Below are 63,009 nucleotides of genomic sequence, written 5' to 3' on the forward strand. Positions count from 1 at the left end.
CAATATATCAGTGGAATTACACGTCTGCTTTCGGAGACTCATCCTTCAAATTCACATCCATGTTAAACTAACACTGAGGGCCTCATGCTATAAGCAGCGATAAGCCTCTTATCGCCAGCTTATCACCAAAAAAAGCCTGCTGCTATTCAGTAAGCCCCGATAAGCTGGCGATAGAGCAAAAATCGCCGAGTTTTTTAACCACAAAAAAACGCCAAACATGTGGCTATAAGGCGCTTATTGCCAGCTTCTCAAACTCGCTCAATTCTAGTAACCCCGATCAGCTTATCAAGGCTGATCGCCGCTCTAGAGTTGAGATTTCCTCTCCAAATCATCCCGCCACAAAAAGTTGACAAGAAGGTGGAGAGAAGCTGCCGAAAAGCGGTGAGACCGGAGACCCCCGGCATGAATCAGATGCATGAAAAATGCATTTACAGACAACTTTATTACCGTAGCGGCTAACCGTTAAGGCAATGAAGGGGTTAACCACCAGTGCCATGCTTATTGTGGGTAGTGGAGGTGGGTGAAGGTGGTATTTGGCCCTTGGTGGGTGTTTAGGTCTTGCGGGGGGATTGCAGGTGGGCTTAACTCCTTTATTACCTAAGCGGTAAACAGCGCCAAGGTGATGAAGGAGTTAACCCCTCCCACTAAACACCCGGTAGGCCTAAACACCCATCCTTGGGGCTAATACCCCCTTCACCCACCACCGCTATCCACATTAAAAAAAATGCACACAACAGCACTACTAGCCACCTCCTAGGCCACCAAAAACCATTACAATATTTAATAAACAACAATACACAACCCTCCCACTGTGCCCGCACATAAAAACATTATTTGTCCCCGCTAGGCTCCTTGGGCCTCAAGGTGGTCCACGTAGGTGTCCGTGGGCCCCAATGGGGTCAATGGGTAGGCTTCACGGGTGTCTGGGGGTCCCCTGGAACATCCCCACGGGTGTATGGGGGCCCTCGGGCGGTTCCCACGGGTGTCTGTGGGCCCTTGGGTGGTCCCTGCGTGTGTCCGGGGGCCCCACAGGGGTCCCCAGGTTGTCCCTGCAGGTGTATGGGGGTCCTCAGGTGGTCTCTGTGGGCGTCTAAGGGTCCTCAGGTGGTCCCCGTGGGTGTCCAAAGGTCCTCGGGTGGTCCCCGTGGGCGTCTGAGGGTCCTCGGGTGGTCCCTGTGGGTCCCCGCTGGCCTGTGGTACCATTCCTGTATTTAAAAAAAAACTACATTTCAATAAATACACCTCCACCCCTTCCCCCCCAAACACATACAGTACAGTAATGTGCAAAATTACTATTATCCAGATATGGATAATAGATTATTTGCCCATTATTAAACACAACATTAGCCAGCCAGCATAAATAAAGTAAATAAAAACCGTTCTACTTACCCCTGCCATCCTGAAGGGCGTCCTCATCAGCATACTACAGGGCCATGTCCTCCGATGCCAGCAAGAAAACATACAAAAACACAATCTAATGGCCCCTAACCCCTTAATCACCGTAGCTTTCCAAATCACTAAACTAATTCATGGGTTAACCTACCCTGCCCCACTACCCACCCGGGAGGCCTAACCACCCACTCCGGACCCACTATACCCACCCTGTACCCATTGAGTGGCATAGTAGTACATCATACCCATATAATATTGGCATGATAAGCTACTATAGCAGTCAATGATCACACTAATACAAAAGCATGAATGTCAAAAATACACAAGAATAAAACAGATACAACAAGCACTTAAACACACAGAAACAAAAATTAAAACCACTAGCCAACCAAGCAATTAACTAAATAAAACCACTAGCCAATCAATTAAAGAAATAAAACCACTAGGTATTCAATAAAATAATTAAAACCACTATGCAAGCAATTACATAAATCATACCACTAGCCCAAAAATACATTTAATACCTAAAAGCAGTAACCAACACAACAATTCATTCATACAACCTCTAGGCAACACATTAATTAAAGCCAGTAGCCACCAAAATACATCATAAAATAAAATTGCTAACCAATCTGTTAAAAGATAAAAACAAGCCATGATAATTCAAATCAATTTAATCGAAACAATAAAAAGACATAGAAAATCAAACAGCCAATAGAAGAAAGGGCAAAGGCCATGACGTCACGCACTGCAACACATACCATTGCTGCCTGCTGATCGAGTCAGGCTTGTTCTTCCTTCCGTGGGAGCAACGTAGAGAGCAGAACAGCATACACACAGCCATTTTTCATCACAGACATCGCTGATCATGCTCCCAGAGGGACAGTGCAGATAAGTGCTGAGGGTCCTCTTTCCCTCTGTTCTTTCCTCTCCCCCACCCCTCTCCCCCCCCCTGTGAAGTAGGGGTATGTCTTTGAGGGACAGGAGTTAGGAGCTGATTACACGTGTAGCCCATGTACCCCCACCCCTAAGTGAGATTGGGGGATATGCTCCCTCCAGCTACTTCTAGGTGTTGGGCTGCGTACCTGTAGACAACAGGAGGGCTGAGCGCTCCGCGGTGGTGTGGGGAGAAACAGGACAAGAAGGACAGGTACCTTGATCTCACTTGGTGCAATGCCTCCAGCCAGCAAGGATCCCCTGTAGATATTTAGGGGATGGACCCCTACTGACACTCCTTCATTCACAGAGACAGGAACACACAGCATTGTCTTTTTCTCAGGTTTATTGGCAATCAGCTCCAGGACAGAGAATAGCAGGTTTCACATATTCCTCAGCCTCATCTGCTTCTTTCTCTCCCTATCTATCTAAATCAGAGCCCTGCCTTAAGCAGCATAATTCCCTTCCCTTCCAACCCCTCATGGGTGGGAGGGAGAGACTGTTCTCTCTCTATTCTAACAGACTTCTTCTTCTTCTCTCTTCTAGAACTCAACTAACTAATTTGGGAGAATGTCACACTTTTTATCATCTTTGGGGAGTGTATCTAACTCTGACACATAGCAAGCCAGAGCCGGATACAGATTGGCCCACACACCAGGGGGCGTTCCAACCAATAGCCACCCCTCAGATTGACATCCTCAGAAGTTGCTAGGCCCACCCTTGAATACTGATACATTATTCAAGGCTGTAATACACATACAGGCCTAAGGAAGGAATTAACCTTTCCACTGGGTGCACTAACAGGACTGACAGAGGAAAGGCCCAGGGAAATTAAATAACTGCCGGAAGGCTATGTTATACACTCTTGGCAGATTTTAGCACACTGCTACTTTTCCCTGCAGGGCAAGTATATCTTGGTGTGAAGGAACTTCATTTTCTCTCTCTCTTCCCTGTGTGCAGTTAGAACAGCCAGGGTCAGCATCATGCAGGGTTCTCTGTCATTTTTTGCTTACAGCTTATGTCTGCCTGCTAGCATTTATAGTTATGTTTGTACCTAGTACAGTAACACTTTGCAGTGATTTATCATGAGGCACCAATTGTGACCTATCCTGATATGGCTAATGCGTGTATATTGCTGTGGTTGTTTTTGCAGATCCTATAGGCATATATAGCCCTGTGTTTAACTTTTTACCCACACCCACTATACTAGGTCTTCTCTGATTTATTTTAGACAGCCAGTGGGTTTTGTGTACTCACCCAATTACTCATCCACTGTTTGTGTTCCTTTATATATAGGATAACGCGGCAAATATATATGGGGCTATTAGTGGTTACATACCACCTATTAGATTTTTGAGTACTGTGGTATACAGTTTTTCAATATAGGCTCTGGGCAAGAATTACGCAACAATCAATATTGACATATTCACATGGTTTATTGTTCGGCATTGTGTGTGATGTTCATTAGAAGCATTTGTCAGCAAATTGTTGCTTGATTTGTCTGTACCTACTTACCTGTGCTTCTACAGGTAACCTTGCCAGTTGTGCTTACTACACAGGCTCTTATTATTAGAGTTACACTTTCATAGCACAATCCCCCTTTTTTAGGCATTTTTAACACTCATTTTGTAGTGTAACAATCTGCTCCGATACATTTTATTTCATTATATACCTAATAAATTTGGTTTTAATTTACTCATACCCATATTTTACCGCATATAGGACCAAATTTTGTCCTTGACTGTATATCTCTTATTAGATAGGGCACTCTCCCCTCACAGATCCTGAGTGCAATATCAAGGGGCTTATCCGGGAGATAGTGCCTTGGCTCCACCTTGGTGTTTCTTTCTTTCTCAGTGTTCATTACCTACCCTTGTGCACCGATCTGTATCTTTGACCATTGGTCAATCTAGGTTGAGTGGGTTATATTTCTTTTTGTTAAGATAAAAACAAGCTATGATAATTCAAATCAATTTATTCGAAACAATAAAAAGACATAGAAAATCAAACAGCCAATAGAAGAAATGCATTTGCCAAAAAATGCATTGGCTCCCACTGTATTCATCTGTACCATAAATAGGCACAGATTAATACATTAGCAGTCAATGGACAATGAAAAACATTAAAAAAAAAAAATCCAATCAAAAAACCTGTAAAAATAAGAGTACATACATTCAATATTTATTTTACCTTTATAAGTGTTGGCCCTCTGAATCCTGGGCAATCTACAAGCTCTCGTACCGTGATGTCACAAACACAATCCAACGCCATCCACCGTGAAAATCAAGGACAGGTAAAAAAAATTCTTCTTTCTGTAATCTTCCATCATCTTCTTCTTTCTTCATCTGTGGTTATTTTTTGTTTTTCATTATCTTCTGTCTTTATCTTCATCTGTTAATCCAATAACCCCTTGTTAAATCCACGATGTTGACCCGACGGCTTCTTGAGCTCAAATGAGACATCATGGCCTTAAATATGGCCTGTGACATCACATTTGGGAGGCAAATGGTTCCCATCTGATTGGCTGTGAAAACTAATTGCCCATTTTTTATTTTTAAATGTGACGTCATGAAAGGGACTGAAGCCAGTCAATCAGAATGGCTGTGCTTCATTTCTCTTTAAGATGACGTCACCTAATCAAACATGGCTGCCATCACATGGTTTACTACACCCAATCAGATTGGGGATATAGTTCTCACAATCTGATTGGCTGAACTACCATGTGACTGTGGCCACGTGGGTTTGGTGACATCATATTAAAGGGAAATGAAGCACAGCCATTCTGATTGGCTGGCTTCAGTCCCTTTCATGATGTCACAGAAAAAAAAGGGGCGGGCATGGTTTTCCCAGCCAATCAGATGTGTGGGAACCATTTGCCGTCCAAATGTGATGTCACAGGCCATATTTAAGGCCGTGGCGTCTCATTTGAGCTCAAGAAGCCATCAGGTCAACATCGTAGATTTAACAAGGGGTTATTGGATTAACAGATGAAGATAAAGACAGAAGATAATGAAAAACAAAAATAATCACAGATGAAGAAAGAAGATGATGGAAGATTACAGAAAGAAGAATTTTGTTACCTGTCCTTGGTCTTCACGGTGGATGGCGTTGGATTGTTTGTGACATTACGGTATATATATATATATTAGAGGCGCCACTTCGCTTTTTTGTTTTGTTTTGATATATATATATATATATATACACACACACATAAGAAGATAACATTGGTTCATCCTTTTGAAAGCAGCCCCCCATCCCAGCTTGGATTCATATCTCATTAAGTGGATTCTAAAAAGGACTGGTTTTTATTCAATTATTTTATTTTAATTTTATATTTACATATACTGTATTTCTGTTTTTTTATTGATTTTATGTTTAATTATTCTTTGATGTGTAGGTCTTGATGTTTCTTATATGAAGCATCTCTTTGTATATATATTTTTTAATAGATATATTATAATATATATATACATATTGATTTTAATTTAAATCACGAGGCGCTGCTTGTTTTTTCCTTATATATATACGCATACACATAAAAATACACACACTGTATATAATTGTATATGTGCTATTATGCTTTTAACAGTTAGGTTGTTAGGTTCTACATTTGCCAGTTAACAAATATATTTGTTAATGTCATTGTCACGGGAGACCAGGCCCAATACACATTTATATTTAAGGGATCAGTCACAAGGCAAAACAGGCAGTAAAATAAATTGCGGTTTATTCGGACAAGACCTCGGAAACACACAGAAATACAAGAAACAGAGAATATACACACTTACGGGGGTCTGGGGAAGAGATCTACCCTTTCCTAGTTGCAAGGCGCCTGTTCAGGAAAGGCTTACCTTGATAGGACCTTGGGCTCCTGGACCGAAATCCAGCCTGCTGGCTAGGCCTCCCCCATGCTTCCAGGTGTGAATAGCTCTTTCACAGAAGCATCAGAAGGGAGAGGCCTGCCAGAGGCTGCTTGTCTTCAGACCTCCACCAGGAACAAGAGAGCGAGATGCTTTTACAGCACGCTCTTATATAGGCTGAAATCCTATCTAAATCATTGAGGAGAGTAATAGCCAATTAAAGCAGGGATTGAAATTACGCATTCCCTGATAGGAGGGATAAATTCAAAACTTGCCAATAGAAACCTTGCTTATCAGTTCTGACATCCAGAGCCGTTTTATACCTGGCTCCGCTGTGTCTACTTAGAACAAAGACATCTTAATCAACATCCTGCTCACCAAATGTTTTCCCCCCTCTGCCATTCCTCTCCTCTTTGAACTATGGAATCTATGCAAACTAGCCAGCATATTACCCATATGCCTGTGCTTTCTGTATAGAACCTTATAGTAAACATTAAAACACAATATAAAGTACACTTCCTTACAGAATATACTTTGGGGAACCTTATACTTATAAGGGAAATAAATTGGGGAGATTTGGGCTTTGAATCCCTATCTGAACTGGGGCATGGAAATGCTAATTCACATGTAATTCACATGCTAATTCACACTGCCTTTTGTCACCAACCTGGGTTTAAATCACAGGACAAACACAATGCATTGCAGTTTTAAAACACAGAGAACCAACATTTGGACACAAGAGCTGACACTCTCAGCCCATACCATATGGTTTCAGGGGCAGCCAGCCGGGCTCCCCCTTTATTAAGGAAGGCCGACACAGCCTATCGTCACACCTCCCCCCTCAATTATGACGGCGCCAGAACAGTCACCATCATCAGGTGGCTTGCTGAGCCTGAAAAAATTGAGGTTGCCAGGAAGAAACGGAGTCCATTTGGCTGGTTAAGTCCTCCAGCATGATTGGACCCTTTGCCTCCATAGTCCAAGTTCAACAGGGCAAGGATCCGCTGCAGACATTGAAATGCTGGTCCACATTCTGGGAACCAGGCTGCCAGCACCACTGCCCTCTGGTCAATCACCTTAGTCCGGGGGTCAGTTAGAACACTGTAGTGGGTCACTAAATCCCTATAGTACCCTTGTATGTCCCTGACCTCCCTCTCTATCCGTTCCCTCTCCATCAAGACACTGTACTCAGTCTGATGGTGGGGCTGCTGACCCCCGGGGTCTACCGGGCGATCAGTACACTGGGTCCTGCTTGGCTCACCCTTAGCAGGGACCCTCGGTCTCCCTAACGCCTCTCGTTTCCACTCCCAGAGGGGAGCTGCGAGCTGGGGAGCTGTCTCCCCTTGCTCCACGGAGCCTGCCCTAAACCTCCAAGGAACCACTATCTGGCCTCTTGCTGTCTCTGAACTAGCAGGAGACCCAGGGGCTGGTACCCAGGCAAAACGCCTACTATGGTCCGCAGGCAAATCAGCATCTGCCTGCACCATCTCCTGGTCCCACTCACTGAGCTCTGGTAGTTCCCTGTCTGTCACACAGTCAGAAAAAAGGTCACAGTGGGGAACATTATACATATGGGGACACTGGTCGGGCATGGTCTGACTTACCTGCCTGGTCCCTTTGAGGTCCTCCATGCATGTGGGCTCCAAATGTTGGGGAGCATAAACAAATTTGGTGGGCATCGGTGACGACTGCACCTCTGCCTGGGCAACTGCCCAACTGTGGCTCTCTGTGACTGCGGTCACAAGAGCATCCTCTTTATGTACCATCACCGGTCCCCCTGTCTCTGGGAACTGGTGCCTGGGCCAGACCCTATCAGGCTGCCCAGGAAGTACCTTGTTGCAGGGGACCCCCAGGCCGATCGCCTGCCGATTGCCTCGGAACCCCTGGATGCAAAAACGAATCTTTGTGGACCGGTTGGTCCTCCTGCCTGATGGCGGTAGACTGCTGCTCATCTGGAAGCTCCATAGCTGTGTCGCTGGCAGGGGCTGCAGGGATCGCTGACTGTGTCTTTTCCTGTAGCTGCTGCACGGCTGCTGGCTGCTTGAGTTCAGGGGACAGCATCTCACCGGTCGTCTTCTCTGTAGCTGGGGAACGTTGCCCCAGACTGGGGTTACTGGATCGGGGGGCACCAGGAATTGCAGCGGGGGTCACTATCCGCTTCTCTGCCTGTGGCCATGCTGGCAAACAGTTGGTCGCCATTTTGGTGGCCATGAGGCATGGCACCCGCGTGGCACCATCCTCCGCCATCATGGTGGCTTGCAGGAAGGCACGATCCCCAGCATCAGCTTGGCTGATCTCTCCCTCAGCCACATCGGTGTTCACTTGACACTCTGGGAATAGAGTGTCAGCTCTGGGGAGTGCCTGAGTCACTGGCACACCGGCGGGGGCTGGGACCCGCTTCTCTGCCTGTGGCCATGCTGGCACACAGCTGGTCGCCATTTTGGCGGCCAAGAGGCAGGGCACCCGCGTGGCACCATCCTCCTCCATCATGGTGGCTTGCAGGGAGGCACGATCCCCAGCATCAGCATGGCTGATCTCTCCCTCAGCCACATTGGCATTCAACTGACACTCTGGGACTAGAGTGTCAGCTCCTGGGACTACCCGGCTCACAGGCGCACCCGTGGGGGTTAAGACCCACTTCTCGGACTGTGCCCATGCCGGCACACAGCCCTCCACCACTGGGGTGGACATGAGGCAGGGCCCCAGGGTGGGGCCCTCCTCAGCCAGCACGGTGGCTTTCATGGGGATACACTCTCCGGCGTCAGCGTGGCTGATTTCTCCCTCGGCTCCTTTTGTTCTCAGCTGACTCTCTGATACTAGAGTGTCAGCTCTTGGGAGTGCCCGATTCACCGGCCCTCCTGCGGGGGTTAAGACCCGCTTCTCTGACTGTGCCCATGCCGGCACACAGTCCTCCACCACTGGGGTGGACCCAAGGCAGGGCACCAGAGTGGTACCCTCAGCCTGCACAGAGGCTTTCCTTCGGGCAACATCACTGGACTCAGTGCAGCTGCCCTCTCCAGCAACTCCCTTGGCGCTAAGCTGCTCCCTCCCCTGCTCTGAGACTAGAGGGGGTGCAACCACCGATGGCACTAGCTCCACCGGCACACCTGCGGAGTTCTGGACCTGCTGCTTGGGCTGTGTCTTGTGGGACACACAGCCCCCCACCATCTGGGTGGATGCAGCACCGGTCGCCCTTCCGGGGACCACGAGGCATGGTGCCGGGGTGGCACCATCCTCAGCCAGTACGGTGGCTTTCAGGGAGACAAGATCCCCAGCATCAGCATGGCTGATCACTCCCTCTGCCACCTTGGCCTTCAGCTGACTCTCCCGGAGGAGAGTGTCAGCTCTGGGGAGTGCCTGATTCACTGGCACTCCTGCGGGGGTTACGACCCGCTTCTGGGACTGTGCCCCCATGGACACACCATCTGCCGCCTGGGCGCTCAGTACCACGGCCCAGGTTGCTCCAGCCCTCTCCCCCGGTGGGAGGAGGGCAATGCGTCCCGCAACACGCTCTACTACTGGGCAGAACTGCATCCTCTGCTTTACCGTCGCGTTCGGACGCAACCGGTCATAGAGTGTTAGCAGTTCGCATACCGTGGTAAGAACGGCTTCAGGGGGAGCCACAGGAGGGTTGAGGTCCCCCTCCAAGACACTCTTGAGGGGCTCGCTCTCCGGGCTCACTGTCCCGCCGGTAGTGGCTAGGACCACTACCCCAGGAGTGCAGTCAGCCCCACGGGCTTCATGCCACTCCAAGTCCTGGCATAGGACTGCCATGGGTCTGCCGTGGGTAGGCAACCCATACTTCTCACACCGGCCAATCACAGATGCATGATCCCAGGACACATACCTTCCTGTTGGGGACCACATCTTCTCCTTTCAGGCACTAATAACCTAAGTGACACAGAACAGTGTGATTCCCTGCTTTGTATAGCGTGTTTTCCGAAACTACTTGTTTTGAGAGCTTGCAATCCACAAGCTCACTTTGTCCTATAATTCCCCGCAGGAAGTTATAGTGCAAAGCCCTATGATCCCACCGCTGCCACCAGAAAATAAGCCTGTCACGGGAGACCAGGCCCAATACACATTTATATTTAAGGGATCAGTCACAAGGCAAAACAGGCAGTAAAATAAATTGCGGTTTATTCGGACAAGACCTCGGAAACACACAGAAATACAAGAAACAGAGAATATACACACTTACGGGGGTCTGGGGAAGAGATCTACCCTTTCCTAGTTGCAAGGCGCCTGTTCAGGAAAGGCTTACCTTGATAGGACCTTGGGCTCCTGGACCGAAATCCAGCCTGCTGGCTAGGCCTCCCCCATGCTTCCAGGTGTGAATAGCTCTTTCACAGAAGCATCAGAAGGGAGAGGCCTGCCAGAGGCTGCTTGTCTTCAGACCTCCACCAGGAACAAGAGAGCGAGATGCTTTTACAGCACGCTCTTATATAGGCTGAAATCCTATCTAAATCATTGAGGAGAGTAATAGCCAATTAAAGCAGGGATTGAAATTACGCATTCCCTGATAGGAGGGATAAATTCAAAACTTGCCAATAGAAACCTTGCTTATCAGTTCTGACATCCAGAGCCATTTTATACCTGGCTCCGCTGTGTCTACTTAGAACAAAGACATCTTAATCAACATCCTGCTCACCAAATGGTTTCCCCCCTCTGCCATTCCTCTCCTCTTTGAACTATGGAATCTATGCAAACTAGCCAGCATATTACCCATATGCCTGTGCTTTCTGTATAGAACCTTATAGTAAACATTAAAACACAATATAAAGTACACTTCCTTACAGAATATACTTTGGGGAACCTTATACTTATAAGGGAAATAAATTGGGGAGATTTGGGCTTTGAATCCCTATCTGAACTGGGGCATGGAAATGCTAATTCACATGTAATTCACATGCTAATTCACACTGCCTTTTGTCACCAACCTGGGTTTAAATCACAGGACAAACACAATGCATTGCAGTTTTAAAACACAGAGAACCAACATTTGGACACAAGAGCTGACACTCTCAGCCCATACCATATGGTTTCAGGGGCAGCCAGCCGGGCTCCCCCTTTATTAAGGAAGGCCGACACAGCCTATCGTCACAGTCATGTTAGAGATGGTTTGGCCCGGGATTAAAGGGGTTACACCCCATTTGGACACCCTCTACTCTCACCTGGGAAGAAAGGGGTTAACTGGACTGAGGTCCAGTAATGTGTTTTTGCCTTGCTTCAGTATCCAAATGTTTATTCCCCTGTATAACTGAATTGTGTTATCCTGGTCTTTGCACTCACACCTACAGTAGGGTTGATGCGGGAGGGAAGGGGTTAATGTTACTTTAGTGATTATAGCCCTTTGTTCCCTTATCCAGCCTTTTTAGGCTCCATTTTGCAGCCGTCCATAGGTCGCCATTGAGCCTCCATGCTTTCTAAAGGCAGAAGTAGTGGTTTTGGACCTGCTTTCCAGCGACGACCAGCAGGTGGCGTCCGAGAGGAGGAGCGGCGGTTTCCCATTGTAAGTCAATGGGCTCATTAACTTCAATGGAGATTCCTCAATGCCGGCCTCGAGGAACAGGTTGGCAGCCATCCAAACCGCAGACCGCAAAAACGGATACAATGTCTTTGAAAAGAGTTTAATCACTTTGGTCAAGTTCAAAGACAATTGGCGTGGGAATCTTAAGTTCTAGGGCCCCTGGGAATAAAATTCTTTTTGCCCCTAGCCCCTAGGGACACCCACACACGACCCCCACCGGGTCTGGGAATGAGGGACTCCCGTAAAGGGTCAAGCGGAGACGGAGGGTCGCACCATTGAATCTAATGGCGTCGTGCGCCATGCATTGTCTATGGCGGCGCCGGCCATTGATTCCAATGGGGAAAAGCCGCGTGGCATAAAAACGACTAAGTGTAAAATGCTGAAAAATGTAAGTCCATATCTCCGGTTCGGGAATGACCAGAGGGATGGGATTTGGGTGGCATGTAGCCAAGGTTCCAGCTTTAATGCGTGCCCCTTCCCAGCCCTCTCAGACCAACCAGACGGAGTGTGGACGAATGTAAAGATTTGTGGATTTTCTCATAGACTTCAATGGCGGCGGTTCCTCCATTGAAAGTCTATGGCGGGAAACTCCATTGACTACAACAGCGGAGGGCTTCATTGAAACCCATGGCGGCAGAGCCCATTGTTTTCAATGGGGATTTAGTGAAAAGCTGAGATTTCTTTTTAGCAGAGATTTTTATAATAAAATATGAAATGGTTTATGTGGTATTTGTATAACTCTGGTTTTGAAGGTCGCAGCGGGCTGAAACTTGGACCCTATAGTGTATCACTTCCGGCATTAAGGTCTGGAAAGTTTGGACCCGCTGGACCTACCAGAACCGGGTATTTTAATATGTGTAGTTATTAAAGTGTAGCTGGGATTTTGGATCTGCTCTGACAAATGCAGACTCCATCTGCTATGCTAAATAGGGCAGGAAGGGCATCCTGAGGAATTATCCTAGCCCGGTGATCAAAAGCTAACTGTCCTGATTGTTTATGCTAAGGGCAGGAACAAAGGGACTTAGTGTTTTTAAGTGTCTCTCTTCACACTTACAAGGGAAGTCAAAATCTCCTTTAAAGAGATTTTTCTAGCCAGCTCGGTGCCTTGGTTGTAAGAGAGGGGGTTGAAATGGTATTTTAACCAGAGTCACCCCTTACTCAAATGTCTTCATGTATGGTCTTCATGATCTTCATGTATTGCTGTGATGTCTACATGTGAACCTGAATTATGGAAGAAATGGCCCATCCTGTATCCTGATGGCTTTCTTGTCCTAACCTTTAAGTAAGTGCTATATTTTGTTTGTTATTTGTATATCTTGTTGTGTTCACCTTTTTCAATGAATAAATGATATTTTATCATATCTAAGCCTCGTCCAGGTCAACCCAGATAGATTTTGGTGGTGTATTATTATAGTCTGTCACAAAGCTCCCGTCACAGGCTTTTAATAAAACTGGTGGCAGCGGCGGGATTGAACTGGACCTGTATTACAGGTGTATTATTATAGCCTGTCACAAAGCTCCCCTCACAGTTAATTCTGAAATAATCTGTACATAAGGTGGAGAAAGCGCAGAGGTTGTTACATGCCTGAGTGCAAGTTACAACATGTATACAGTATGTGACACTGCATTGTTGAAGCACCTACTCTCGTTGACAATGTCGCCGCGACATCACATGGTGACATGTCACCGTGACAACGCGACGTAGCAAGAGCAGACACAACTCTGTAGACGTTAAGGGGCCCCGGCAAAACCCCCACTGCACCGAACCCCGCAAAACTCCCAGTCCAACCCCTCTCACCTGACCCCTAATAATAACCAGTAGAATATTTAATCCCAGTTACAGTTGAGCCAGGGTGGCCACCTCCAATCCTCAAGAGATACAAGACAATGAGATTCTCCATTTATGTTTGGAGGGTTTCAGAAAGAGAATTAGGGAAGGGCAGTTTTGTTGCTGCATGTATCAATAAGAATACATAGGGGTTTGGTTGTCTCCAAGAAGAGGCTTAATATAACTATAAGTGTTGAGACCAGCTCAGTATTACTTGATATTTCTGCAATGGTCATTTTAGGGAGTGTGCCAAACATGCCATGTGGCCTTAATCTGATATTTTAGATAAACACATCTCCTTTATAAAGTTAAACCAGCTAATGCAGTGAAAGCCATCAAGGGCACAAATATCTTGTTATTTTCTGCGTGAATACCAGTTTACCAAATACGGTTAAAATAAGAGGTTCATTTTTGTAAAGTTACCCAATCTTCCTTTTCAGTAGTATGTCATATAAACGAATGACCCAAGTTATTTATTATATGGAAAAAAAAAAAAAAAAAAAACATAATTGTGTTTAAACTAATATGCCATTTCTCAGTAAAATTCACTGTGATGAAATTATGTAGAAATATGCCACCATTGTTTTCCAAACCACACATTACAGACCCTCGCTTCAAGGGTATTTTGTTCAGAGAACAATCATCTAGGGTTTCTTGAAAATGCCTGAGAAAATAATTGTGCTCACGAAGTCAACGCACTATCATTTTTGATTACCGGGATCGGTTTATTTTCCAGTTGAACAACCTTTCATGAAGAGCATGTAGAAATCCTCCCAGTTTGCGATAGGTATATAAATCCTTCATGCCAGCAACACAAGTAGCTGCTATGTTTCTGTTTGTGTTGGCTGAAGTCACATACATGCCACAACGAGGCTGGCGAAAGAAAAGCTAAGATGACTTTATCATAATAACAAAAATAAATCGGGTAACTGTATATTGAGCCAGAGAAAAGTGTAATAGCAGTCAAGAATGAGATTCCTTTCGCCCCCTCTCTCTCTCGCTCTCTTTCTGTTTCACATTGAATCATAAATATAATAAATTCAGAATGATAAACATATCACATAATATCCAAAAGAGCCATTAATGTTGCATTTGCACATAGCTTTAGCTTTGCTTTTCCATCGGTGTAGTGAGGTTTCCAGATGCCCTGCTCGGGGGCAAATGCCCCATCTGCACCATATTTTGTTACAGCGCTGGAGGCCAGCCCAAATCGAGAAGCTTTGCCCAGAATAATCCAATTCAAACTAATGTTAAGTCGTTAATGTTTCAAAACCACAATCCTGAAACATTACATATTTAGCTATTTAGTGTGACTGCCATGAATATTGTTTTCAGGTTGCAAGACCACATCTGTCGTAATTCTCTACCATAAATAGTAAGTGAAGCCTAGAGCAAGAGGAATGTACTGCTTGCTAATCTACTTTCTGTGAACTGTAAAATCCACCTTCACTTAACCCATTCGCAGCTAGAGGGCTCTGCCACAGCCCCCTGACATCAAAGGGATTAAAACAGCATTGCATGTGTGGGTATCCCAATGTATAATATGAGCAAGTTGCAGACACAGCCAACATGAATACCCATTTCTCCCTGACCATTTAAAGCTCTTCTGCTTGGAGAACAGGAATATTAACCAATATCAATAATGAAACTTACCAACTCCTACCACCAAACCTTTCTCAGTGCAAAGACTATGAAGTTATTACCGTGGCTTTGCTGGGCACATACTTGTCAACAACATCCATGTGCCCTGGGTAGTCATGATCAAGTCCTTGTTTGGTATTCCCATCTGATGGTCTGTTAGTACCTTCTGTATAATATAGTAAGATCTAAAGGAAGACTGACTTGGTTCATCAATCAACACGGCAGACCTAAGGGTCCTATGTTAGGGACTATTGTATTTTCAAGGTGCAATTTTTATTATGCTTTCACTTGAGTTGCAACTAAGTGAAAGCACTCTTCCAGTTAGCATATATTTTGTAATCACTTTCAGCATTTGTATCGCAACTTAACAATAGCATCTTTTAAAACTTTAGACTTGAAAGATTAACTACAGATGTGTTGCAGCTTGACGTACGTTCCCCGTGAAGGTGAAATATCTTCCTACATGTCATCGTGATGAGCTCCGTCCCCCTGTTACAAAGTCCTGAGAACATGTTCTAAACCACAGCACTAAATTCATTGAATGCCACGAGAGTACGGCTTTTTGGCTGCACTAACAGGGAATGTAATATGGGCTACATCAGTGTGCCAAGTACAATGACAAATGTTAGACAATATAAAATACATGCTGCTTTTGTTAGGTGTTAGGTTGGAGCTCCGACATAACTGTGGTAAGAATGTTGTAGGTATCATGGACTAAATCACAATGGCCAAGATTTGCTACCCTTGAAAAGTAGATTTTTTTTTTACCCCCATTTATCCAAAACAGAATACAACTCGATACTTTCAGAATGAAATGTGTGACCAAAACGAAAAGACAAAGTTAAATACATGTATAAATAAAATATTTATCCCGTTACAGTAGAGCAGGGGTGGCCAACTCCAATCCTCAAGAGATACCAACAGGTCAGGTTCTCAGGATATCCCTGCTTCAGCACAGGTGGCTTGGTCTTCAACTGCGCCACTGATGGAGCCACTAGCTCTGGAGGGATGGAATTGGCCACCCACCCCTGCAGTAGAGACCAGTGCGCTAACCATGTTGATGTTGGAAGAACCGCAGCACCCAAGTTCCAACGATTCTTAAGTGATTGTGACCACATGATCGATAGGGGTAGCGACCCGTTGACATGAATGAAAGTGAACTTCTATTACAATCGCTCTGGCGGAGTAGTGAACGCAATCTCCAGCTAGAAAAGAGGAAATTTGCATGACATACTCTGTACGTCGTAAGGGCTTCGCGGTTGCCGGGTAAATCATAACAGGGCAGCCAGAGGGTTAAGAATCACCAACTCCCCCCCCCCCCCCCCACAAAAAAGCTGGGGATTGCATATATTTAATTCATGATGTAGAGTACAGACAAACATATTATTTGGGTGTCATTTGTGTAAGAACTCTTTGAGATGAGGTGATTCCATTTTTTGTAATTTCCGCAATAACATCATTTTTCCCATGATTTATGTGACAGTATAGCCACATATTGCAAGACCAGTATAGTGCATAACGCAGCAAAATTATTTCTTTGTACACATTAATCTAATTGTCCTAAGTAACATTTCTAGCAAGAGCACAATGGGAAGTCCGGATGTAGTACAGTTAGAAATACATCTTTGGATTTCCAGTTTACCCCTGACTGGTACAGAAAGGGTTAATAGTCAACACCACAGCTGGGTCTACTGTATTTACTCTCCGGCAGAGACTAAACTAACAGGTAGAGATGGGCAAAATGTATTTGCAGATTAGGTCCCGAAGCGGACTGGCCGGTACCTTTGGTCCGTGAATTTCAGGTGATCAATCTCTAAAAGGGCGGTTCGCATTTTGCAGATTCATTTTCATTTTGATTGCCAATACACTCTGCGGATTCCACAATTTATCAACGGATTTGTAGATTCCAATCCGTGGAATCCGTTGACGAGTTGCTGAATTTGCGGTTTGGATTCTACAAATCCGTCAACAGATTGTATCTGTATACTCGTTGACAAAGCGCTGTAGCGCGAAACGCGTCCGAGTATTACATCTTTTTTCTCCTGATGTCGCCGGATAAATAAAGGTATTTTTTAACCTATCCAAGGTTCGTGGGCCCCCCTTCTTGTTCACTTGTTCTCACAGTGCTCTGTCACTTTCTCCTATTTGGATTATCTACTAGCAAGTTCCCTCAGCGTGATGCACGTGGATCAACAGGACAGTCTGCAGAGTGTACCGGCCATGAGTCATCTTGTACTCTTTCCTGACTTGGGAGACCATGTGTACTAATTGTGTGTAGCTCTAGGGAGTTATTCCAGGGAAGTTGGATAAGACAGATTGTCCATATACAGACTTCTTTGTCCATACATATGGACATTCATATATATACATACTCCTCATCTATGAGCTTAGTCATATACACCAACACATTGGTATACTGTAAGAGATGTGTGCAGAGGTAAGCAATGGAGACCGGTTTTAAGGTGAAATTAAAATAAGGCTTTATTGCGTCTGTCCCTTTAAAACAGCAAAACATATGAAATAGTGAGCCAAACAAAACCTGCTCCACTTTGGCATATATGTATCCTTAAATTCCAGCCCTTTTTAACTGGGTGGCTACCCAAGCTATTCATCAGCCCAAGTCATATAGATATATATAGACAACAGTCATTGGAAAATAAGGTGTTATCTGTTTGCTGGGTTGCTGCCTTTTCTCCGGATAATCAGCATCCAGGTTTAGAAGTCTTATTTGTCATCTCCAGACAGCTGTGTTCCCTCGGACAGTCTCACCTGTGAGACTCAGGAACCTCTGCTCTGTTTCCTAGTTCAGCTCACGTGTGAGCTCAGGAAGAATCTCTCGTCCTGTCTCAAAGGCAGGCCTTTCTATCAAACCTCTAATCAGCCAGGTGAAGTTGGTTAACTGTTGGATCCAATTAACCAACACACTGCTGGATTAGCGGCATATTCTGAACACGGATAAGTTCCCCTGTTACATACCTCCCCTGTTTGTGGGAAGCTCGGGCTTGCCACGGCCAAAGCCCATCCTTCCACTCTCATTCAAGATCTTTCTGTGACTTAAATGAGAGTGGATGGAGAAAGAGAACCCTCAGTCCCGCTGGGATTGGAGCCCTGTCTCCAGTTCATTTGTGTCTCCTCCCAAAAGTGCTGGAGCTCAGCACTCCTCAGACGCTCAAGGAGGACTTTTTCCAAGTATCGTCTTTCTGAGTGCATGGTCATGAGATCTCCCTTGCATCGGGAGCTCCTAATTTTGTAGATAAACTGAATTGTGGGTGTGGGATATTCTCCGAAAGTCAGTCTCAGCTGTCCCAGGGATAGGTATATATAATAAGGTATGAGTCTTGAACAAGGTATATGAGAGCAATGATAAGTGCTAGGGAGATTCAAATTAACAATGAATGCAGTGGTATATGTGTACAGGTAACGCTGTGTGGCTGGCTCAGATCTCCATAAATACCATAAAGGTCCCAAACAAGCCCCAGCAAAACCAAAATGTACATACCATATCAGTCCATGAAACTGAAATCTCACTCTTTTAGCACAGCTCTGTCCTTGTTGAATGGGTGCATCACGTCCAGCATAGCAGAGGAAAGGATGGTCCCAGGGGGGGCCTTGGCGGAGCACTACCGAAGAGAATGAGGGGGCTGCAACCAGTTGGGAATAAAAAAGCTTTAATAAGTGGTCAAACAAAAGTACATGGTCACTTTGACGCATTTCGGGACCTGCGTCCCTTTATCAAATAGTGAATTCGCGTTTGCATGCATACCTGTTACATGCTGAATCCCCCGCCCCCAGCGATGACTTCACGGAGCCAAAACTCGCGCGAGTTGATCAGAGAGACCATACCATTGGCTGAGAAAGCCACCAATGAGAAGCCTCGCCGAGAACTCGACCCCCAGTGAGCCGTGGGATCGGGAGCTTGCTGCAACTGGCATGCAGGAGAAATAGTACATAACACAATGTGAACTAATATAGAAACAAGTGTAGCTTAAGGCTATAGTAAATTGAACAAAACACGAATAAAAACAACAATAACATGGTGGAAGTGTCTAGAATGCATTGGTTAATAGCATGACATGAATCTATAAGGATAATGACATTGAATCAAGGAAATGATTAAACAGAATGTAATGACCAGCAGAGATGAACCAAGTACATGTTAGACATTGAATATAAAAGGTTATATATAAACACTTAAATTCATACATGGTAATGCCCTTGAATGTAATGATTATAAAATCATGTATACAAAATATTCTGGAATTCAATCTTGGTCTGTTATGAGCTAACAGCTACTAGATAAACAGCTGAAGCAAATGATCCTCTACAGTCAAATATAGAAAGTGCTCATGCATTATAAGGGCATATGAAGAATGAATGGGGGGGGAAAAGAGGCGGGGGGAGGGGAGGGGGATGACATGGGGGGGGAGAGGGAAGGGAAAGGGGGGAGAGGGGGGGAGGGGGAGGGGAAAGGAGGGGGGAAGGAGGAAGGGGGAGGGGGGAGAAAGGGGGGGGTGTAATGGGTGGAGGGAAGAGAAGGGAAGGGAAAAGGGGGGGAGAGGGGGGAGGAAAAGGGGGGGGGGAAGGAGTGGGGGGGGAGAGGGAAATGGAAAGGGGAGGGGGGGGGGAAGATCATTATAATCATTACATTCAAGGGCATTACCATGTATGAATTTAAGTGTTTATATATAACCTTTTATATTCAATGTCTAACATGTACTTGGTTCATCTCTGCTGGTCATTACATTCTGTTTCATCATTTCCTTGATTCAATGTCATTATCCTTATAGATTCATGCTATGCTATTAACCAATGCATTCTAGACACTTCCACCATGTTATTGTTGTTTTTATTCGTGTTTTGTTCAATTTACTATAGCCTTAAGCTACACTTGTTTCTATATTAGTTCACATTGTGTTATGTACTATTTCTCCTACATGCCAGTTGCAGCAAGCTCCCGATCCCACGGCTCACTGGGGGGCGAGTTCTCGGCGAGGCTTCTCATTGGTGGCTTTCTCAGCCAATGGTATGGTCTCTCTGATCAACTCGCGCGAGTTTTGGCTCCGTGACGTCATCGCTGGGGGCGGGGGATCCAGCATGTAACAGGTATGCATGCAGACGCGAATTCACTTTTTGATAAAGGGACGCAGGTCCTGAAACGTGTCAAAGTGACCATGTACTTTTGTTTGACCACTTATTAAAGCTTTTTTATTCCCAACTGGTTGCAGCCCCCTCATTCTCTTCGGTAGTGCTCCGCCAAGGCCCCCCCTGGGACCATCCTTTCCTCTTGTAGATAAACTGTGTGGCGACAGTTGTAGAGCAGTTAGGACTAGCCCTTTGAGTTTTCCGCCCTTGAAGCTGTCTTGCTGCACTTCCTCCACTCAACGGAGTTTCCAGTTCAGCTTCATTGGGATTGAGTTGCACTTCCACCTCCCTTTCCAGACAACATCCTATCTTCTCAGCTTCACCAGCTAAGGATTTTTCTGGATTTGATTCGGCACGTATACCTTTTTGTGTTGCCTGTTAGGCCACTGAAGGTTTAGCTAGTGCTTGCTTAGGTGGTTTAGACTTTGCAACCTTGTTTTTTAGGTGAGCAGTGTTCCCAGCTCTCACTGTACCCTTTTTCCTTTGGGTTTTTGTGGTTGTGGGATACTGACGCTTGGTCAGGGTCAATACTTCTCCTTGTAGTACTGTAATCTCATCCGCGAGAGATCCCTGTTTTTTGAGTGGGTCTTGCAAGTCTCTTCTCAGGGAATTTATTTGCGCACTTTGCTTTCTCTGAGTTTGTATCAGTGTCTCCTTCATATTCTGGAGTTCTGTAATTTTTGTCGTCAAGGTTGCCGCTGCATCCGTTTTCTCCTTGGTGTACTGATTCAAGGGGATGGAACACACTCTCTAGCTCTTGCTCCAGTTTTTGAGCCTTCTCCCGCTCCCTCTCATACAGAGTCACCTGGTATCGAAGCTCCGCCTCCAATGATGCTCTGGTGACATGCAGCATGGCCTTTAGCTTCTCATACTGTTCTGTGGGGACACACTGGGTATTCAAATGTTCCTACAGCGCTTTTACCTCTTTAGCAGCCTGCAGATTTTCATCCTGCAGAGTTCTCTGCTTCTCCTCAGCATTCTGGAGGTCTGTATGCAGTCCTTGTAGTTGGTTCTGCAGTCGGTGCTCTGCTTCAACCTTTTCACCTTCCAATAGTTTCTTTATTTTTTCCAGCTCGTGGAGCTTTTCATTCTTTCTATTGACGTGGTCTGTCAACTCAGAATTTTCTTTTTCTAGTCTTAAATTTTCAGGCCTTTCATATTCTGAACAGGGATAAGTTCCCCTGTTACATATACACTCTGGCTTATATGGTCCTTCTTTCAATACAAGTGACTTATCATCTTATGTTACATATGGAGCTTGGGCACTGACACAAAGAAGACTGTTTCTTATCACTGTTAGGTACAATAATGTTTTACTTAGTTCTTGGTCTGTTACTGTTGGGGCTCCAGGTAATTCCCTCTATACCCTGTGAGAGTTCAGAGAATCCCTCTTCTCTGTAAATCCAATGTTAAGGACAGGACATCCCCTGCTTCAGCGCAGTTTCGCGTCCTTCCTTCTTCCTGGGGTTACCAACCCAGGCAGTCCCAACAGGCTCCGCAACCAATGTCAAGCGAGCCTAGGAGACTGTATCATCCAGCTTCACCCTGCTGGGGAGACCTCTGTCTCTCTCCTCCCTTCTCTGATTAAAAATAGTCTCTCTGTGTGTAGTAACTTCCTGACTTTTAACACTCCTCTTGATTCAGGAGTCCAGCCTGATTAGCTGCAGCTGAACTAACTTCTCAAGGGAAAATTAACACCCTGTAGGCTGGAAAGCATACTATCAGCAACACTCCAGCCTATACAGAGACAGTGATTGTATCACAATACATAAAAACAAGGCTCGATTAATCCGATCGCCCTCGTGCCTGTGGCGAGTTGAAATTACCAGCTGGCGAGTTTGGAAGCAGAGGAGGATGGCGGCGGCAGAAGAGTAGGACTGAGGACAACCATGGGAGCGGAGCAGAGGAGGAAGACAGTATGCGGCAGGAGAAGAGGACAGAGGACCATGTGAGTGCAGCAGGAGCAGCACAGGAGGGCGCCCCAGCAGCAGACACCGGAAGTCAGTAAAGACTTCCAGGTCAGACGTCTGAGGCACGCTCTTCTCCAGCTGTCCTCCTGTGCTCCTGCTGCACTCACATGGTCCTCAGTCCGGTTCTCGTGCCGCACACAGTCTTCCTCCTCTGCTCCACTCCCGTGGTTTTCAGTCATCTTCCACCACCACCGTACACCTCTTCTGCCGCCGCTTCCGCCCGCTGTCCTCTGCTGCCCTACTCCACCAAAGCCAGGTATGTGAGAGGAGCTAGAGGAGGGGGTAAGAAGAGAATGATGGAGGTGAGAAGAGGAGAAGGATGAGAGGGGAAGAGGAGAAGGAGGGTGGTGTGAGAGGAAGAAGACAAGGAGGGTAAGAGAGAAAGCATACACCATTAACAAAACACCTTTTTTTTAAGGGGGGCGAGTCCCTGTCTTGTCTGGCGAGTCTCTTTTTGTAGAATTGTTGAGCCCTGCATATAAAAGTGGATCAACCCAGATTATGGGGGCTATGCACTAAGCTCAATGCTTTTGCGTCCGGATGAAAGAAAAATGCACGTCCGTTAAAAAGTGAGGCCGGAGACGCGATTCACTAAGGCCTTGAGCCCATTTTTTAACGTACGTGCTCAAAACAGCCACAGCGTACGTGTTGCTTTTTCCCCCCTGCTAGCGTTCTTAAACTTCCCGTACGCTAGCTGATAGAAAAAATAAACCGCCTGTAACATTTGCATGGAGATTCTGTATCTCCATGCAAGGCTGTTACAGGCGATTTTACACTAAATAAATACATTTTAATAATTGTGTACATGAGCAGGGGGTCTCAGGACCTGAACCGCATTGGTTTCAGGTCCGGGGACTCCCTACGTCAGGAGATACAGGCCCCGCTATGGGGTGCCAGTATCCCCTGCACTTTCAAGCTTCCGCGTCACGTGACCGGGACATTTACATTCTGCAGGGGATACCGTCACCCCATAAAGGGTCCTATATCTCCTGAAGTAGGGGGTCCCTGAGGCTGAAACCAATGCGGTTCAGCTCTGGAGACCCCCTACACATCTACACTACTGTCAAAACACACATAACAATAAACAATAATTCCTTACCGTAGCGGCTATCCGCTATGGTAATGAAGCTGCATTAATGTACATTTTAATAATAGGGGGTCCCCTGAGCTGAACCGCATTGATTTCTGCCTCATAGACCCCCTGCTTCCCGAGTTACAGGCCCTGGTATGGGGCATCGGAGAGCAATGTCGCCGCCATCTTTATAGCGTCCAAGAAGCGACGTGGGCTCTATAAAGATGGCGGCGACACTGGCACCGATGCCCCAAACCGGGGCCTGTAACTCGGGAAGCAGGGGGTCCCTGAGGCAGAAATCAATGCGGTTCAGCTCAGGGGACCCCCTGCTCCCGCACGCTATTAATAAAAATACATTAATGCAGCTTCATTACCTTAGCGGCTATCCGCTAAGGCAATGAAGGGGTTAAGGCACAATAGCATGTTTATTGGGGACAATTGCCCCCAATAAACATAGCAATATACAACACACATTCCCCCCGCCCCCCAAAACATACAGTACAATAATGTGCAAAATAACTATTATCCAGATATGGATAATATATTATTTGCCCATTATGAAACACATAAAACATTCATAAATCAAAACATGAATTCTTCATCTTAAAATCACCACATTGCATGTTACAATTAATCCAGCAGGACTTTTAAAAAATAAACCAACAAACCAGCAGCTACACAAATGTATATCAAATGTCACACAATTGCATTGTGTGTACATGATGCAATTAATCTGTGCATCATGTAACACTATGCAAAATATATGTAAAAATAAAATACACTATGAACAATGTCCCCTAACCACCAATGCCATCATCAAAATCAAATAGAAACCAAGCAACATAAATACATTTACCATCAATCAATTAATACATTTCCTAAACCAATTACAATACAATCCAAATCAATTATACAATTCCCTATTCAATTCCTAAAGCCAAACCATTGCCAAAATAATTCTAATTGAAAGTAACCACCATCATTTAAATGTAACTACCAGAAATAAGCCATTAAAAATAACATGTAACTAAATACAAATTACATTATTCTCAGCAATGTATAAATAAAGCTGCTAAATACATTAGACATACATGAAAAGAACATAAACATTAGCAAAACAATCAATTATTATCCAAGTATGTCTATCCATATAGATAGATATACATAACATACAGGGGCAATAATAGAGCATAAAAAACAATGCGTTTACATCCAAAAATCACATAGAATACACCCATTCAGTGTCCATGAATGTATGTATATCCATAGGGACATACAGTAGATCAATTCAGGGGCATTAAATGGGAATTAAAAAATAAAACACATGAATAAAAAATCAAGAAAACCTGTAAAAGTAAAAATAATAAACTTTTCTTTTGATAACTTATTATTAGATGCCCGCTCACTGAAATCCAGGTGACCCGGAAACACTGGAACCAGTCCAAAGGTAACCATAAAATAATAAACCCTTACAATCCACAACGGTGTCTTCTTTCTTTTATTTGTAATCCTTTACGTCAGTCTTGGGGTCTTCTTTTCTTCTTTGGGGTCTTCTCCGTCTTCTTCCATCTTCTTACGCCATGCCCTTCTTTTCTTCTTAGGAGGGGAGGTGTTCCCTCCTCGGCGTCTGGCTTAAAAATTAGACGACATAGGCTTTGATAGGCCTATGACGTCACATTTTGCTCAAATGTTTCCCATGGCCCTGATTGGGCCCTGAAAAACATGTGATTTGGAGGGGGGGAAAAAATGATGACTTCATTTAAAGGCAATGACGCCAGCCAATCAGAATGGCTGAGCTTCAATTGCCTTTAAGATGACGTCATCAAAACAAAGATGCCGGCGACACATGGTACGGTAGACAATCAGAGCGTGGGAACGAAATCCCAAGTCTGATTGGCTCAAGTAGACCATGTGACAGAGGCTTTGCTTCAGCCAATCAGAGTTGGGATGGAGTTCCCACGCTCTGATTGGCTACCGTTCCATCTGAGGGTGGCCATGTTTCTTTTCATGACGTCATCTTAAAGGCAATTGAAGCTCAGCCATTCTGATTGACTGGCGTCATTGCCTTTAAATGACATCATCATTTTTTTTTCCCCCAAATCACATGTTTTTCACGGCCCAATCAGGGCCGTGGGAAACATTTGACCAAAATGTGACGTCATAGGCCTATAAAAGCCTATGTCGTCTCATTTCGAAGCCAGACGCCGAGGAGGGAACACCTCCCCTCCTAAGAAGAAAAGAAGGGCGTGGCATGGGCCTGACGGGTCACCTCACAGACCTCACAGTAGCCCAGCACCATGTTTAAAACAGGGTCTGGAGGCCTACGGGTGGTCCCCGCCAGGCGCATTGGTCCACCAGGTGGTCTCTGCGGGTCACCGTGGGCCACAATGGGGTCACCACGGGTAGGCCTGCGACTGTCTGTATGTAAAATAATAAATCATGCATTTATGGGGGGGCACAGGGGGTGGGTTATGTATAGAATAAATATAATGATGTTTATTGTGGGCTGTGTATTGTTTTTCTTGTGGGTACGGGGGTGGGGGAAGGGGGTAATGGCCCCAAGGTTATGTGGGTAGGCCTCCCGCTTGGGTTAGTGGGTGAGGGTGGGTTAACCCCTTAATGACTGTAGCGGTTAATGACCGCTACGGTGATTAAGCGGTTAGGTGCTATTTTTATTCTTGTGTACAGTATGTTTTGCAGCACCGGAGGGACATGGGCAGGATGAAGATAAGGATGAAGACGACCTTCATCGTGGGTGCCTGGAAAAGTTAAGTGTAATATGTATTGACTGTATTTATTATAATTTATATGTATTTAAAATGGGCAAATGCATTATTATCCATATGTAGATAATAGTAATTTTGCCCATTACTGTATTGTATGTGTTAGGGTGGTGTATTTAGTTATAAATATTGTTTATTATTTTTGGAGGCACAACATTGGTACCGCAGGCCCGCGGGTACCCCGGGACTCCCGCGGGGACCCCGGGACGGCCGTGGGGACCCCCAGACTCCCGTGGGGAACCCCGCACTCCCGCAGGGACCCCCGCTTGGTGAGCCGGGGACCCCCATGGGGTCAGCCAGGGACCCCCGCGCGACCCCCGGCCTCCCTCGGGGACCCCCGCGGGGTCAGCCGGGGACACCCGCCGGCCTGTTGTATGGGTGTTGCGTCTGCAAAAATGTTAAGTAAGAAATTTTTCTAAGTCCAGCTTTTTTTGCGGCTACCTTGAGCTGACGTGTTTTCTTGAACGCAACTTTCGCGTAAGCTAAGGTTGCGTAGCTAAGTGCATCCCGCATAAGGGCAGAATTTCACGCAAACAGGGTAACGAACGAGCAAAGTTGGACTTAGAAAAATTTCCAGAAAAAAGTCACTTTTAGAACGCAAAGTGCCTCTTTGCGCGGCTTAGTGCATCGTGTTCAGCGCAACATCACGTTCTAAGAGCACTTTGCGTTCTAAAAACGACTTATCAGAGCTTAGTGCATGACCCCCTATGGCTTTAATATAGTAGCTCAGTTAGGTTCCTTTATTACTTGTGCGGATACAGTAACCAACAACTACTTTTAGCCATTCACATCAACTCAACCCAGCCAAAGAAAACTGATAAATATCACAGTATTTCAACAACATAAACTCCAGCTATCAACACCGTGCCCTACTGGAGGAAATGTACACTTAGTACAACAATATTGTACTGAGATATTTTGTTTGTAGCTCCATCAATTCGGAAGAAGGGCTCCCTACTACTGTAGATATAAGATATAATGCAGCCAATCCACCAGCTAACACCACTATTTTGAGATTCCCTTTGGATCACAATTCAAATCTACATTTTATTTGACATGTATAACTGTTCTTGGTGCTTTATTTGAAACAAGCGTACTAAAGCACAACCCAACGTCATACCGTTGGCTTTAAAAAGTATATGCACAAGGGAAAAGCTGATCTCAGTGGGGTTGTGATCACACATTGGAACCACACTTATTCTGTTTGACTCATTAACTTTACTATACATCTACTGTAGTATCAGCAATGGGATGAAAATGTCCCTCACTAAATTGATCTGTCAGGACCTCTTGTTTCTTTTATTACTAACTTCTCACTTATGCAGGGTTACAATCCTAATGTCCGTGGGCTGAAGAAGGGGCTTAGTGAGTAAAGACACAGACTCTGATAACAACGACACTGCGTTTGAAGCAGGAGAGCCTGGTTTAATTCCCGGTGTCAGCACCTTGCGACCTTTGGCAAGTCACTTTATCTCCCTGTGCCTCAGGCACCAAAAACTTAGATTGTAAGCTTATCTGGGCAGGGACTGTGTCTGTAATAACCCTATGGGCTGTGTCCCGCCTGCTATACTGTAATTGTGAAGCGCTTAGAGTCCCATTAGGAGAAACGCTCTATATGAAATAAAGATGTTGTTATTATTAAGTTAGTCTTTTTATACCTGGCGTTGTACAACCTTAGAATAATATTGTTGTCATTGTCAAGTATAGTTTGCAAAAGTTGTGTGAATAAGCTCAATTCAAAAAGGACACCTTTGCAATAATGTCTCCACTGAGAAAGGCTGCAGTGTATCACCGCATTCCTTTTATCATCCTTCTATGTGGGGGTTTCACATTTCTGGCTAGTAGCCGTCCTGCATGTCACTGTGACTATACTGCAGATTGTGACACCTTCCCATGAACCTGTACATGTCGCGACACATGAGCCTGTGAGACCGCAAGAGCAACAGATGTAGTTATCCTTGTGCTTTTGTGACCACAGAGGTAATGGATGTTGTTAGACATGAGTTTTTGAGACCACAAAAATCACGTTTTTAGATGTAAAGAAAACATTGCTATGTTTTTCCCAGACATAAAAAGTCAAAATAAGGTAGAGGTTTTGGAGAATTTCACCTACAGGGACTTCCTTGGATTATTGAGAGACTCAGCAACATAGTTTATGACCTTGATTTATATTTGTCTGTTCAAAGTTTCTATGCTTTTTTGATTTGGGTTTTATACAATAAATTACAATTCTAACATAAATATCACAGCTGTGCTTGGATTGCAGTATGGATGTGTTTAACTGGAAGCTGAAACTTGGACGCTAGCCACCATTTGTACTGAGATATTGTGAAAAGTTTCTGATCTCAATATTACCATGGAGACCCAGCCCCAAAAACTGAGATAACTTCATGTTAAGTTTATCCAATCCATACTTTAAAAAAAAAACATGAATCTATTGACAACTAAAACTACATTTGAAGGAACTGGGGTGGTTACTAATTCTTTAAGACAATGGGAACAACATGGTCTATTTTGTTGCACGTTTTGCAAGTTGTATCCACTGGAGAATTTGACATTTAGCCACCTATGTATCTTATAGGTGCAATCACATGCACCATATATGTCAAAGAAAAACAATAGGGTTTCCTCTAATATATAGTTGCATTTTTTTTTTTGCACTAGGACTTTGTCTTAGTTAATTTCCCTCGACAAACCTTAGCAGCAGGAAAAATAAGTTGTACTACATCTGTACAGTATATGCATAGATTTTCTCTTGGGGTTCACAGTGCTGAATGGAATAAACCCAGATAGACTGCCTAGGGTGGTTATATTCCTCTAGCAGCCATTCTTTCAGCATCAGACACATGTTACTGACTTGTAGATTTTTACTTCTGTTTCCTGCAAAGAGTAAACACTTATTGAGCTACAGTATGTGGCATCCATCCCTATATCCTGATCACATAGTGCTCGCTGTAATCCCATGTAAGGTGAATCCTGTCTGGATGGAAACTTCTTCTGGGTAATAACATGCATATCAGCACATAATGGAGTTGGATAAGGACAGTGGAGTCATAGCGCTAACTTATTGCAAGTGTACGAATGGGGGGCTTGCGACTCATAAAAACGAAGAACTCAATTTAGAGCTGAAAAAAAGATCATTTTTCACAGCTAGTCGCTTTGTTTTTTTCCCGGTCAGTGCAGTTTCAGGCATTATTTATTCCTGACTATGACATGCATACAAGGCTATGGGCTATACTTTAAGTTGTGTCATTAATCAGCACAGGTTGATCTGACTTACAGACCTAGCAGACATCTTTTATATTGTCTGTTTAGGATACGTTTTGCTTGAATATTCTTCTAAATCAGTTGATACGGAATATTCTACATATGAGGGCCTTATGTATCCACTGATATTGTAATACTATGTAACTATGGTTCTTATGTACAACCTCTAATATATCTATTATGGAATGTCTCTGTTTTAGATATCCCGAACTTGCACTTTCAATATGTGATGATCCAATGCACAGGTTACCATTGATAACACTCATGCAGTTAACAATATGCCCCATTTTGAATGATCGTATATATAATGTGTGGACGTAGATGTGGAATTAACAGGTATAACACACTATACATGCTGTTTGCTTTCAGATGTCAACATTGTATGTAGATACATACAATGATTGAATATATAGAATGTATACACAAATTCTATCAGTACTGCACAACGTTTCGACCTTCTGCAAGGTCTTTCTCAAGTGACTGGCATGAGAAAGACCTCGCAGAAGATTGAAACTTGTGCTGTACGGATTTAATAAACTCTATTGTGAAAATCCACAGTGCCCTGGATCATCCATTTCTATTCTGTTCCAGAATTTTTTAACCAGGTATTCCCTGAACCAGGGGTACTGGTAACTGCGAGTATAATTTGATTTTTGCATGGTGTGCAACTTTACATCTGTGTTTGTACATTCTATATATGACATCATGTAAGTGATATATACTTACTTTTATTAGAAGATTTACTATGTTTAGTCATCTCACTGGCCACTGTTTTCAATTTGTCCCAGTATCTGAAGAGGAGATTACGCAGGCGCTCCTCAAATTAAAACTATGCGGCCAATGTGGACCTGACTTACTGCAATCTAAGTTCCTAAAACTTGGTGCCCCAGCCATTGCCAAACCGCTTGCTTCCCTAGTCAACTAGTCTGTCTGCAAGCCACATCCCTAAGACCTGGAAAACTGTCAGAGTTCTCCCAATCTTCAAAAGTGGGCACAAAAAACTGTCTCAAACTATAGGCCAATCTCACTTCTCCCAATACTAAAGTCATGGGAAAATGTGTTCACTCCCAAATAAGCGATTACCAAGACAAATTTCCCTAGCCAATTCCAATCTGGCTTTTGCCCCAAACACTCGTAACTACCCACCTAAAAGTTTGCAATGAGATCCAGTGTGGAATGGAACAACTTACTAGTGCAGTATTCCTGTTTTGCAAAGGCTTTTGATACTGTTGATTATGTTATCTTCCTAAACAAACTCCAGTACTCTGGAATAGGGAAGCATGCTTTAAACTGGTTTAATTCCTCCTATCAGATAGATCCCAAGATGTGTCTATCTCGGGCACTAAGTCCAACCCCCTGGATATCACCTGTGGCGTTCCGCTAGGCTCTGTTCTGGGGCCCCTACTCTTCTCAGTGTTCATCAATGATCTTCCTATAGCTTGTAAGGGAGCCTCATTACACATGTATGCAGATGACACAATCGTATATGCACACAGCCATAACCTCTCTGACCTTGGACAGGTACTTCAATCTGACTTTTTGAGACTTGAAAATTGGATTTCCAAAGACAAACTGTTTTTAAACACTGACAAGACTGTAACAATGGCATTTGGGACCAAGGCTACATTTCTAAAGCTTTCAATGAAGGAGCTCCAGATCAGAACTAACTCTAATACAATCCTAGCCCCTGTTACTAGTTTTAAATATTTGGGCTTATGGTTTGACTCCCATTTAACATTTGGATTGCACATTGATAGCCTGATATCCAAAATCTATGCCAAACTAGGTGTACTATATAGTAACAAATTCTCCCTAAGTCTGCTGGTCATAAAGCGTATCAGACAGCAGATGCTGATGCCAATTATAGACTATGGGGACAGAGTATATGGCATGGCATTCCAAACTCACCTTGGCAAACCTGATACCCTCTACAACTCAATATGCCACTTTTTCCTCCAATGCAATTACAACACACATCACTGCGAAATGCTCAAATAACTAGATTGGTCATCACTTGAGTCTAGGTGCAAAGTTCATCTTTCCTGTCTTGCCTTCAAATACTTTCTGGGCAAGCTACCCATCTATCTGAACAAGCTCCTCCCCCCTACCACATGCAGCACTTATCATCTGAGATCTGACTCCAAAGACTGTTCATGGTCCCAAGGTTCAGCAAAGTATCCGGCCGCTCCTCCTTCTCTTACCTTGCACCCCACAACTGGAAAAGTCTACCTGAGACTCTCACTTCCGCCACCAGTCTAAATTCAATTGAAACTAAAGCTGTCTCACATTTTAATCTGGTCGGCCTGTAAATGTTATATACGCCTATAATATATATTATCTTTAACTGTACATGCAAGGTCTTGTATACAGATACAGCCATCAGTATCCGATCACTTGCCTGGGTAAAAACTAAGGCATCTCACAGTAAATGCCTCAACATTTCAGTGAAATTCTGCTGCCAGACTAAAGCCCATCAGATTAACACACATTTAGTTTGAATGGAACTGCAGGGACCCCCTGCTGTGTTAATCCGATGGGCCATTAGTCTGGCTGCAGAAATCTCACAGAAATGTTGCAGTTTATTGGCAGATTGCCCCAGATTTTCCAAGGCAAGTGATCGGATACTTGTGGCTGCATCTGTAAAATTGTACTGTATAACCCTTTTCACTTAATGTAACTATGTATTTGTAACTATGTATTTGTCATCATAGCTCTGTGCCCAGGACATACTTGAAAATGAGAGGTAACTCTCAATGTATAACATACTGGACACCTAACAAGCTCCTATTAACCCCCAAAATACCCACAACATATATATAAGCATATGAGTGTCAGAGGAGTGCTACTGAGCATGGCAATATGCATTAAAACCAGAGACCTAACATAAAACACAGACAAAGCTCAGTTTTTAGCACATCTAGTGAGACTCATACACGGTACAGTGCCTAAATATATATGGATAAATATCTAATAAGTAAATGGTCTTTTAGTTTGACATTTTTGGCCAAAATTGTTGTAAGCCCCTGAGCCAACGCCAAGGCAGACCACATATCAGGGGTCCCTAACGCTAATATAAATTCTTAATAACCTGTTTAATAACAGGAAGAATGATTTATAGTAAATCTGTCAATATTAGCTGCAAAGTTCTGTCTGACTGAAGCTTTTATTAACCTGTACATTACCAGGAAAAGCACTCTGTATTAGAGATGTCACAGCCAAACTGCAAGCAGGCAAGTTCCCCTGAGTGGAAGATGCTATGGAGTGAGCCCATAACCATTTAAATGTGGGAGGGGGTGAGCTTAAATTAAGTAGGAGGTTGCCAACCTCCAATCAGCCATGACTAGCTAGACAAGAATTGTAAAACATACTGGACACCTAACAAGCTCCTATTAACCCCCAAAATACCCACAACATATATATAAGCATATGAGTGTCAGAGGAGTGCTACTGAGCATGGCAATATGCATTAAAACCAGAGACCTAACATAAAACACAGACAAAGCTCAGTTTTTAGCACATCTAGTGAGACTCATACACGGTACAGTGCCTAAATATATATGGATAAATATCTAATAAGTAAATGGTCTTTTAGTTTGACATTTTTGGCCAAAATTGTTGTAAGCCCCTGAGCCAACGCCAAGGCAGACCACATATCAGGGGTCCCTAACGCTAATATAAATTCTTAATAACCTGTTTAATAACAGGAAGAATGATTTATAGTAAATCTGTCAATATTAGCTGCAAAGTTCTGTCTGACTGAAGCTTTTATTAACCTGTACATTACCAGGAAAAGCACTCTGTATTAGAGATGTCACAGCCAAACTGCAAGCAGGCAAGTTCCCCTGAGTGGAAGATGCTATGGAGTGAGCCCATAACCATTTAAATGTGGGAGGGGGTGAGCTTAAATTAAGTAGGAGGTTGCCAACCTCCAATCAGCCATGACTAGCTGGACAAGAATTGTAAAACATACTGGACACCTAACAAGCTCCTATTAACCCCCAAAATACCCACAACATATATATAAGCATATGAGTGTCAGAGGAGTGCTACTGAGCATGGCAATATGCATTAAAACCAGAGACCTAACATAAAACACAGACAAAGCTCAGTTTTTAGCACATCTAGTGAGACTCATACACGGTACAGTGCCTAAATATATATGGATAAATATCTAATAAGTAAATGGTCTTTTAGTTTGACATTTTTGGCCAAAATTGTTGTAAGCCCCTGAGCCAACGCCAAGGCAGACCACATATCAGGGGTCCCTAACGCTAATATAAATTCTTAATAACCTGTTTAATAACAGGAAGAATGATTTATAGTAAATCTGTCAATATTAGCTGCAAAGTTCTGTCTGACTGAAGCTTTTATTAACCTGTACATTACCAGGAAAAGCACTCTGTATTAGAGATGTCACAGCCAAACTGCAAGCAGGCAAGTTCCCCTGAGTGGAAGATGCTATGGAGTGAGCCCATAACCATTTAAATGTGGGAGGGGGTGAGCTTAAATTAAGTAGGAGGTTGCCAACCTCCAATCAGCCATGACTAGCTGGACAAGAATTGTAAAACATACTGGACACCTAACAAGCTCCTATTAACCCCCAAAATACCCACAACATATATATAAGCATATGAGTGTCAGAGGAGTGCTCAATGTATAACATGTTATAAATAAATAAATACATCTCTAGTGCGCTCCTCTCTCATTTTTCCTATATATGATGTCATGTACACAAAGGCTTTGCTGATGGCCCTGCATTGCTTTGTACTGTATTGTGTATCTACCTTTTATGTTTTTGGCCATGTTGGTTCCTGAGGGGTGGGTAAGTGAGAAAGGTTTAAGAAGGAGAGGGCTTTAGATACAAAAGGGGTAGAGAGAAGATATCCTTGAGTAGAGTCGGGATGGTGTATAGCGAGAAATTATGGCTGAGATGCAAGGAGGAGCAGAAGAATGTATAGCCTTAAAGTGAGGAGGAGACTTGTATGTGTGATACCGGATTTGATAGGAATCCAAGAGAGGTATTTCAGCAGAGGAGACGCTGAGACAGATTTAGGAAAGAATAGAGTGATTCTGGCAGCAGCTAATAGGATAGATTGTAAGGGAGACAGGTGAGAGGCAGGAAGGCTAGGCAGCAAGAGGTTACAATAGTCGAGACAGGAGAGAATGAGGGCCTGTGTCAGAGTTTAGCAGTAGAGCAACAGAGGAAAGGGCGTATCTTTGCAAAATTGAGGAGGACATACAAAAAAAAAAAACGTACAGACGGTAGGAGGGCATTCTGGTAAGTGCGTCTGCAAGGGGCCGAGGTTTTTGTATTAGGTGTAAAGTATCAGCGAGCTACCCATATGCTTCGTTAAGCAGGTGTATTTTAAGGTGGGTCTTAAAAGTGGATAGAGAGGGTGTTAGTCGGATTTTGAGGGGAAGGGCATTCTAGAGGTGTGGGGCAGTCATTGAGAAAGGTTTAAGGCGGAGAGGGCTTTAGATACATAAGGGGTATACAGAAGACATCTTGGGTTCAAAAGTGGAATATGGTGATCATGTAAAAACATTAAATTGAATGATCATATTCACATGATCACAGGTAAAGTAGCTCTCCACAGTATCATGAATCTAAACTGAAGAATGTACATGCAAAAGGATATAATTACTTACAATTTGGCACAGCCTTTTCATGAAGTGTTTGTGGAGCACACAGGAGACAAAGGGACAATCTGTAGCTACTGTATGGGGGGAGATTGTATCTTTATCCCTCATATATTAAATTCAAAAATAATTATGTTGGTCCATCTCTCTTGACTGATATACAGTAGACATTCATTTGAATTGAGCTCCCAGCTTCCATGGTGTTATAAAAATGGCTATTAAATAAGGACCTCTTTTTATGAAGCAGTATTAAGTCATAAGACACGTTAAGTTACCATAATAAGACACCTTACCGCCTATTTAAGTGAATACACAGATTCCCAACAAGCTCTGAGAAACCCCAACCATTACCACATAATATATACAGTATATGCATATAAGTGTCAAAACGAGTGCTAGTGGGTGTGGCTAAATCTATACAACAAAAAACAAAAATGCCCAAAACTACTTCCAATGTGACAAAAATACACAGTGCAATACCTATTTATCTCTAGTAACCTATTTAAGTGAATATGGTTTCACAATCCATTTTTTCTATTAAACATTTTTCATTGCTTTGCTGCTTGCGGTGAGGAAGGACGTTAAATCCCATTTAAACATACAGAAAACGCTTTGAGAAAAATTAGAACTGAATCAACCTGTCCTGCTGTCATGGGTCTAGATCGGGGCTGGCCAGCTCCTGCTTTCTAGGGTCACCAACAGGTCAGTATTTCAGGATATCCCTGCTTCAGCACAAGTGGCTCAATCAGTGGCTAAGTCAGCGACTGATTGAGCCACCTGTGCGGAAGCAGGGATATCTTGAAAACCTGACCTGTTGGTGGCCCTTCAGGACAGGAGTTTTACACCACTGGTCAAGCTTGTACCCTTAATGACATACCTTGTACCCGGCAGTGGTTGATACACCATTCACTTGTTACTCATGATGTTGGGTTCCATGGCATCAGAGTGTATATGATTCATGGGGACTGTTAATGGGGACTGTTGATTCACTGTCAATTTGTCAGATTATGATATTTTCAAACCATGAATTGACGATAGCTGCTTTCACAACAGTTTTGATAATAATTTTACATTTGAATATGTTTCTAAATGATGGCTTGTATTCATTAAGCTCTAGCAAGTGGTTTATTGGTTTATGTCAACTGATATCAAACATGAACAAAATCACCATTTTAACTAAAGCTTTTCCACGGGTAAAAATGCAGTGATTATGGGGTTTGTTTTTTAAAATCCTGGGACACATTAACAATGTTTTGCTAGTCCTGTATGCAAATACACATGCAAATTTGCACTATTCACAATTACTTATTAATTTTACATTCACAAAGATCTGATAATTGAATCGCTCAACTATGTAACCTGGGTTTTAAACAACTGTGTAACATTTTTGCATAGGTCATTATTAATCAATAACAGTGTTAATATTATCACTGTAAAGGAGTTTAGTTAGTACTTAGTGCATATGCGTACCCGCCGTACATCTGGAGAGCTCTGCAAATGTTACGTTTGATACTGAAAGGGATTTGTGACACTAGCATTAATCAACCGTTCTGTTCATGTGGTAGACATTTATTTTGATTGTATCTGGTATGTTTATTAAAGATTGCGAATGGGATACATATGAATAACTCGTGTAATTCTTTAAAAAGCTGTTTTTGTCCCGAACTTACTGCATTATCCAATAAGTTGTTCTCTGCTGCCATCCTATGTCAATTCGGGGCTCCTCCGTTTAAATAGAATATACAGTATAACATCGCACATAATGATTAATAACGTAAAAGAATACGGCAATCATGCAGATAAGTCTAAGAAATATTACTGGTATAACTACAAATAGAAAATACTATCTTTATTATACATCATAATAACAAGTTTTTTTAGTTACTATATTCGGGGGGGGAGAATCCAAAATACTATGCAATGCTATGCTATGATAACTGTTTGTACTGAAAATATTATATTTTTCCTACAAAACAATCATGTCATTATAGAGGTTCGTGGGTGAAGACAGCAGGGATTGAAAACACTTTTCAAATGATCACTGTGTGACTGCTTTAATAATCTTAACGCATGGGTCATGTTTTCTAATCAGTTCATACTACGGAGAATTTCCATTATTTGTATTATAAGCACGCAGAAGAGTTGATGCATGTGTGGCTATTGAATTAAAATATGGCCTCTTAGGACCGCTACAATTGTAGACACTACTAACGTACCGGAAGAATGTCAGATTGTATTCAAGAGAACAGGCCAAAAATATACGGATGGGGGGCGTGCACCTAACAAACAGGATACTTAGGTGGATGCTGAATTCTTCATCAATGTTTTGTACATCGACATGTTAATTTAAAAATATATATATTTCATTTAAGACAAATGTACCACCCTCTGTTGGTCTACCGCAGCGGTGCGCAAACTGGGAGATGCGAGACTGACTGCGGGGGGCGCGGGGTTTACAGGGGCCCCGCGCGCTTCCCGAAGGCACTTAAATTAAGTGCCGGGGGAGCTGCAGGGCCTCTGTAAACCTAACTTACCTTGGCTCCGGCAGCTTCTCACACGCATCGCCATGGCAACGTGACGTCATGACGCCGGTGAGGGGGGGCGCGGAGGTGAGGGGACCGCCAGCAGGGGGGCGCAGGGAAAAAAAGTTTGCATCCCGCTGGTGTATCGTACAGAACAGGAAAAGCACAGGTCATTGTATATTACATGTTGCTATGAAATTGAGCCAATAAAATATGCTTTAGTGCTTCTTTATATCATGTACAACTCGCAGCTACTTTCCATTTTTATCCTCTGTGAATAACAATACCAGCAAAACAAGAGCAGGTATACACTACAGTAAATGCTCAGAATACGTTCAAGATTATGTGAAAGAGCAGACTTTAATATCTCCCCTCTGACACATCTTTGGTGGGTACGAGATGTGTATCATAGCTCTGAGACAGCAAAAACAGAAATATTGCTTGGACTGCTTTTATTTGCAACTCATTTGAAATATGGAGCTGTTCAGTGAATAAAGGCACTGACTGAAAGCAATGTCACCGTGCAGTGGAGCCTGGTTCAAATCTTTGTGTTAGCACGTTGTGACATTGGGCACGTCACTTTATCTCCCTGTGCCGCAAAGAATGAGACTATAAGCTCTATGGGAAAGGACTCATTGTGACTGCAAGATTCAATGCACAGCACTATACAAGAAAAAACAATCATTAGATTTTAAACAGCTATTCTTTGGGATCATCTGCTCCATACTCAGATGTGTATGCTCTGTGCCTGTTTATGACATGTGCATAACAACATTTGATTTACTGGTTTTGACGACACTCTGTATCTACAATATTGGATGGAGAGGCTGACCCCAAACTTACACATCTGAGAATAGATGAACCTTTAATGTTGCTGTCTAAATACAATACCCCATTCTCCAGAGCATTTCTGTAAAGCTCTTTTTTAATTAAGTCCAGCCAGGTGACTTTGTAAAAACATCTCAAATTGTCTGTCTGTCCTGCAATCATCATACCCTGCTGTGTCTTAATTTAATTCGTCTTTCAAACCATTTGCTGTAACGTCCCTCACATGTGCTAATTAAGTTGTTTAGTCCAGCCAGGTGACTTTGTAAGAGTATATAAGTAAACTCACAACAGCCATTGCTGCCTGCAGCATTTGCTTCTAAGCAGAAATGCTTTTAAGTAGAAATCTTTAAAGTAGTGTGGAAGTTTAAAAAAGGAAGTTCAAAAAGAAGTGGAAAAAGTGGACACCATCTACTGCTTCTGATTCCTGCATTTGAACTACGCTGGAAAGGAGGATATCATCCCAGACTGCACATCTCAGCACATTACTATTGCTGTGATGCCGCCTTTACTTTTTATATTTGCTGTAACCTCACTTATTTTCAAATTATGCACTTCCTTCCACCAGCCTCATCATGTCTCTAACTCTATTCATATTTCGCCATCTCTCCTTACTTCACCACTTCTCAGTTCACATGAACTCCTCTCTTACCTATGCCCTCTGTCACCATACAGCTATACCTCCTGCACTAAAACACACCCCTACAAATCATCCTCACACATTCTCTTTCTGTCCATGCTTCTCCTCCTCGCTTCTGGGGATATCTCTCCCAATCCTGGTCCCTGCCTTATTTCTATTTGCTCTCGTCCTCGCCTTCCACATGCAACTTCTACTCCTTCTGGTGTAAACCCCTCCAACCTCATACCCATCCCCTGCCACCCTCCCTCCTCTCTCCCTTTCTCCTGTGCCCTTTGAAATGCTTGCTCCCTCTCTAACAAGTTCCTCTCTGTGCATGACTTCTTTCTCTCTCACTCTCTGCTCCTATTTGCCATAACTGAGACCTGGCTCACTCAGTCTGACTCTGCTCTGGAAGCTGCCCTCTCTTATGGTGGCCTTTCCTTCTCCCACACTCCGCGCCCTGATGGCAGGGGTGGAGGCGTGGGGCTCCTGCTCTCCTCTCTCTGCCGCTACCGAACCGTTCCTATTCCTCCCTCTCTTGCTTTTCCCTCCTTTGAGGTTCACACAGTCCAGATCTTCTCTCCTCTCCCGGTCCATGTGGTGGTCATCTATCGCCCACCTTCCTCTACTCATCCCCCTTCTGCCTTTCTCTCTCACTTTGAATCCTGGCTGTCTTTCTTTCTCTCCTCAGACTCCCCTGTTCTTCTCCTTGGGGACTTCAATTGCCACATTGATGACCCCTCTCTCCCTTGGGCTTCCCGCTTTCTTTCTTTAACCTCTTCTTTTGGCCTTCAACAGTGGACTGAAGCCAGCACCCACAAGGATGGACACTACCTAGACCTTGTTTTCACTAAAAACTTCTCTCTCTCCGATTTCTCCATTTCCCCTTTTCCTCTCTCTGACCATCACCTCATCTAATTTTCGCTCTCTCGCTTCTCTCCATCTCCATCTCCACCTCGCCCTCGTTTTTGCAGAAACCTGCGTTCTATTAACCGACCAGCTCTTGATTCCACTTTACGCTCCTCCCTCTCCTCTCTCAGTTCTGCTTCAGACCCTGACAACCTGGTCAGGAACTACAACTCTGCCTTATCTTCCTCTCTTGATCTTCATGCCCCGCTTTCTCTCTGCCGTCCTCGCCCTTCTAACCTCAGACCCTGGCTAAATTCCCACACTCGCATGCTGTGTTCCTCCACTCGTTCCTCTGAATGCCTCTGGAAGAAATCGCAGACTTCATTCACTACAAATTTATGCTATCCTGTTTCAACTCTGCCCTCTCTCAGGCTAAACAAACCTAGTTTTCATCACTAATCAACACACACAAGTCTAACCCACGCTGTCTCTTTTCTGTCTTTGACTCTCTACTCAGACCACCCTCAGCTGCCTCCTCTTCTTCCTCCATCTCACCTCAGGACTTTGCTGACTTTTTTAAGGAAAAGGTGGAATCCATACGGCAGAATATCTCATCTGTTGCCTCCTCCCATCCCACAATGCTTCCCAACTCTCCTCCTGCCTTTCTTGACTCTTTTTACGCTATCTCGGAGGAGGATGTGTCACTGCTGATCTCCTCTTCTCCCTCTACCACTTGCCCTCTTGATCCCATTCCCTCCCATCTCCTAAAATCTCTTGCTCCTTCTATAATCCCTATGCTCACACAGATCTTTAACTCTTCCCTCTATTCTGGTACCTTTCCATCCTCCTTCAAGCATGCAACCGTTATACCATTACTCAAAAACAGCAAGCTTGACCCTACCTGTCCTTCTAACTATCGACCTGTCTCCCTCCTGCCTTTTGCCTCCAAACTCCTTGAACGTCTTGTATTCTCTCGATTGCTACACTTTCTCAACACCTATTCTCTCCTAGACCCTCTACAATCTGGCTTCCGCACTGCTCACTCTACTGAAACAGCCCTCACTAAAATAACTGACGACCTCCATGCTGCCAAAGACAGAGGTCATTACACTCTGCTCATATTACTCGACCTCTCTGCAGCATTCGACACCGTGGACCACCCTCTTCTCCTTCACATTCGCCATACTCTTGGTATTCGGAATAAAGCTTTATCCTGGATCTCCTCTTACCTCTCCCATCGTACTTTCAGTGTCTCTTTTGCCAACACCTCCTCCTCCTCTATGATCTCTCTGTGGGGGTACCCCAGGGCTCTGTCCTGGGACCCCTTCTCTTTTCTCTTTACACACTCTCTCTAGGTGACCTAATCACATCTTTTGGGTTTAAATATCACCTCTATGCTGACGACACACAAATTTACCTTTCAACCCCTGACCTTACACCTGCTATACAGACCAAAGTTTCTGAATGCCTCTCTGGAATATCATCCTGGATGGCCATCCGCCGACTGAAACTTAACATGGCAAAAACAGAGCTCCTTATACTTCCTCCCAAACCTGGCCCTACTACATCCTTCCAAATTGCTATTGGAAATACGATCATTCACCCAGTAGCCCAAGCACGCTGCCTAGGGGTTACACTTGATTCCTCTCTCTCATTCTCCTCTCATATTCAAAACGTTTCTTAAACTTGTTGCTTTTTCCTCCGCAATATCACAAAGATACGCCCTTTCCTCTGTTACGCAACTGCTAAAACTCTGACTTAGGCCCTCATTCTCTCACGTCTCGATTACTGCAACATCCTGCTGTCCGGCCTTCCTGCCTCTCACCTGCCTCCCCTACAATCTATCCTAAACGCTGCTGCCAGAAACACTCTACTCTTTCCTAAATCTGTCTCCGCATCTCCCCTCCTGAAATCCCTCTCCTGGCTTCCGATTAAATCCTGTATCTCACACTCAATTCTCCTGCTCACTTTTAAAGCTTTACATTCTTCTGCCCCTCCTTACATCTCTGCCCTAATCTCTCGCTATGCACCATCCCGACTCTTGCGTTCTTCTCAAGGATGTCTTCTTTCTACCCTCTTTGTATCTAAAGCTCTCTCCCGCCTTAAACCTTTCTCACTTTCTGCCCCACACCTCTGGAATGCCCTTCCCCTCAATACCCGACTAGCCCCCTCGCTATCCACCTTTAGGACTCACCTTAAGACACATCTGCTTAAAGAAGCATATGAATAGCACTGGATAATCATGGACACATGATACATAAAGCTTGGCCCCCTGCAGACGCACTTACTAGAATTCCCTCCTACTGTCTCTGTACGTTCTCCCTACCTACCAATTAGATTGTAAGCTCCTCGGAGCAGGGACTCCTTCCTTAATGTTACTTTTACAGTATGTCTGAAGCACTTAATCCCATGATCTGTTATTTATATTATTTGTTATTTATATGATATGTATTACTACTGTGAAGCGCTATGTACATTTATGGCGCTATATAAATAAAGACATACAATACAATACAATTATTACTTTCTTCATCCGTTGAACCTATGTTGTCTATCTATCCCCTTAATGAAGAAGCTAGTCCCTGTCAGGTCGGGGATGAGGTGTAACACTGCCAAATTCTAAAACAATTGATATATACAGGGATTCCACTATGCCTGGTCAATAGCTCCCACTATAGCTATATGATACACACAGATAGGCACAGGAGGAATGATCTAAGACTAATCTGATCAGGTTGTGTCACAATAGATCTATACAGATGTCACATAGGAGGTAATTCAGTTATCTAGGCAGTATACATTGTATATAATACACACACACAAACAGGATTTATTTAGGTTTATTTAGTTTAGTTTATTTAGCACTAATTCTCTCATTATTGTGAGAGTCTTGGGTTTAATAGTTCACAGTAATAGTTAATAGTGTACACCTAGCACTTCTTTTGAAGCACCAGCACATATGCCTGGATACAGTAATTATCATATGCAGACATCTGCCATGGCTGTACGCATCTGTTAGGTTAGGTTCACAGTTTCATATTAGCAGGGACAATATTATTATACCTTGACCTGCAGTTCTACAATAAGCACTGTTGCGAGTTTTAGTTTTAATCTACTTTTTTGTTTTCCTTTTTTTCAATAATAAATAAATAAATTATTATTTCAAGTCAGTGGAGGTGGTACACACCCCCTCTTTCCAGTATGTATAATTTACACATATAAGGTGGAGTGCATATCCAAACAGGGACTCTGTTTTCTCATAGTTTCCCAAATTCTAAAACAAACATAGAAACAGACAATAAAGAGAGTGTTTACTTGTTTAACTAACAATCTTATTTATTCATGTTAATACGTATTAAAAGAACAGTCAGTTGTATCATCCAAACGCAGTGACGTGAATATAATCAATACAATTGAATGGTCTCTAAGGTGTCTAATGGCATAGCACTGCTTGATTAATATGGGCGTTCATGTTTCTATGACTGTCACCCCAATAGTAAAATCTTGGGAGCAGATGAGCAGAATTACAAGTACCTCCAGGAATATATACAGATGGAGCAGGACTTAGTTTCTCTGGAGCCGCAGCTGAAAAGGCAAAAAGGCACAGCTCCGGACAGTGCCTGCCGCGGCATCGCTGCGGGGGTCCATACTTCTGGATCAGACCCCACACAGAGATGATCTCCGGGTGCCGTAGCACTGTATTCGAGATCCAGTGCCAGATTCACACTGGATGGAGACCTCCCCAATGATCTTTCCGGTACTGGGGTTGCCTCTCTTCTCCCTTTTGCTCCAACGTCTCACTTTTGCTCGTTGCCTTTTACATATATCCTTTACATATCTCGTGGCGCACTCTCGTACAGTTACAGAGGGAGCGGCTCAGTGAGTAAAGACACTGACTGGCACTGAGAGTTTGAAGCAGGGGAGCCTGGTTCAATTCCCAGTGTCGGCTCCTTGTGACCTTGGGCAAGTCACTTTATCTCCCTGTGCTTCAGGCACCAAAAACATAGATTGTAAGCTCCACGGAGCAGGGACCTGTGCCTGCAAAATGTCTCTGTAAAGCGCTACGTAAAACTAGCAGCGCTATACAAGAACATGCTATTATTATTATTATTATTAAATATGGTATGCATCTATAGTAGGCTGCTACCAAAACAAACAATTCTTCTTTTAAATTGCAAATATCCAATGTATGAAAAATAGAAGTATTAAAAAAATAAATATAAGGAAACATGTTAACATGAGAAAGATACATGTTTTTGGTGATGGAACATTAGGGCCCATATTTTCTAAACAGGTCTCTGCAATAAGACACTTTCTGGTGCTAGAAGACTTCTTCCGGCTCATTAAAGTGAATGCACTATATGGTGTTTCCCAGAACCAGGAGAATGCTTATTACTTAGAACCAACGCTTACTGTAAATATGGACTTAAAGGCGCCATCCAAGGCAGCAAATAATTTTTCAAATTCTTTTATTTTATATAGCATTGAAGCAGAAGGTCCCCGAAGCTGAACCCCGTTAACTTTAGCTCCGGAGACCCCTGCTTCCGAAGATACTTACCTCTCAAGTAGGTGCCGATAGCTGCTCCGGCTGAGCAAGGAGGACTTTGAAGTTTAAAGCTCCCGCGACACATGGGACAATAGGATGCCGCAGATGATGTCGCGGCTTCCTATTGGCCCGCAGGACGTCCAAACTTTCAACCGCGGGCATATTGTGAGCCCTGGTCGCCGACGCGAGCTACCAGCACCTAATATGGAGGTAAGTATCTCCGGAAGCAGGGGGTCCCCGAAGCTGAAAGTAATGGGGTTCAGCTCCGGAGACCCCCTGCTTCAATGCTATTAATACATATGAAAAGAAATTGCTAAAAAAAATCCGCTGGCTTGCATTATTGCTTTAAATTACGCATTATAATTGGTTGTTTTGTTCTGATTTACAGATCTAAAACAGACTTTTTTTTTCACCCTAATGTCTTGCTTCAGAAATCTAGGGGAGTTGGACTATTGATAACAAATTGGAAAACTGCTTCAGATGGCCTTGCACTCATTTTGGAAATGAGAGCATTTTGACGATGATTCAATAAAATAAGTCTGTTTTTAATCTTTACAAGGCTAAAAACAACCAGCAAATATATCGTATAATAATGTCTGAGAGAAAATGTTGGCTTTTTGAAAGGTGACTGGTAAAAAAAAAGGACTTGTTTCTAAAAACCCTAATTTTGCAATGTTGCCTAATTTCCTGTTTGAAGCAATGATAGAAATCAGGGTGTATCTATTCTGTCTGTATTTTCACCCTTGAAGCCTCTGCCATGTTATGTTTTAAACATAACAGTATTGTTATCGGGTTATGCCAAAATGGCTCTAATAGGGGATATCTGATGTATGAAGCAATGCTTTAGCTGCAGCATATCAAGAACAATTTTTAGATTACATTTAATTACCCATTAGAATTGCCAGAACTACAATCCCATACTAAAATCCTTCCTCCAGACAATCTGTCAGATCAACACAGTGCCTTCAATACAAAATTTAATAAATATAATGTTTTAAATGATTCTGGATCGAAATAGATGTTCTTCATTTGTATTTTTGCGCATGTGCCTGGGTTTCTTCTCATGTAAGGCCTTTGCTGTGTTTACACCGGGCTCGGCCTTTCAAAGACGCAAAGCAAATCATCAGATAAAACGTTCGTTGATCCAAAAGAAAAAACTAGTAGCGCAGATAATTTTCAGTATACTCGTGCATCATTTTTATAGTATAATTCTATTTATAAATATGCATAGTGTGTTTAGAGAAACTGTATCTTTTGTATATGTTTATACAATTTTCTATAGTACTATTATAGAGACATTACATAGATTCAGCTCTTTATATATTGCCTATATACACATACCTAGGTATGTCATTATATTTGGAGATATATGGTATTGACATTATTATGAATATAATGAAAAAGACGGAAAGGACATGCACTTACATTAATTTAGTGCTAGTGCAGCTCTCAAAGGGTCAAAGATGGGCCTTCTCTTTTTAAAATGACCCATTTGTAACCCTTTGAGAGCTGCACTAACAAGAAATGAATGTGTATGCATGTCCTTATTTCCTTTTAATCCCACTCATTTCTAACAATATCATACTATATATTTCTTCTTGTCTCACCTTTATGCATTTATGGACTTTTGTTCAAAGAACGAAGATTGTGTCCTAGGGAACATTTGAAAGTCTGGCAGCAAAAGATAGGGCGTAAGTGGTTATATTTAGGTTTTACATGTATTGTTCTTTTTGCACAAATTATATTGCACTGATTAGATTTGTATGTAATTTCTTATATATACTACACACACACACACACACACACACACACACACACACACACACACACACACACACACACACACACACACACACACACACACACACACACACACACACACACACACACACACACACACACACACACACACACACACACACAAGTGTTTGCACCTCTAAAGATTTTCACATAGTTCAATCCTAAAATGTTATTAGATCTTAATCCAAGTCCTAATAATAGATCATGATAACCTGATCCTACAAATAACACAAAAACATGATACTTTTTCAACATTTATTTATGCACAAATGTTTCAACATTCAATATTCCTGTGCGAAAAAGAATGTGAACCTTTAGATTCAGTACCTGACGTAACTCTTTTGAGCAGCAATGACTTCAACTAAGCGTTTCCTGTAACTGCAGGTCAGTCTCTCACATTGGTTTGAGAAATGTTGTCAGATTCCTCCTTACAAAATTGCGTTATCTCAGTGATATTTGAGGCATCCTTGCATGGACAGCTCGCTTCAGGTCCTGCCACAACATTTTGATGGGGTTTAGATCCGGACTTTGACTAGGCCATTCTAAAATGCGGAATTTTTTCTTCTGCAGCCATTCTTTTGTAGATCTGCTTGTATGTCTAGGATCATTGCCTTGCTGCATGACCCACTTTCAGTTCAGCTTCAGCTCACGGGCGGATAGCCTGATATTCGCCTCTAGAATCTTCTGATACAATGCATGGTTGTGTGAATGACGACAAGCCGTCCAGGTCCTGACGCAGCAAAGCAGCTGCAAACCATCACTGTCCCACCACCATGCTTGACGGTTGGGATGAGATTCTTCTGTTGAAACATAGTGTTTGGTTTTCGCAAAACAAAACGTTTCTACCTTTGACTCGTCTGTTTAGAGAACATTGCTCCAGAAGTGTTGTGGATCTACGTCTTCTTTGGCGAACATCAGACGGGCAGCTATGTTATTTTTAGAGGGCAGTGGTTTCCTCGTGGCTATCTTTCCATGAACACCATTCTTGTTCAGTCCTTTTCTGATAGTTGAGTCATGAACTCTCATATTAGCCAAGGCGAGAGTGGCCTGCAGATCCTTGAATATTACTCTGGGGTACTTTGTGACTTCCTGGGTGATTTCACACGTTGTTCTTGGAGAGATTTTGGTAGGTCGACCACTCCCTAGGTAGTGACTGTGGTCTTGAACTTTTTTCCTTTGTAGACTATGTCTGACTGCAGATTATTGGAACCCCAAATCTTCAGAAATGGTTTTGTAACCCTTTCTAGACTGATGAGCATTAATAACTGCTTTTCTGAGGTCTTCAGAGATTTCTTTTGATTCCGGCATGTATTTCCACACACCGGTATGGTGAAGACCAAACTCACAAAGTGTCTGATCTTTATATAGGGTGGGGCCTCCCAAACTCTTTTGAATATCTACCTAATTATTTAAACACCCGATTCTACTTATCCCCTTTAATTTAGCTGGTAAAACCTGGGTTTCACTTACTTTTGCACATACTCTAACTATTAATTACTCATTGTTTGTCTAATTCATACATTATTTTGTTTCAAAAGAAATAGAATTGGTTAATATAAACCCTATTGGATATTTAAGAAAAGACTGATGTATGTATATATATATATATATATATATATATATATATATATATATATATATACACATCAAATAAAAAGATCACTTGTGAGCACATTCACATGTCTTAGGCAGGTCTGCAACCCTGCCTTTCACCATTATCACCCAGCATACAGTGCTTCCACTGCAGCAAGGGATTCTGGGATATGTATATACATATACATATACATATATACAAACACACACATACCACAAACGAGAGCCCAGAGGAAGCTAATTATTTATTGGAACACTACTTAAGGCAGATGATCTTAAAGGAGAGGCAGGTGACTTTGCATAGACGCACCCAGAAGTTATACCACCGGGCAGTCAAAGGGTGCATAACCTAAGACAGAGGATATCAAAGGCACATTTCCATGAGCTGGATGCAAGACATGCTAAACAGTGGATGTCTCTGACGGACGATATGTGACTTTATGCGCAGAGTCCTCATTGTGTTTGTGAGTGTTCCTGATAACCTCTTCTTTATATAACAGTAAAAAGATGTTATACTATGTTTGTTTTCGCTCCCTCTCTATTCTCAGGCATATAAAAAGACCTGACCTGGATACTACAATACAATTTTATTGTACAAGACTTACATTGACAGTATCAAATCTGAGTGGAGAGGAGAATCCGCAAACGGGAGTGAGCAGTGCACTGCAAGCATGAACGGGCTCGGCAAGGAAAGGATTTAAAAATAAAAATGTATTATGATTGTGGCATCAGTGAAGAAAAATGGTCAGGACCAGGAGAAGACTCTGGCGCATTTCGTGAGTGAAGCACTTTGTCAAATCTGAGTGCACTGGCAGTCATTTATTTCCTTAATACACATTGGATTAGATATACTGCACCATATTTTGTTTTCTTTTGTATCCTGAAAGACATCCTTCTGATGCATTGTACTGTTAGGTTGGCCATGTAATCAGTTGAGAGACACTGCATGCCATTTAATAATAATAATAATAATAACTGTAGCCCTCAGACCCCCCCCCCCCCCCCGATCACAGAACGGACACCCTAGGGTGTACTAAGGTCTGGCTACATGTTTCTAGGTGGTGCATACCTGCTGGCAACAGGAGGGCCTGAGTCTCCCGCAATGGTGTGGGGGAGGACAGGACCAGGTTTCTGGAGTACATGCCTTCATCTCTTCTCAGTGGTGCAACGCCTCCATCTCTGTGAAGCCCCAGGGATATGGGGTGGAACCCTTACAGAGAACTCCCACACAGGGATGAGAGATTCCAGTCCCAGTCAGGTCTTTGTTAAAAGCAGCAGCAGCTCTCTTTATTGTTCACACAGCAGAGTAGCAACAGCAACACGCTTTATAGCAGGTACAGGGTCTTCTCTCCCTCCAGACTGCACCCCTTCAGGTTGGGCTCTGGATCTCTGTGTCCCTGCCACCACCCCAAGCCGCGGGCGCTCAGGGTGGGGCTAGCTCTTCCCTCACCCCCTATGCAGGGTGAGAGGCACTGGTCCACCGTAGCTCTATCAGCTCTAATCAGGGTCTGCCTGATCTCCTCCAACTGTATCACACTAACAGGAACTCTCTCACTCAGAACTGACACTAGACTGTGCACTGCCCTTTATGACTTTGGCAGGCCCCTCCCTTATGTCTCTTGCCTTAGACACAGAGTCAGGTGGCCTACCTCCATCACTCAGGGCTTGAAGTGGGGGGAACCCATGATAACTACTGGCAGTCTGCCCTTAGCAGGGCTTATACCAGTAGGAGGATAGACATATAGCCCTATTTCTTACCAGGGCTACATAACTTTATTTCATATAGCGCTTTTTTCCCAATGGGACTCAAAGCGCTTCACAATTACAATATAGTGCGCGGAAAGCAGCACTGCAAATAGGGTTTCTATTCTGCTGATTACTTAGTAGAATGATGAAATAGCCACACATCCAGATATGACAAAACATGATGTATCAGGAGAGATGCAGCTGCATATTATTTTGTGGTGGGCACAGCAAGAATAGGTATTTTCAAAAAATATGTCGCCGACATTTCCTGTGGATTCCATAATGATGCTTCGTTATTATCCAACTACCTCTATTGAGATGTAAGCGGAGAATGTTTTGTATATAGATGTTACAGTTCTGCAACTTCATAGATATTCTATACAAGGGAAGGCTCAAGCCTGAAGGTCATTTTTTTTTTTTTTTTTTTACTAAACACAGCTAAGTCCTAATGCAATTTACAAACCATTAAAGTACACATTAGATAAGTGAATGAGACCGCTATCACCATTGTTAGCTTGAACAAATAGGGATCAATGACAGGTGCTGTAAGGGTAATAAATACAATAGTATCGGTGGTGATCAAAAGATTGATCAGAGAAGATTCCCTTATATGTAGCAATCGCGTGTCATACATGTAATATCATATTTATTGGACATAAATGGTCCTGCAGTAAAATACTGTATGTCTGACAAGTTTCCCAGAATCACCGAGGAAATCAAAAAATTTTTTTGATTTTTTGATTTCCTCGGTGATTCTGGGAAACTTGTCAGACATACAGTATTTTACTGCAGGACCATTTATGTCCAATAAATATGATATTACATGTATGGCACGCGATTGCTACATATAAGGGAATCTTCTCTGATCAATCTTTTGATCACCACCGATAATAAACCATTAAAGTAGCAATACTACCTTCCAACTTTTTGGGGTATTATTTTTATATGTAAAGCATGTGACAATGTATAATTCTCATTCTTATTTAAACTGGCAATTGTATGGTGCTCATGTTATAAATCTGTCAAAATCCTGATTGTGTGCATAACTTCACATTTTTTGCTACTTTAACAGTAAAGAGTGCAAAACATATGTGCAGTAACTATAGTTCTCAGTGCTATGATAATAACCGAGACTACACAAGCTCTCGTAATGCTCCTGCTGTAGGCAAGGGTTGAACAAAAAGGTAGCTGAATAAATGTAATTTCTCTTAATTGGTGCACATCCTAATGGTTAATTGGTATAAAGATCATTTAAATTACTGCCAATGATATGAAGCATTGTTCCTATAATAGGAACATGATTAAAATGTACCTTTTATTAGGTTATTTAAAATAAATTCAGCTACTAAACACACCCTTGTGAGGCAAATTAATTACAGTTCAGCTGTCTCATGGAGAAGGCATCAAAACTGGGTCATGTTTGCATAATGGGGGATTTTAATTATCCAGACATAGACTGGGGCAATGAGATTAGCATTACAACAAAAGGGAACAGGTTGTTGGGGGTGCTTAAAGACAATTATATGACCCAAATTACTGAGGAACCAACCTGGAGAGGGGCAGTTCTGCATATCAAACAATGTAGAAGTAATAACAAATATTGAAGTCCTGGAACATTTGGGTAACAGTGATCATAACATGGTCTCATTTGAAATAAATTATCAAAAAACAGATTACTTGGGTTCAACAAAGACTTTAAACTTTAGAAAGGCAGATTTTAATAAACTGAGGTCTAATCTAGTAGTAATACAATGGGATGATGTTTTTGCAGGGAAAAATGTAGAAGATAAATGGGCAGTCTTTAAAACATTGTTAGAAAAGCACACTTATCAGTGTATACCCTTGGGTAATAAGTACAAAAGAAATAAGTCAAAACCAATGTGGCTAAATAAACAGGTAGGGGAGGAAATGGACAAGAAGAGGAAGGCGTTTAGATTCTTTAAATTAGAAGGGATGGAGACATTGTATCAGAATTATAAGGAATGTAACAAAAATTGCAAAAGGGCAATCAAATTAGCAAAAATGGATAATGAAAAAAGGATTGCAATAGAAAGTAAGGTCAACCCTAAAAAGTTCATTAAATATCTTAATAACAAAATAATGAGAAAAGAAAATATAGGACCCTTTCAGTATGAGATGGGTAGGCAGATTATTGGAGATAAGGAAAAAGCTGAGAATTAAACAAATTCTTTGCCTCTGTGTTTACCAGGGAAGAATCAAGTTCAAAAGTAGTGCCGCAGGAGGAAGCCACAACCTCCATGTTAATGAACAATTGGTTAACTGAGGAAGAAGTTCATAAGCGACTTGAAAAAATTAAAGTAAAAAAGGCACCTGGCCCCAATGGCATACATCCAAGAGTACTCAAGGAGTTAAGCTCAGTAATAGCAAAACCATTATATTTAATATTCAAGGACTCAATTTACACAGGCTCAGTACCACAAGATTGGCGTAAAGCAGATGTGGTGCCTATATTTAAAAAGGGAGCTAGATCACAACCGGGAAATTACAGAACTGTAAGCCTGACTTCAATAGTAGGGAAACTACTTGAAGGTTTAATACGGGATAATATTCAGGAATACCTAATGGAAAACAAAATTATCAGTAATAGTCAGCATGGATTTATGAAGGATAGATCTTGCCAAACTAACCGTATTTGTTTCTTTGAGGAGGTAAGTAGGAATTTAGACCAGGGTAATGCAGTTGATGTGGTCTACTTAGATTTTGCAAAGGCTTTTGATACGGTTTCACACAAGAGGTTGGTGTACAAAATAAATAAAGTTGGACTCAGTAATAATATATGCACCTGAATTGAAAACTGGTTAAAGGACAGACAACAGAGGGTTGTCATAAATGGAACTTTTTCAGGTTGGGCTAAAGTCGTGAGTGGAGTACCTCAGGGATCGGTACTGGGACCCCTGCTTTTTAACTTGTTTATTAATGACCTTGAGGTTGGGATCGAGAGCAAAGTCTCCATCTTTGCTGATGATACTAAATTGTGTAAGGTAATAGAATCAGAGCAGGATGTAATTTCTCTTCAGAAGGACTTGGAGAGACTGGAAACGTGGGCAGGTAAATGGCAGATGAGGTTTAATACAGATAAATGTAAGGTTATGCATTTGGGATGCAAGAATAAAAAGGCGACTTACAAATTAAATGGAGATATATTGGGGGAATCCTTGATGGAGAAGGATTTAGGAGTGCTTGTAGACAGCAGGATTAGCAATAGTGCCCAATGTCATGCAGTAGCTGCAAAGGCAAACAAGATCTTATCTTGCATCAAACGGGCAATGGATGGAAGGGAAGTAAATATAATTATGCCCCTTCACAAAGCATTAGTAAGACCACACCTTGAATATGGAGTACAATTTTGGACTCCAATCCTAAGAAAAGACATTATGGAACTAGAGAGAGTGCAGAGAAGAGCCACAAAATTAATAAAGGGGATGGACATTCTAACTTGTGAGGAGAGGCTGGTTAAATTAGATTTATTTACATTAGAAAAGAGGCGTCTAAGAGGGGATATGATAACTATATACAAATATATTCAGGGACAATACAAGGAGATTTCAAAATAACTATTCATCCCACGGGTAGTACAAAGGACTCGGGCCATCCCTTAAGGTTGGAGGAAAGGAAGTTTCACCAGCAACAAAGGAAAGCGTTCTTTACCGTAAGGGCAGTTAAAATGTGGAATTCATTACCCATGGAGACTGTGATGGCAGATACAATAGATTTGTTCAAAAAAAGGTTGGACATCTTTTTAGATGGGAAAGGTATACAGGGATATACCAAATAAGTATACATGGGAAGGATGTTGATCCAGGGATTAATCCGATTGCCAATTCTTGGAGTCAGGAAGGAATTCATTTTCCCCCTTAATGGGGTTTTTTGTTTGCCTTCCTCTGGATCAATAAGTAAGTATAGATATAGGATAAAGTATCTGTTGTCTAAATTTAGCATAGGTTGAACTTGATGGACCTATGTCTTTTTTCAACCTCATCTACTATGTAACTATGTAACTACGACTGCCAGTTTACGTAAGAACGTAGAAGTATACATTGTCCGATGCATTACATATACAAATTATATATATATATATATTTTTTTTTTTAAAGTTGGAAAGTAGTATTGCTGCTTTAAGGAAATGTAATGACCTAAGCTGCTGATCGATCGTCAAAGATCCTACTTCCCCGGGTTCACAATATGGTCGACTATTTCAAACGAGGAAGTGCTGTACCTTTGTAAATGGTTGCTATACAGTAGCAGCAAAGGAAGCTTAGCACATTAAAACTCATTAAAGAGAACATAACGAGGGGGGGAGAGAGAAAAAATAAGTATCTGATACTACACAACAGATTTATTTATATTAAAAAACAAAATAAAAAGGGGGGGCTACATTTGAATGTATTGCTGCTTTAAAATGTATCTTATGGCACATTCATAAGACTAAACCACCAAAAAAGTGCTTCCATAGGGCACCTTGAAGCCAATTCAAATGGATGGGCTATTTGGTGTCTTCTGACGCTGGAGTTTTATGGAATAGCACCGCTTAGTAAATATGAGCCTTAGTCCTACCAAACACATAGGCGTAAGGACGGTGTGTTCAATTAGCCTGCCCATTCTCATGTCATTCAGCTATGTGAGATGCCAGCATTTCTTGTCCGCTTTTCTTTTTTTTGTCCTGTAGAGTTTGTTTTAAACTTATTTTTGCATCTTGAAAGTGAGGATTCAACTGCAATACTTTCTGGAAATCCTTAACAGCTTCATCAAAAACTCCTGTGGTAAAAAAAAAAAAAAATGGATATATATATAAATATATTATGTCAAAACTATTTCATGATCTCAGAACTATATGTTCTTTAGTTGACAAAATACAGGGCACACCTTAGATCTCCAGCATTTTTTAATTTAAAGAATGTCAGTCCTAATATAGACCTCTAAACTTATGTCTCATCCTAATAAATAACTCAATGCATGCACAGATTCATTGGTGCCTTGGAGACTACTTGTCAGGCACACAGCTCTGGCTAACAAAGTGGAGAATGCTGAGGTTTTCGATGGTACACCAAGTGTTGACAGATAACATTTCTATCTTTGTGCTTTATTTTCTAGAGCTACCCAAGAACCAGTTTACTTTTTTTCCCTTAAATTACTTGCTGTAACTCTGCAAAAGGACGGATTTAAAATAGCTCCCTAACATATTCAAATGTTACTTCTTTTCAGATTATTTTGTTCAGGATACTACAGGCATACCCCGCATTAACATACGCAATGGGACCGGAGCATGTATGTAAAGCGAAAATGTACTTAAAGTGAAGCACTACCTTTTTCCCACTTATCGATGCATGTACGTCATATACGTGCATAACTGATGAAAATAACGCATTTGTAACAGGCTCTATAGTCTCCACGCTTGCGCACAGCTTCGGTACAGGTAGGGAGCCGGTATTGCTGTTCAGGACATGACAGGCGCATGTGTGAGCTGCTGTTTGCCTATTGGGTGCTATGTACTTACTCGCGAGTGTACTTAAAGTGAGTGTCCTTAAACCGGGGTATGCCTGTACCTATGTAGTTATTGAAACGATGCACTTACCAAGCGTGAGGAGTCCGCTTTATAATAAACGGCTAATCACTTAATTATGATTATTGACTGTAGGTTGAACCTCTATTGTGCAGGTGATTTATTACCAAGGACTCCTGATTTACACTACTGGTGCAAAGTGTCAAGAAATAAAGTTAGATGACCTACATGCTACATGCCCATGCCCACCTTTAACCTTTGGCAAGCTTGTCAGGAAGAGAACACAGGAGTAGCTCAAAAGGTGCAATGATCAGGGCTCAGTTATAAAGCAGGTCATCTCTCTATATACAGGTATCTTTTAGTTTTCAATATAAATGTGCCAAATTAAAGCCAATAAAAAAAGGGTTGGGCCGTCCAAGTGGGACAAGAACTAGAAGCATTTTAGTTTTGTTTTCAACTTTTTTGGTTAAGAAACTCTATCATTATATTGTTAAATTCTGCGGAATCCCAACCTTCTCTAATAGCGTGTCTGAGATCAGATGCATTGTAAGGAACCCCGACCCCCTCTAATAGCGTGTCTGAGATCGGATGCATTGTAAATTCTTCTGTATTTGGTACAATTTCCAAATTACCTAAAAATTGCAGGGAACCTTGTAGGGATCCCCATGGAACCCCTTTTGAAAAACCCTGTCCTAGACATCAGAAGCCTGATCTGCAAAAAAGTTACCACATAAGGTCATACCACCAAATAATTGCTCTCTGGAAAGCTAACCAAAGACACAATAACTTACCGCCGCCATCACACCTATAAATTCTGCTTGTGGTGAACCATTATTTTTGCTTGATTTGAACCTCAGCTCTGTGGCAAAATGTATTACATCATAATTGTATTTATACAACGGCAACCAATGTACAGGCAGTCCTCGTTTTACAACGCTTCGCTTTACAACGAATGGCTTATCCAACGCTATGCAATGCATACCTATATTAATTTTTACAACGCCAAAATGGCTTATCCAACGCTCTTAAGACGCTTTGCAACGTTGTGTATGTGTATATATATACACATTCACATAAACAACGTTGCAAAGCGTCGTAAGAGCGTATATATATATAATATTATACTATATATTATATTATACTATATAATATATTATTTATTATGTTACATTATATATATAATACAGTATATACACTATATAATTTATGTGTGTGCTGCATATCTTATTGCCGGCATAAAATATTTGGTGTATTTTAGTGTTAAAAATGCCTTCAGGAACTGAACCTTTCATTTAAACAGTGTTCCTATGGGAAAACGTGTTTCGCTTTACAACGTTTCGCTTTACAACGCCATTTTGAGTAACGCATTGTGTCGGATAACCGAGGACTGCCTGTACGCAGTGCATTAAGTCAGGGGTGCGCCTCCTTACCTCCTGCCTCACGCACCGTCCTCCTCGGCTCCAGCGTCAAATGACATCACAGGGTCATGTGACGTCACGTTACCATGGCAACGTGACGTGACGTGACGTTACCATGGCAACGTGATGCCGGTTACCATGGCGATGCGTCGCCGAAGATCAGGTAAGAGAAGCTGCAGAGGCCTAACATGGTCCCCCCGGCACTTAATTAAATATATATAATCAACGGAGTCAAATTATGCATGATCGGGCAGCACCTACCGAGACGGTACAAAATGACACCTCTGTTGTAATATGGAACTTCAAAATTAGGATTGACTCGTATTGCCTCCGTGTAGTCATCCATTGCTTCATAAAAGTCAACTCGAAAATACTTGATTTGTCCCCGGTTATTGAAGGCGATGGCAAGATCTTCAATACTGCATTTGCTTCAAGAAATAAAGTACAAAATAAAATATCGTGAACTTTAAAGATCAAACACTTAAGGGAAGGGGGGGGTAGGGGAGGAAGGGGAAGTTTAAACCTCGCTACAGCCTGGCTGGAGGTGCTACAGTCAGGGGCAATGTAGGATGCACAACAAAAGAAAAAGAAACCCCTATAACGAGAGCACTCTAAAACAGACTAATCCACTGATAACACCAGAAGAATCAAATATTGTAATGTACCGATGAATTATTTAAAATAATCTTTATTAGGAGATACCTCAAAATTAAAATAATGCAGGTAAGTGAACCTACGCCTCCTCTGAGGCTTGCCTATAATCTAAGGTGTGAACTAAAATTAAGTGGGTGTGAACTGGGGTATAAAGCCCCACTATATCGTATAAGTGGGACTATAAAGCCATCACGTAAATATGCAGGAGCACATCTGAATAAGTGTAGCTAATCACCAGACTCTGAATGGTTAATAAGTGACCTGTACAGTGTGTGGTAAGGATCTGCTGTCACAGAAAATCTCAATACGCACTGCACTGTGGGGGTGCAATGCCTGTGGCCAAATGTATTAATGAGTGTCAATATGTAACAATCATACCATCTCTGGCCTCCCTTGTGACAATCAGTGCAGTGTAGCGTGAACACATCAGTGCACACTACGGTTAAACGCCTAGATCCTTGTTAGGTAAGTATTTATGTTGGAGCGTTAATATCACTCATAGTGTAAATGTTCGTTGTAGATAGCCACATATATAGTCAAACAGATAGTTAAACATTGTAGCTCCTGTGCAGTTTAAACATCATGTGAACACATTATGCCCACGGCTATATGCATAAAGGAAATGCTGCACTTAAACTGGTGGTGGATGTGAGAGTCTCCGGTAGGTTGTTCCCCAAAACTGGAACAACCTACCGGAGACTCTCACATCCACCACCAGTTTAAGTTCTTTCAAATCTAAAGCTGTCTCACATTTTAATCTAGTCTGTAACTGTTACATAAGCCTATAATATACATCTTCTTTAACTGTGCATGCAATGTATTGTATATAATGTATACCCTGTTCATTTATGTAACTGTACTTGTAACAATGTATTATTTGTCATTTTAACTCTATGCCCAGGACATACTTGAAAACGAGAGGTAATTCAACGTATTACTTCCTGGTAACACATTTTATAAATAATGTACCTGTGTGTGTATAACATTGTTATTAATGTATCGGTATGTGGTCACCAGATATGTGTAAGGCCGTGATTATAGTGGCCGCACGCGTGACACAAGCACTAGGCTGGAAGCGATCGGGAGGCGTCACGTGAACGGTTCGTCCTCAATTTTATTTTCAAAAGTCATGTGTTCTGTGGCCTGACAGAGGTACAGCCTTTTGTTCGCGGGGCACGCTATGTCACTGATAATTGTTGATGTGTAATAATCCACATAATATCCCCCTATCCTCGGTCTCCTGGCCGCAGCTCTGTACAGGTGACATGTGACATGTGGACGTGCGCAGCTCTGTACAGGTGACATGTGGCCGGCCGCTGCTCTGTACAGGTGACATGGGACACGCGGCCGGGCACTGTTCTGTACAGGTGACATGTGAAATGCCGCCGTACGCAGCTCTGTAAAGGTGACATGTGACATGCGGCCAGCCGCTGCTCGGTACAGGTGACATGAGACACGCGGCCGCATGCCGCTCTGTACAGGTGACAGCACTGTTCTGTACAGGTGACAGGTGGCCGGGCGCTGTTCTGTACAGGTGATATGTAGCCGGGCCCTGCTCTATACAGATGACATGTAGCCGGGCCCTGCTCTGTACAGGTGACATGTAGCTGGGCGCCGCTCTGTACAGGTGACATGTGACATGCGGCCAGCCGCTGCTCTGTACAGGTGACACGCGGCCGCATGCCGCTCTGTACAGGTGACACGCGGCCGCATGCCGCTCTGTACAGGTGACACGCTGCCGAGCACTGTTCTGTACAGGTGACATGTAGCCGGGCCCTGCTCTGTACAGGTGACATGTAGCCGGGCCCTGCTCTGTACAGGTGACATGTAGCCGGGCCCTGCTCTGTACAGGTGACATGCTGCCGGGCGCTGTACAGGTGACATGTAGGCGGGCCCTGCTCTGTGCAGGTGACATGTGGCCGTGCGCTGTACAGGTGACATGTAGCCGGGCCCTGCTCTGTACAGGTGACATGTAGCCGGGCCCTGCTCTGTACAGGTGACATGCGGCCGGGCGCTGTACAGGTGACATGTAGCCAGGCCCTGCTCTGTACAGGTGACATGCGGCTGGGCGCTGTACAGGTGACATGTAGCCGGGCCCTGCTCTGTACAGGTGACATGTAGCCGGGCCCTGCTGTGTACAGGTGACATGTAGCCGGGCCCTGCTGTGTACAGGTGACATGTAGCCGGGCCCTGCTGTGTACATGTGACATGCAGCCAGCCGCTGCTCTGTACAGGTGACATGTAGCCGGGCCCTGCTGTGTACAAGTGACATGTAGCCGGGCCCTGCTCTGTACAAGTGACATGCGGCCAGCCGCTGCTCTGTACAGGTGACATGTAGCCGGGCCCTGCTGTGTACAGGTGACATGTAGCCGGGCGCTGCTCTGTACAAGTGACACGCGGCCAGCCGCTGCTCTGTACAGGTGACATGTAGCCGGGCCCTGCTGTGTACAGGTGACATGTAGGCGGGCCCTGCTCTGTACAGGTGACATGTGGCCGGGCGCTGTACAGGTGACATGTAGCCGGGCCCTGCTCTGTACAGGTGACATGCGGCTGGGCGCTGTACAGGTGACATGTAGCCGGGCCCTGCTCTGTACAGGTGACATGTAGCCGGGCCCTGCTGTGTACAGGTGACATGTAGCCGGGCCCTGCTGTGTACAGGTGACATGTAGCCGGGCCCTGCTGTGTACATGTGACATGCGGCCAGCCGCTGCTCTGTACAGGTGACATGTAGCCGGGCCCTGCTGTGTACAAGTGACATGTAGCCGGGCCCTGCTCTGTACAAGTGACATGCGGCTGCTCTGTACAGGTGACATGTAGCCGGGCCCTGCTGTGTACAGGTGACATGTAGCCGGGCGCTGCTCTGTACAAGTGACACGCGGCCAGCCGCTGCTCTGTACAGGTGACATGTAGCCGGGCCCTGCTGTGTACAGGTGACATGTAGCCGGGCCCTGCTGTGTACAGGTGACATGTAGGCGGGCCCTGCTCTGTACAGGTGACATGCGGCCGGGCGCTGTACAGGTGACATGTAGCCGGGCCCTGCTCTTTACAGGTGACATGTAGCCGGGCCCTGCTCTTTATAGGTGACATGTAGCCGGGCCCTGCTGTGTACAGGTGACATGTAGCCGGGCGCTGCTCTGTACAAGTGACACGCGGCCGGGCGGCCCTCACGCATACCTCCCCAGCGCGCAGCTCTCTATCACGCGCCCGTATAGCTCCTCCGCCTCCTGCAGCTGCCGCCTCTCCAACTCCGCGTGCGCAGCACTCAACAGCTCGTGCTCCATCTCGCACCCCGCGCGTCACATCACTATGGAAACCCAGCAACCCGCACACCCCGAAACCTGTAGCTAGAGGCCAAGAGTGCAACACGGCCGCCGGGTCACATGACAGGCGCGTTCAGGAGCCCGATGCCACACCTGCCAACTGCTGTCTCGCGAGCAAAAGCGCACGCGCTCCCCGTCGTTGTCACTCGGCCCACGTGATGCGAATGACCCAACCACATCACACACACAACCTCTGTACATACAGTAGTGCAGGGAGAGGGAATGTGTGCAGCACGTTGGTTATATTCAGCACAAGCTGCTGCTTTGCAAAAATGCAATACCACAAGTTATTCTCCCTGCCCTCCATTCAGGAACCAAAACCATATTTTACTTTTTTTTTTTAATAACACAGTTGTAAAGTTATAGGGAATATCTTGATGAAGAAGACACGTGGTACAAATAAATAATACAAGTGTCTGAAGTGGAACTATTTTTTATTATGCAAAACTCGTTAGATATGATGTTTAAAAAGGTGTGCGTGCGGTTCCCGCGCAAACCAAAACGTTGACATGTCTGAATAAACTAACAATCACCTTTACTAAGACCTGAGAGTGCCCGATTACTACATCTGCATATGCCGTTCTTCGTAAGAGCACCCAGGCAGTACAGGCGGGCCAATTCTGTTCCCTGGTGCCACCGGAAAGCGAAAATCGCCGAAAAGTGGAACTGGCAATTGGCATTTTCTGCGCAGACTTGCTTCCCCCCGTTCTGCACATGCGCGACCTCGGCCGTCCCGCGGTCTGCGCATGAGTTTGGCGTCCCCCCTTCTCGGTAGCACCGGATACTCAGCTGCAGAGCGCATCATGCCGGAAAAACGGAACAATCGCCAAACCTAATGAATATGGGTATACATTGGGAAATGCTGTATGAGCGGAACGCCGAAAAGCGGGGCCCTACTGTACATATGGGTGACAGTGGAGTACTGCTTTACAATGTGTACACATATGTTATCCTCTCCCAGTTTTCACGCGCGGCTGATTGAAGACAATGGCCGCTTGTATATGTTCCGCAGCAACGCGCCAGTGAGTGCAATAACGTGTGTGTGTGTGTGTGTGTGTGTGTGTGTGTGTGTGTGTGTGTGTGTGTGTGTGTGTGTGTGTATGTATGTATATATATATATATATATATATGTATGTATATATATATATATATATATATATATATATATAGCCTGGCCTTCGGCAGCTATTGCTAATTCTGGGCCTTTCTTCTGTCAGTCCTGTTAGTACAGGCAGTGGAAAGGTTAATTCCTTCACATGGCCTCCATGTAAGGCTGCGTCCAGGGTTGCAGCAGCCGTACGGAGGCGCGCTGAGGCTGAGGGAAAGCGGGTGCTTTCCCTGGCCTTGGTTAGCGCGCCGTCCGTGGGCGTGTCGGGGGGCGGGCCAGTGACGTCACGGAGCTGGTTCGCCCTCATTGGGCGGACCGCTCACGTGACCGGCCCTGCACTCCCTTGAGCGCTTGAATCTAAAATTCTCCTAAAACCCACGCTTGCGGAAGCGTGCGCGAGCCCCTGCTAAAGCCGCTCTCATTGCGGCTGCAGGGGCTCTCTGGTAAGCACCAGCGCGCCTCAGGCGTTGATCATGGCCGAGGCCTACATTTTCAGCCTTGAATCATGTAGCAATATTCGAGGGTGGGCTTTGCAACATGAGGTATGTCAATCAAAGGGGTGGATATTTGTTGGAACGCCCCCTGCTGTGTGTGGGCCAATCTGTATCCAGCTTTGTCTTGTAATGATTCAAAGTTAGAGACACTCCCTTGAGATGTTCAAATTGGGATATACCTCCTAAATTAAGTTATCAATTGTGAAGAGAGTTCAATTAGTCTGAGGAGTGATATTGAGTAGAGCTGATAGAAAAGCGATCTCTCCCTCTTACCCCACCTGGGGTAGGCTAAGGCCCCGGTCACGGCGCTCTAATGCGCACCCGCGCTTTTGGCTACGCGTTCCGGCGATTCCCCGGTCTGCAGCTCACTGCAGGAGCAGAGACCGGGGGGGGCGTGGCGGAGGAGTGACGGGGGCGTGGCCATGACGTCACCCGGCAGGTTCGCCCTCATTGGCTGAACTGCCAGGGGGCGTGCCTAGCCGCTCGACGCGAGTTCCTGCTCTCAATTCTATTGAGAGCAGGAGTAGCTCTCGCGCGAGCGCTGCGGCCCCCCCTCGCAGCGGGCCCGGCGCCATTGCGGGGAGGGCTCTCGTGAGCGCAGCGTCCGCCACAGCGGACGCTGTAGCAGGCAGCGGGGGCAAGGCCTATGGAGGGAGGGGAATTATGTTGCTATGAGCAGGAAGAGATAGAGCTGAGCAGGGCATAGGCATGCAGAGAGAGAGAGATAATGCTGTGTACAGACTGTGATGCTGCTTTCCTGCAATAAAACTACAAAAGACATTGCTGTGTGGATCCCTGTCTCTGCTATGTGAGGAGTGTCAGTGGGGGTCTCTCCTCTGCAGACCCCAGAGGATCCCTACTGGCTGGAGGCGCTGAACACCCAGAGACAACAAGTGCAAGGTAACCTGTCCCATCACCTACTGTCCCTGTCCT

The 63,009-nt window shown here is 43.7% G+C and overlaps 1 protein-coding gene across 2 annotated transcripts; it reads right to left on the bottom strand.

Annotated features, from left to right (window-relative positions):
• Positions 1-53,903: 53,903 nt before the first annotated feature.
• TTC32 (tetratricopeptide repeat domain 32) lies at positions 53,904-60,668 on the bottom strand. 2 transcript variants are annotated; one of them, XM_075598426.1, is made up of 3 exons: positions 60,568-60,668; positions 56,762-56,928; positions 53,904-54,337 (listed from the first exon to the last, which is right to left on the bottom strand). In XM_075598426.1, exons 1-3 carry the CDS (start codon positions 60,651-60,653, stop codon positions 54,189-54,191), a joined length of 402 nt encoding a protein of 133 aa, XP_075454541.1. In that variant the 5' UTR covers positions 60,654-60,668; the 3' UTR covers positions 53,904-54,188. The 2 variants fall into 2 exon arrangements, with proteins under 2 accessions (XP_075454541.1, XP_075454540.1); XM_075598425.1 differs by lacking the exon at positions 60,568-60,668 and adding an exon at positions 60,329-60,561.
• Positions 60,669-63,009: the final 2,341 nt, after the last annotated feature.

This window comes from Ascaphus truei, chromosome 4, assembly GCF_040206685.1.
Source record: "Ascaphus truei isolate aAscTru1 chromosome 4, aAscTru1.hap1, whole genome shotgun sequence".
NCBI lineage: Eukaryota > Metazoa > Chordata > Amphibia > Anura > Ascaphidae > Ascaphus > Ascaphus truei.

Excerpts from the sequence above, each read along its gene's own strand:
- TTC32 (XM_075598425.1), bottom strand. The coding sequence starts at position 60,435 with ATGGAGCACGAGCTGTTGAGTGCTGCGCACGCGGAGTTGGAGAGGCGG. Across the intron at positions 56,929-60,328 it reads GAGAGCTGCGCGCTGGGGAG|CAAATGCAGTATTGAAGATC; the intron begins GTATGCGTGAGG and ends TATTTCTTGAAG. Across the intron at positions 54,338-56,761 it reads TGTCATTTTGTACCGTCTCG|GAGTTTTTGATGAAGCTGTT; the intron begins GTAGGTGCTGCC and ends TTTTTACCACAG.